The sequence below is a fragment of the Platalea leucorodia genome (assembly GCF_965183815.1).
Source record: "Platalea leucorodia genome assembly, chromosome: 3".
NCBI classification, from domain to species: Eukaryota; Metazoa; Chordata; class Aves; order Pelecaniformes; family Threskiornithidae; genus Platalea; species Platalea leucorodia.
Window position 1 is genome coordinate 20,158,215 of NC_138825.1, and position 56,487 is coordinate 20,214,701.

The window sequence follows — 56,487 nt, forward strand, 5'->3', positions numbered from 1 at the left end:
GGCTCATCTAGTTGCTTTCCATCACACCCATTCTTCTCATGTTTGCTGATAGGAACTTTTTGCCTTTCCCTTCAACACTTCCAGAGAAAAGTACAGCAGCAGCTGCTGCATTCATCACAGCCAGGATCGTCGTGTAACTAATACACCCATTTGATCCTAGAGAACAGCTTCATCTCAGCACCGTGCCTCCAAGAAGTGGTGACAGAGTTATGCGCCTTTCAAACCCCTAGAAAATCCTAACTCTGTGCTGGCCACAGACGACTGCTGAATGCCAGCACCAACTCCCTCTACAAAGCACTCTGCGTTTGATGTCCTACCTTCTCCAGGTGTGTCCTCACAGCAAAGGATAATTGTTCCACGGGCAGTGATGCCTGCTGCTTATAAATAGTATATATGTTATCTCTACCTATGTGTGTATTTATGTGCACGCGTGCATGCATATTTATATATGTCTTGCCTACGTAACACCGAGAGCTAGTCCTAACCTATCAAGCACTGTGGTAGAAGCAGGAGGCGGAGGAAAAAAGCATATTGAGTAATGCCAGAAAATTTCTGAAGAGCTCAATACAAAGTATTCCACAGAAGACATGAAAGAACAGGTCAGCCCATCATGCAGACTATCGTTTGACTCACCCATCGCTTCAGTGGACAGCAGCTTCCTTGTTTAGTTAAGCCATTTGATTATTCAAAACACAAAACTCTGCGTCTCTCCACGTATTACTGACAAAGTAGAGCAGGAAGAGTATTCAACCGTGTCTTAATACATTTTAACAGGATTTCTGCTTTCAGGTAAGAAAAAGTTCAGAAAGGAAATACCCTCAAAAATCCCACATTTTATCAGAACAGGTGAGGCCATGAGTCTCTCCACTTTGTCAATCACTAAATCAGAACAATTTCTGAAAAGAGAATTTATGTAAGTTTGGGAGAAGTATACATCCTATGACAGAGACAATCAAAACCATCCAGGAGTTATAGGAGAAACTTCCAAGCTTCTGAACAGCAAGAATGGTTAAGGGCTCAGAGGATTTTTCTTTCTGGCACTACTACAGACATCACATGGGTCAGGTCCCCTGTGTGCAATACGACATGCTTTCTTTGCCGCGCCAATTTAAGGAGTGAAGCCTCTGGAGGCAAGCATGCTTCCCACTCACTGTATACACATTATCCAATGCTACGTCCTCCATTTCTGGTGGCACTTCTGGGTACCAGCACCTTGCTCCACCCCAGGCAATGAGGGGGTAAGAGCAGCATCGAGAGGGTAGGGAAAAGGACAGTGTGCGCACACTAACCCATCTGAGAACAACGGTGGGAGAAATATAATGGGAAATATTTCAGAGGAATATGAAAGAGCAGTGAGGGCAGGAGAGAAAGGCAGCAGCTTTCTGAGTTGTAAAGGCAAAGCAATGAGTGAGGAAAGGGATAGACTACACTGTAGATGATTTTATTCCTAGGCCACATGGCAACAGCAGGCGGTCAAGAAGCTTAATCTATCTGAACCAGAGGAAACTCTCCTTCCCTAACTTATCAAATTAGTGTATTTGGTTTAATTCTGGGGGCCTGCTGTGCCTTCCTCTCCCCTTATCCCTTTCCCACAAACCCTGCTATGCCCTATTGAACCCATCACTACCTGAACTTTTGACACTGCCTATTTGGATTTCTTATTTGGTAATGAACAAACAGTGACAGTAACTGCAGTGGCAGGAAGCGAATTCTGCTGAACTACACTGCTCCCACAAGCTTCTTCAAACTCTCAAAGTGTTACGGTACCAACTGAGTCACCACTTCTTTTCAAATGTCTCCTTTCCTAGGTGATCTTTTGTAGGAAGTAAACCTGTCCAGCCGAAGGCAGGAGATAAGCAAACACACACGTCACCATGACTTGATTTCACATGAAATGAGTTTCAGTTATACAATGTTGTGTTTCACCCCCAAATATTAGGTTACATTTTGAATGCAAATATTACATGACTTAGTCCAGCCCCATTCACTTCCAGCAAAGTGGAAGTGAATCTTCTCCGGCAAAGTCTCTCTCTCCCAGGCAAGGCAAGCATCCAGCTAAGTGACTGCCAGCCATGTTACCAACAGCAGGGACACGGCTGGGAAACTACAGAGCTAAAAGTTTAATCTGTTGCGGCTTGAGAGCAAAAGACAAATTCTATAGTAGAGGGCAGCAGCAGACCCCCATCAGTATCAGATATGGGTGTGCCCTGAGCCCTGCAGTACAGTAGTTTCTGTGCGGCACATTCAAGAGAGAGCTTTTGCATTCAAACGGCCCAGAAACTTTCAAGAAAAACAGCCCTTGTTCCAGCAGTGACACTTTTAATGAAAAATCATTGTCTGGAAAAAAAGATTTAATTGGTTTTGTTCTTCTTCTGCTTTCAAAACTTAAAAATGTAATTTTTTTTTTTAAATTGCCTAAAGATTGCACAGTAACACCAGTCTGTCCAACAGAAAACCATCCATTAAAATGCCCCTGTTTAAGAAATGAAAAAGAATAAACAATGAAAACAGATTAAAATTTTCAGTTCGGATTCTGGCAAAAAGAAAAACCTAATTATACTCTAAACTTCCTTTCCTAATTTCACTTCCCTTTGTTTTTGACAAGCTCTGTACTTCAAGGTAAGGAGAGTCCTTGAGGAAGTGAGCCTTCCAGAGAGAAATGGCTAAGAAAACAGTGAAAAATAAATAATATTGTGCAATGTTTGTGAGTCACCTAAGGAAAGTCTATAAAAACTGTCAAGTTTCGTTGTGATCTGCCCCGGTGATGAAGAATCCAAAGGAAAGGGACTCTCTTCAGACAAGGCGAAGAAACATTTTTTTGGCCATTTGGCCATTGGGTATACATATTTATGATTAGCGCAAATTAATGATTAATATATATCTTTTTCTCATAAGTGTTGGGCAAGCGTGCCTCTGCTGTACCTGTAGAAGTTAGCTCCTGCAGCTTGCACAACAGAAACCTTGCTTTCCTTCCCCATTCACTGCATTCAGGAAGGGCATCAAGGTGGCCTGGGGAGATTTACAATCAAAGGCTTCCTGGCTTGACCTTTACTCGGCTCTGAGGATATCACAAGCAAGCACCAAAGAGACTCCATATATAGCCGTAGAAATACCAGAACAGCATCGGAGGAAAGCAGCCCTTAAATGGCAGAACTATCTAGAAGATGAAAGCAATTTTTTCCGACAAAATGAAGAATTCTTACCAAAATGTGTTGATTTCTACGGGGCCTTTCATTTTCAGGAGTTTTCACTGGAAAGGAGTCATCAAATTCTTAAAGTCAAAAGTCTCTATAAAAGCAAAGAAACGACGGAAATTAGTCTTAAGGAGGTTTCAAAACATTAATTCCACTTTCAGACTAGCTTTAGGCATTGGCAGCAAAGCAGAGAAGCCTGACCTTCAGAAAACACAGTCCGCTTGCTATTTCACGGGTCAGGCCGTGCCGCAGAGCGTACGAGAGCATGGGATCACACAACGGGAACAGCCAGATGCATAGAAAGGGACCTAAATCGTTGTTCAGGCACACGGGGCCACACGTGTCTCCGGGTGTCCCCTCCCGCCCGTGAAAAACAACTGTTTTTAATGCACCGCTGCCTCTGCTGACACAAGGCCCCGGCTCCTCCCGTCCGCAAATGGCTGGGAAAGGGCAAGAGCCTGCCACACGGCGGGACCGCTTCCAAAACTGCTTCTTGCCACATTTCTCGGACCCCCTGGGTCAACTCAAGTGAAAAAGCCGTTTGGATATATTTTAGGAAGAATTCTCTGTTCTGTCCCAGCTGCTCAGTGGTGATGAGGAGAGCCTGTCAGTGGGGCGTTATGGCTGATGGCCGGCCCTGGGGACACGCCGAGCCACGGGCCATCGCTGGAAAACCCGTGCAGGCTTCGGCCCGAGCTCCGCAGCCTTCGCTCGGCAGCTGTCCTGTCAGCCCTAATTGCTGGACGAATACAGGAGTGGAGACAGCAGCTAATTTGCCTGTCTCATCTGCTTAAATTGTGAACTCTTCTGGGCACAGCCAGCCTCTTCTCTGCGAGCCCCCGAGAAGTGAGGGGCAGCAGCAGTGCAGCCGAGTCCTTGGCTTGGGGAAGGGCTGGGGACCCAGCTCGGAGTGGCAGCGTTCAGAAGCAGCCGGCTCCCTGTGAAATTTGCACATGCAGGGGTTTATTTAAAAGCGAGGTGAGAAGGGGACTAAAATGGCGGCCAGGCTGCAAATCCCCGCGGCGGCCCCCAGGGGCCGCTGTGCCCCGTCCACCCGCGTCTCCCCCGCGTCGCGCCCCGCCTCAACATGGCGCCGCCCGGCGCGGCTTCACCCGCCGGGGAGAACGGGCGGCGCCTGCCAGGAGCCGCCGACTTCCGGCGCCGGCCCATTTCCTGAAGGGCCGCCCTTAAACACCGCCCGCCGCGCTCGGAGGGCGCTGCCGCCGCCACCGCCCGCCCCTCCCGCCCTGCCTCCGCGGCATGCCCACGCCGGGAGCCGGCGGCGTGAAGGGAGGCGGCGTCCGCTGGCGCCGCTCGGCCGAGGCTGCGAGGAGAAGCGCCTTTTTTAGCCTCCCGCCGGGACCGTTTTCTGACTGAAACCGCCGGTGCGGGTCGCTTAACGGAAGGCGGCCCTCGCGGGTGGGCGCTGGAGGGGAGCGAGGCCTGCCAGGCCGTCCCCCGGGCCCCGCCGCCCGCCCGCCCGGCCTGAGGGGGCATGCGGGGGTAGCCCACACCGGCAGCCAGCTAGCCAGCCAGCGGCTCCTCCCCTGCCCGCCCCCCTCCCCCCGCCAGCCTCGGTGGTCGCTGCGGAGCTGGCTTCAGGCGGCCCCAAGATGTTCAGCTGGCTGGGCACCGACGACCGCCGGAGGAAGGACCCCGAGGTGTTTCAGACGGTCAGCGAGGGCCTGAAAAAGCTCTACAAAACCAAGCTGCTCCCCCTGGAAGAGCACTACAAGTTCCACGAGTTCCACTCGCCGGCGCTGGAGGATGCCGACTTCGACAACAAGCCCATGGTGCTCCTGGTGGGGCAGTACTCCACTGGGAAGACCACCTTCATCAGGTAAAACCCGTCTGTCTGCCTGCCTGCCTCCCTCTCGGGTGTGCCCGCACCCTTGAGGCCCGCGGGCCGTGGTGGGGCAGAGGGGGTCTCTGCTCCCTGTGTTATGCCTAGGTCCCTCTTCTCTTCCCTCTTCCACACCCATCAACAGCTTTCAACTGGAAAGCCACCTCCGCTCAAACTCTGAGAGCGTTCCTTGGCAAGACAGGGTGAGTGAGATGTCCCATGAAAGACCGACGTGGCAAAAAGTAGCCCAGGGCAGGGCTGAGGAGTGCAGGCAGGGCATTAGCGTGAGTCACTCGGGGCCCTCTTGTCCGTTCAAAGTGCAAAGGCTGCGGGAAGCCTTGTGCAGGGTATCCCCGTGACTGCTGGGGTCAGGGTAGCCCTTCTAACAGCCGCTCATTTCAACTTGATGTAGGTTTTGGGTGGTGGGGCAACCTATGGCCTAGGGAACCTTAAAGTGGGTGCTTGGGTTTGTAGTGGTCTGTGTCTCATGCTTGTGTCTTTCTTTCTCTGCACTGCTCCCAGAGGCAATGCTCAGAGCCTGGTTTGAGAAGCATGTGTGCTCGGGTGTGTGTGTTCACAGCAGAGACCTGCCTATCTTCAGGGCTCAAAAAGTAAGCGCAGATTTAACTGGGTCCTGCTCTGCTGAGATGCTGGGAGCAGCAAGTTTGTTCCTAACTGTAAAGAAAGGGCAGCTGCCAGCAGCAGGTTTGATGTGAAACTGTCAAAGAGAGGGTTAAACTTTTCCAGCTGGTCTTGGTTGCAGGGATCTCTCTTCAGCCACACTGCTAGTTCAACTTGCAGCAGCCTTTCCCTTGGGATCATAGCTGAAGCTGCACTGTCTGTTTCCTATGTGATTCATAAGCTTAGTGTTAAATTCCAGCCTTTTTCTGGTGTGGCTGTGTTGAAATCTGTGGAATTACCCCACTGTAAATCTGGACACAAGCCACAAGCAGCCAGCCCTTTGTTCTACCAGTATTTCTTGGTGGAGGAGGGAGCTGTGGAGAGTAGAGAGAGGTGAATCAAATTGACTGTACCTCTTCAGGAGTGACCTTGAGAAATGCAGGGGTTTTTTTGTGTGCTGCAGTATTCCTGGTACTTAATGCCCCAGCCAGGAGCCAAGAACAGAATACATTTCTGCTACCTTGTCATGCACGTGGCAAACAAAGTTTGAGTGAAGAGGCTTTTCTCACGTGAGCAGGTCAAGTAGATGGTGAAGGGGCATGAATGACTCTAAGAAGCATTTGACACATGGTTGGAAAGGGATTTGCTCTTCAGAAAATCAGAGGCTAGCTTGGCTAACATAGTTGTCTGGTTCCGCCCCAGATCTTTGTTCTGTGACTTGGTACCAAACCTATTTGAAAGGCTTTTTCTGCCCTCTGGGTTACTGACAGCTCAGAGCAGAACTTCCTCTGAACACAAGGAGGTTGCTGAATATCCATTTCTGAGGTTCTTGGCTGTGTAACTAGAGCATCTTTCTAATGCTTCTCTCTGGATTGCCAGCATCAGCTTTTCCCTGCAGTCTCACCTGCATTCTGTTGTTAGCAGAGACTTCCTGCCTTTGCCCCTCTCTGTTCAGTAAAGTTTTTGTGGTTTTTTGTTGGTGGCTTTTTTTTTTCTGTAAGCCTGAGCTCCTTTTGCAAGAAGTTTGGGTGCCTAAAGCATGTTCCAGGCAAAAGGAGAAGATCGAGTCTTTGCTTCTGTGGGATGGCAGCAACTTCTTTGCCAGGCTGTCAGCAAGCTGATCTGAGCCTCTCTTCAACCAGGGCATTTCATTCATGCCTGTGTCCTCATCTCCCAGCCTTCTCTGTGCACAGGGCTGGGATGAGCCTACCCAGGGATTATAGTCAAGCAGAAGTGACCAGGAGCTTCTGCTTCGCAGGAGTGCAAAACAGACCTGAGAAGGCCTTTTGGGAAAGCAAGAGTTTTCTTTGTGCAAAATAGTGCATAGGAAGGTGACAGTTGAGAACTGTTGGAGAATTCAGGGCCTTTTATAGTAGGAGGAGTGTGAAGGTCTGGTACTCCAGTATGTTCCCAACCAAACAAAGGCAGGAGGTGCCAGAAAAGTGAGTTTTGCTCGTGGTGGGCTTCCAGTGTGAGCTTGCAGGCACTGGTCACTAGAGAGCTGGGATAAGCACCAGATTAGCATCCAGAGTTATTGTAGGAAGGTGAGTGGGAGCTAAAACTGAGAGCAGGGAGGAGTTCAAGGGGACTGGGGGAGGAAGCGGGAGGGGAGACAATCATTATGCCTTGGTATTAGAGTGAAGCAAGAAACAGCCTCTGGACATCTCTTCCATGATCTTGTCAGGATGGGGGATAATTAGTGTTATCTGTATATATCCACTCCACTCTTGCATTGCATACTGCTTGTACTGCCATGCAATTTAGGGAGATGACTTAGTGCCACTAAACACTCATGTGGAATGAACTTGGTCCCAGTTTACCTGGATCCCAGTACACCATTTAAAAAAAAAAAAAAAAGGACAAAGAACCTTAGTCTCCTACCTGAGGTGGGTTTGTCTCCCAAACATCTTTCCTTGTTCTTGGGAAATCTGAGGTGAAACAAAGAAGAAATGCAAGTCTCTGAAGCACCTAAGCTGCAGCATTTTGCAGTGAGACTGGTCTCTTGTCAGGAGCTGATGGCAGAGAGAAGTCAGTCAAGGTCAGCAGTGAGAAACATTCCTAGAGGCTGAGGTAGGGAGGAGGGAGGTGAGGCATGCAGGTCAGAGCCAGCATAGCGAGACCGGAGCACTGGCTTGTTTTCAGTGGAACCAGGCTGTTCTCTCCCCTGTTTTCAGGGACCCAGAGAACTGAGCCTTATTTTGCGATGTAAAAGATGTAGTGTCACTAGCTGCAGCTTTTCCATTCCTGCTTCCTGCGGTATCCTCTCTTCTCGCTCACTCCCATTTCTCTCCTCAGCCTCTCCTCAGGCTGATGCTTTTCTGCAGGGCTGGGGTCTGAAAGGCTGTGATGGCAAGGGCAAGGCAACACCTCTACCTGGCAATATCTGACAATCTGACAACCACAGCAGGATGCCAGTGGAGCCTGCCTCTGCAATGTTATTGCTTTTTATGTTTCCTGTAAGAGGGTGGGAGTGCAGGACAGAACATTACTCTCCTAATTAACTTAGATTCTGTGGTCTTTTCTAAAAATAATCCTGGCTTCTGTCCAGCCATCCTGCTAATAAAATAAACAAGCCTGCTAGAGCCCTACTAGCTGTCAACATGGCTTGCTTTTCTGGTGTAGCCACCCCTTCCTCCTACAGCTAATCATTTACACATCCTGGCCTCTCCAGACTGTTTGTCACAGGCTACACACAGAGCTCCGGTATGACCTCCCCATGTGGCCCCGCACCTTTCATCTCTGCCCGCACCAAGCAGTTGTCACCATTTCCTCCTGTTCTGCCCTTCTTCCCGTTCCTGCTCTGCATCACCTCTGCTGCCACACACAGCATCCTGCAGGGCTCCTGCATGACTCATCACCAGCAAACGGCCCCTTCCCCCACATCCTGCGGCACTCCTGCCCAGAGAGCCTGGGATCTCCTCCCCTGCCTCCTACACCGCTCCAAACCCACCTGGGAAAGGCTACCCCAAGCCAGGCTGGCACTAATGCAGCTTTCCTGCCCTTGTCCCTCACCTCTCCTCTCACCAGCCCTGAAATGGGGTAACAGCTTGATGCTCCCAGTTCCAGACTCATCTCCAAAAAGCAGATTGACCATAGGAAAAAAAAAAAAAAAGGCAAACCCAAAACATTCACCTCCTGCCTGGCACTCTGCAGGCTTCCCCAGGCTGGCTGGAGGTCACTCCCCAGGCCCTTGAAGGTGTTCAGCAGCTCAGAGTAAGGCGTGCTGCACTGGCAGGGGAAATTGCTCACTGTCAGTTGGTGTTTTCCACAGCTATTGTTTGCTCTTCTCTCCCAGAAATCCCCACAAATGTGACAATTGCATGTGTTCTCTAGCTTGCTTCTGTTAGCAGAGGCAGCCTGTGTCACTGCCTAGCAGAAGTGCCTTCCCCCCATCAGACAGTGTCAATAAATCCCCTTGTATTTGTCCTGTGTACAATGAGATTCTTGTGCTGCAGACACCCTGCTGCACAATATACCCAAATCTTCCAGAGATGCCTTACTTAAAATAGATGGTATGATACTAGGCAGTGCAAATGTTCATCTCTCTGATTTCACACCACTTGTTGCACATTAAGTCAATTAACGTTCTCTTGTAGCTACTTCTCTATGAGAGTGCTTTTGTTAGGATTTTTGGTTTGTTTTTTTTTAAGTCCTATGCAAGAAATAAATACAAAAATGCTTTGAAACATTAGCAGAGTGGACCTGTGATAAAATTCTTTTGAGCAGCCTGGCTGGAGGAGGAGTGTTGCTATTACATGCAGGACTTTTGCTTAGACTTTCTCTGAAGTTTTGTCTATAAATGACAAACACCACCCCACCCCCCCCCCCCCCCCGGGCTTTTTCCTTCTGTTGCTCCAAAGCTATCATATTACATGTGCATCTCAAAGCTGTAAAAAATAAGCAGGTTATTGTTGTGGCAAGGCTGCGACCTGGCATTGGGAGTGAGGGGTGTTTCTCAAAAACACTTCACTTGCTGCATGTGACAATTGTTATGACTGTTTCTTTTCTCTCTAGTGTTTGCAAGGGGAGAACTCGGATATATTTCTGTGGATTCAGTGAATGCTCATCTGTATATCACTCTTAAATATACTATGTCAGACCAAAGCGAAGTACAAAGCAGGAACAGAGGAAAGCCAATAGCAGTGACTAGCATCGCAGCAATGTCTATCAAGGACTAACGTTTTTGAATTACCATCCAGGAGGCCTGAGCTTAGTTTCTAGAGTCTGGCCAAGTGGCTTCTAACCTGGCAAATGGTTGTTTCAGTGTAAAGAGCTTTCCAGGGAATGAAGCCAAGAACATTTATATGATAGTCTACAGAGCCCTTGGTGGGAGAAAAGTAGCTCCTCCTTGTTTTCAGCTGCTTCAAGCCAGAGAGAAGTTACTGTAGCTGCCAGGAAGGTGTATTGTAATCACCATCCAGGTCGGTGGCACACACCAGTATTAGCTGCAGCCTGCTTTTGTTAAGTAATGACCCACTTTTATAGGAAAGTTCGAGGAATCCCTGCATAGGCTTTAGGTAGATAGGATGTATCCACCCTAGTACAGGAAGTCAGAGGGTTGTTCCCTTCCTGGAATCCTTCCTGGCTTATTTCCATTTTTTGGGAACTGCTGAACAGCTGCTGTTTCATCTCAGAGTTGTTCCCATTAAGAGAAGTCACTTCTGGTGGCATTCTGGTGAACACAGGACTTGGAAATCACTTTGGATGAAAGATATAACAAAATACATGATAAAATATCAGTAAAGCTTCTAAGGGAATTATGGATGTCATTGCTGGAGTTATTCTTGCTGCAGCCATTCTCTTCATTAATGTGTACCAAGCCAGATAAGTAGCAGCAATTTGTGGTATGTCCTGGGTGTATATTTGCATGTTTTACCTCTAGGTCCAGTTGATTTGTCCTTACCCATTGGGAACTGAAGATGCATTTGCTGACATGGTGTCAATAAATAGGCCTGCTGAACAAGCACAATTTTTCTATTGTCCCTCAAACACTGGATGGTGATTACTTCTGTTAAAATAATGGTGAAAGCAGGAACCCCCCAAAAGTTATCACAAGCCTTCATGGTAGTGCTCCTGTAGTCCCTCACATAGGCACTTAGCCTCTCTGAAAAGATTCACCTGAGTGAATGAATGGTGATTGTTAAACACACTGGTCTCAATCATGAAAAATCCTCAGCCCTTCTCTCATTTCCTTTTTCCCCATCCCCTGAATCTACTTTTAACATCACAGCAATTCTAGATTTATCTTTCTACTTTCTACCTACTAAAGATTATGTCAAAGCAACGGAAGAGGAAGTGCCAGCTATCTGCTGGCAACAAGCAACACAGTATTATAATATCTTCCATAACCTGGCAGTCATTATATTCCTCATGTAACAATCCAGAGCTTATCCCCAGGTCAGGTGGCCTGACACCATCCCATACTGAGGGCTAGACCAGTTCTAGCTCCCTTTTGCAAGCTACGTGGACACAATGGTCTTAGTTTTCAGCACAGGACCAGCAGGTGAGATGTTTTCTGCACACACACGCCCCAGACCTGATCTCAGTGATGGCATTTGGCTCCTTCATGAGCCAAAGGGAACTGTCCCATGCACACCATTGACCCACCCTGAATTGGGAAGGGGAAATCAGGATATGCTGCCAGGGTCCTATTCAAAGTCCTACAGCCCCATGGGTAACTACCTTTCCCTGAAATTTACCAAACTGTACCTTCAGAGAGGCTGCCAGAGGCTTAGGAAATAATAAGGGATGTTGGTGCTTACTTTGCTATTTAGCTTGATAACAAATATTGGGATATACTCTGCCACCCACATGCTTAATATGCTTGAGCAGTTTGTGATGCAGACGTGTAGCTGCATTGCAGAAGCACACAAGAAGGGAGACTTGAGACTTCCAACAGTCAAGTACAGGAGAAGTTGGCATTTGAGCGACTGATTTGGACTCGGGGCGCTAAGCACATTAGTTGGATGAGTCTGCTGAAATGAGCAGCAGTGAAGTAATTGATATTGGCACCAAAGGCCAGTAAGGTTTCAGGATTAACTCTGTGATTGCAGTGAACTGTTGTTTTTACTTTGCTATGCTAAGTCTGTTCCAAAATGTCTTGAGGATTAAAATACACAAAATGATGAAACGTGATGAGAATCTCTTCCCAGCAGCTATAATCTTCTCAATTTCTTAATCCGCCTGAAATAAGAAAGCTTTAAACATGGACATCCTGAGTAGAAAAGCTACCATGACATTTATCAAACGAGTCAGTGACAATGCTAAAAATAGCCTCAGAAGGATCCATACTCTTGAGCTTCATAATTACACTACAATCTTTAGTACAACTCATTTAGGACTTAGGCAGCCTCATGTCTTATGCCCACATCCTGTTTTTTTGCCTACAGGTACCTGCTGGAGCAGGATTTCCCAGGGATGAGGATTGGACCAGAGCCTACAACTGACTCCTTTATAGCAGTTATGCAAGGAGACGTGGAAGGAATCGTTCCTGGAAACGCATTGGTGGTGGATCCCAAAAAACCATTCAGGAAACTCAACGCCTTTGGCAATGCCTTTTTGAACAGGTCAGTACTCAAGAGCTTAGTTGCTCTGGAGGATAAAGCTACAACCTAATGAGCAGCATAGCTAGCAATTTAAAGGGATAAGGCATTACACTATTCTTCCTTTTTTTCCCCATTCACATGGCTGAAGCAAAGCCATTCCAGTCCTACCGGGTGCACTCAGTCACTCACTGAAGGGCAGATTAACAAGTTCAAGTGGGACAAACCTTCATTTTACTTGAACAAACAAACCAAAAAACACAGCACAGCCTGTCAAGCTCATCCTGTAGGAGTCTAGAGGGAAATCTCTTTATTACACTCCGCTCTCCCTTGCTTTTATATTCCTAGCTTCTTCAGTTCTGCCATCAGTTCAGTTCTCAGTTCCCTGAAATTAAATAGTCCAACCAGATGTAGCCACTTGAGTCAGTAGAGAAGTGGAACTGGCACAATACGCACGGCTTTGCTTTCTTGCATTGCTTGAATGCCCCACTTCTAACAAAACCAGACTCTCTCCATTCTGGTGCCTTATACATACAACCTCAGGTGCAAACTGATGACAGCTCTAATGTCCTTCCCATGAAAAAACTGTAGCAGGGGGTTTGGGCAGTGGCTCTGTGACATGAGGAACGTAACCTTTCCATCCTCTAGACCTAGCCCAACCATACTGAGTTTTGGATCTGGGCCTTGCAGGAAGCCAGCAGCACACACCCATATCCTAAATGAGCACAAACTGTGCTACAGCAGGCAGATGGGAACAAACTGTCTGACTATGCCCGTGATCGGCACCTTCCCTGCTAACACGGTGTGGGAGACATTGCAAACATGGCAGCTGTTCAGCCAAACAACCAGGAAAGCTGGGCTTTGGCTCCCTTTCTAACTTCTGAGCTTAGAGAGTGTTTATCCAGAGAGTGGAGCATCTCCTACCAGCACTGACCACAGGAGTGCTGGTGTGGCCTGCAGTGAGACAGGGAATGGACCTGCAGAGAAGCATGGGGAGAAGCTTGATGAAAGAGCGACCTAGCTGGAGTCACTACAATGCGGAGAACCTCACAGTGCCTCGGGAAGCAATATCTGATCACTACACAGGCTTATCATTCAAATACATCAACATGGTCCTGCACCAGAGAGACTTTGAGATGTTTTCAATATTTTATAGGGCCCAGAACATCTGCTCCTGGCCAACAGTTAGGCTGGCCTACACCAGCGGAGGAAGGTGATTTGCCTAAGAAAATAACAGGCCTCCTGCCTGGAGTGCAGAGATAGTAGATGAAGAGAACATCATTCAGAGCAGCTCTGCTGATAGCCAAGAACAGCCACAGGTGGCAGACAGTTCACTACAGAGGAGAAGCAACATCAGGAGTAAGGAGGCCAGGCATGGAGGGCAAAAAACCAAACACTCCTGAACTGGACTGATTGATGTGTCCTGAATGCAATTTGCTCCTATTACAGCAAGGGATCTCCGTGTTCATTAGCCTAGTTCACTGTATCGTGCTGTGCTCTTGTTACTCTCCTACTCCTCTTCCTTCTGTGAGTATGTGCCTGTGAGAACAGCAGGGCAGAGGGGCACAGCAGTGATTCAGCAGCAGTGGCAGAAGTGCAGTCCTGCTAGCGATGCAGGCGGTAGCCACAACAGCTAATTAACCCCTTGTCTGCTGACAGATTAAAAAAAAAAAAAAAAGGGGTAATGATTTCTAAACTGGCAGAGGAAGACACGCTAAGGGGGACTAGTTCAGCAGTGTGAGCATCACAGTGCTGAAAATGCAGATGGTAATACCCAGCTAATTAGGAAGTTAAGTGCATGCAAGAATTGACTCAGAGGGCCAGAAATGTAGCAGATGTAAGTCAGGGTGCACCCACTGGACTGGATCAAGCCACCCACACTTACCTCTGTTGTGGGCCTGACTTCTTGGCAAGAGACAATGCAGAGCTGTCTCTGCCTTGTACCTATCTTGCTGCTGCTATGTGTTTACTAAGGCACTATCCTCAGCTAGGATGCTGTAAGCAGGAAATTTAAAGAAGGGAGGTAATCTCCAGGAGCAACTTCTCTAAGCTAAGAGAGTGACAATGGGCAAGTCTGCTTTACCCTTGAGTGGTTAAAGGTAACGATGGGCTATGGGCACCAGTGGAAGGGAACAGAGCAGCACAAGGCAATGGCATTCACACAGACCATGATGGTCTTAGCTGAGAGGTGGTAGCCCACGGCACTGTATCCTGTGGGGTGCAGACCCTGCTGCTCCAGGGGAGCTAAGTGGAGGAACAGAAGGAGTGAGCATCTAGCCTCTGCTGGTGCTCCCTTCCCAGCAGAGACTGGGATCTGCTGCCTTCCAGGAAGCAAGGGAAGAGTGGTACAGTCAGGATTTGGCTGGGAGACAGCAGCTAATTGTGCAGCTCAGAGCCTGTGTCCTCCCTCCCTTCGTTCTCAGGAGATGGAGCGCCTGCCCATGCCTTTCTGGCCAAGGGCAGAGATAAGGTTGACAGGCTGCTTGGGGCTGAAAGGATAGCAGCTCTGCAGTACCATGCTCTGACCCTGTCTCTTGTCCTCCTCTCCTTGCCCCAGGTGGGTCCTGGGTATTGAGAGAAAGGCTTGTTTTCCTTACTCCAACTTTGCTGGCAGTACCCCAGCTCTGGAGGGATCCCAGCAGAGAGATTACAGGTTGCACCTCGTTATCAGGAGAACTTGTTTGGCACCAAGGGCCTGGAGCAAACTCAGGAATCTCGGCCATTACTTTCATATCACATTGACTTGGTTGCAAGATTCCTCCCACCCCCAAAGCCTGTTTTGGGAAGCTAAGGTGGAGTCAGTCCTGCTTTTGTGTTGTCAACAGCAGGAGACATCATGGATAACAGGGTCCTCCTTCACCGCCATGTTCTGCCTCTAAAGGTAGTGAAAGTCTAGTTTGGCACGATGCTCTTCCCTTCATATGGCCCTGGGCAGAATTAGGTCATGCTCCCTGAGGTCCTGCGGTTCTGCTGGGACAGCAGGAAGGCAGCAGCCTTAACAACCTTGCCAACAGAGCCAGAATGCACTTATTCACGCTGGCCTCAGACCTTATATTGAAATCTCCTGTGGAGTACTTTCCCTAGAGAAACTGGTGGAAAATCCCCTTACCTGAGCCATTAGACCACAGGGAATGCTCAGGGCTATAACAATAGAGAGCAGACCTGGTCTGGCAAGAAGGGGGAATAACATGACCTCCTGAGCCTTTTGTTCTCTGCTGCTGCGTCTGGCACTCAACAGGAGAATCAAGCCAGCCCCCCTCTTCTACATGAGATGTTACACATTCAGAAATGGTCCCTGTTGCCACCTGCCAAGCTGTGGGTGTGGGAGAGAGGCTGTAATATGTGGTCTGAAATAGCTGACAGCTTAGGAGAGAAGACACTCGTCTATCCCATGAGGCTTCACTCTTGTCAGAATTTTCTTGGAGTCATACAGGTAGAAAAATGGGGGTGAGGTTGTAGCATAGCCTGGAGGAGTTCATAGCTGCAGGGACTCCAGCAGAACCAGCCACTCAGAGCGTTGCAGGGCTCTGTCTGCCTTGACTGCATCTAGTGGCCCTTGTGCCAACCCCCATCCTTTATGTGGTTCTGCTTCCTCCCACAGTAACATGTTTTTGGTGCCTGGATGTCACACCAGCCTATTAATATGCATACGTACATATACACACGCATATTTATAGCTGCCTGGAATGCCATCACAAAAAGGCTATCCATAAAATGCTACCGGGAACCACGTAAGTGGATAGGCTTTTACTGTCCTTCGCTGTTACCAGCAACTGAAATAGATAAGCTGCAACCCACTAAGAACAAGCACAAGTTACTCTTAGGCAGTGATTTGCATAGATACAAGATGAGGAACAACTAGCGAAAGAGCAATTGCGTAGAAACAGAGCTGCAGAGGGGGGAGGAATGAATTGCAAACTGAATGTAAGTCAACAGTGTCATACTGCTGTTAAAAAAGCAAACATCTTACTGAGATATATAAACAGGACTGTCATATGTAAGAGATAAGGAGCAATCCATCCACTCTGTTCACCACTGGCAAGGTCACAGCTGGAGTACCATGTCAGCTTGGGGCGTCATGCCTGAAGAAATATGTGGAGCAGTTTGAGAGGACCCAAAGGAAAGCTGCAAGGGTCTTCAGGGATTTCAAAATGAGCTGGAAAGGCAGCTAGAGAGAAGTGAAAGAGATGGCGGGGGGAGAATAACCTGTTTTCTTTAGAGGAAAGACTGAGGGGAGACAGTATCACAACTGCATACATCGCGACAAGAAGGGAAAAATAAATCATTTTCCATGTCTACTGTGTTTGAGACTGAAAGGCATTGTAGCATGGGAGATTTAGATTAGATGTTAAGAAAAATAGGTTTTGCTGTAAGGATAATTAAGTAATGGAGTAGACTCCCAGCAAATGTTTCATTCTTACAGATTTGAAGAACACTTCAGACAAACATCTGATTGATCCTGCCTTGAGGCAGGAGGATAGACTAAGCAGCCTCTTGAGATCTCATGCTGCCTATGGGGCAAGAATAGCACACTTTCTGTCTGTTTAAGACCAGATTTAAAAGAGAACAAAAGTCCTGCAACATTGCTGATTTTTATTTTTTTTTTTTTTAACCAAGTTCTTTCAGTTCACTTGAGTTCAGGACTCTGCAGGGGAACGCTTCAGTGCAGAAAAACAAATACCACTTCTTGCTAAAATCTAAGCAGCAAATGAAAACATTTGGATTTCCACATTTTCATTAATAATTCACAATTTGGGGGCCACATAAAAAAACCTGTCATAGGTCATGACTGAGACCCATATTCCAGAAGCAGCAAAACAGTCAGAGAAAGTGCTCAGTTCTGGCTTCTTTCTCATTTCTTTAAATCAAGAGTAGCTCCAAGCTCCAACTGAAGACTTGTGAGATCAGAGCCTGGCTTGTCCCATGTTCAGCACATCATAAATACCTTTTGCTTTTATTTTAAACACATTTATTTTCACACAGGTTTGTTTGTGCCCAGCTACCTAATCCCGTGTTAGAGAGCATCAGCGTCATTGATACACCAGGAATCCTTTCTGGAGAAAAACAGAGAATTAGCAGAGGTAAGTCTCCAAACTACAGTAGTGAAAACCAAGGGGCTTCTACATAAGTTTCACCACAAGCTGTAGACAGAAACACTAGTAGGAGCCTCTTGGAGATACAGCATGACTTTGCCAATGTCCCTTTGGACTTGATTTGCAATCTGCTATAGAGAATTTAAATGCTTTCAGGGAAGGTTGCTGACAAGGTCAGCAGTACCTGTGTCACAGTCCAGTATTCCCCAGTGGAACAGATTTCCATCAGAAAGAGTCAATTAATACCTATCTGCTTTGCGGAAACACTTGCTTTCAGTGACCTATTGATGAGCCACAGGCAAGGCTCTCATGGCAATCAACCTGGTTTCTTTCCAGTTGACCTAGCAGTTTTCTTGCACTGTCCAGGCTTCCTAAATCTAGCGCAGGACTGGATCAGGCTTAAGAGCCATTGGCACTAAAGTTCCTTACTGCAGTGGGGAATCTGGAAATCCTGGGGACACAAAATGGATCTGATGAATAGCACAAAGTCTCTTAGTGAACTCCTGAGTGTCTCAGGCTGACCCTGTGAAATGGGCAACATTTTGATACTTTAAACCTAACATCTGTGGGCATTTCCTTACTTTGTAAGGTGGTGGTAGTGGCATAGCTCACATTTATTGCAGGTTCCTTACACAAAGCTGGTAGCTGTCCATCGTTTCATTGGAAGAAAGCCAAGAGTAGTAATTGCATCATTCGGGTTTGAGAAGATCAGAAGATTAAGTTTCAGCAGCACAGGCTCTACCCAGAGTGCTGAGGCCTTTCCCATATTTTGGTATTCTGTCCCATAAGATTTCTGATGACGCATGCCTTTCCCATTTTTATAACGCTCCTTTGCATTGAAATTATTCTTGGAAACTTCCTTTTCTCTTTTAATTGAGCAGCCACCTTGCACAGAGCCAGGTCTTGTTTGTTTTACTGGGATCTTCCACCACAGGGACCTTAGCTAAAGAAGTGCCAATAAAGCTATAAAGGACAGCTAGAGTTAGTTGAACGCTCACATTAAGCTTTTCCAACATGGGTCTCTGCAATGCTAGGTGATCATAAATTCCTTCCAGGCAGTCTAAAAAAGGTAGCAAGATGTACAAGCCTTCATCAGAAGGTTGAAAAACATGCTATGCAAGCAATCCTCCTTCAGCAGAAAGTATTTAAAAGTGGAGGTAAACAAAAATTTGTATTACATGGTGTAAACATTTTTCAGTCAAAAAAATGCCACTGAAAGCAACCGGTTCTCTTGTGGAACTATCACTGTGAAGAAAACTTGCTTAGGAGGAAATATTTTTGTTCTTAAAGAAAAAAAGAAAGGTATTGTATGTGAGTCAAAATGGACCCATTTCAAGTCCCAAAAAAAGTTTCCATAGCCCCTTTCCCAAATCTCTTCACCAGTTCAAATCCTGACATACATTGCAAGATTTTTCCTATTTTCCAGCTATTTCCAGTACTAAAAATATCCTCCTGCAAAATGTACTGGCACTTCTTGCTCCTCCTTTTGCAAAATTTCTCTATCAGTCAGCCTCCCAGAGGGCCCTGGTGTCCCGTTCCTACAGCTACTCTAGTAAATGCCAGCAATGCTAGAGCACACTGCTGCACAGCTGTGCACTGTTAAGAAAGTCACTGGTGCACTTTGACCTAAGTGAATAATGCCTCTCCAAACATCTGGGAACAGCTGAGGGAATGTTCCTCATAAGCAGAGAAGGCTAAAGGGGAGTCCCAATTCCCTAAGCTTTTGCATGCTATACCTATTTGTAGGACTGGAGGCCTGTCTCAGCATGTGGGGGAAGTTCCTCCTGGACAACTTTTACTGCACTTAGTGCAATTAAGTGCTTGTGCATCTGCCCTGTGACTACAGTGTGTGGTCACTCCACCCTTTTGCCAGGAGGTGAGAATTCTAGATGGAGCACAGCCATCTCCTCATCCTGCCATCCCAGGAATTTGCTCTGCTACACCTTCAACCAGACAACGGGGCTGTCGCAACCTGGCTGTCAATTGACCTAACCACAACAGTTAAAAGTACAGGGTAGTGGGATCTCACTACGTTGCCATTTATATTCAGGACATCCTGAAACTGCTCACACGGGCCACGTCAGATGGCCTTTCAATAGCTACAGGACAAGATCCTCATCTGGTTTAGATCAACATAGCTTTGTTGAAGCTGGCAGAACTCCAGCAATTTCTGTCTGCAGGGGATCCAGCCCAGGGAGCAGAAAGAGTCAGAAGAGTGCTGAGGTGCTTATGTTTAGGAAGGGCTGCTGCCAGGCATTGGCTTGAGCTTATCTCAAGGAAGCTGGTGTTTGAAAGAGAGTACTCACCTCCTGGCTCCCATAGGAGAGGAATAGGAAAAAGCGGTGAGGCTGGTGCCTTTGCCACCAAGCTTACAAGCCAGCTGCCCTCATTAGCAAGTTGGTTTTGGAGGCAGATAGAGCCATAATGTGGTTTCTAGGCAGAAAACAAGACAGTGCTAAAAACTGCTGACACAACAAAATGCTTCTACCATTCTATACCTTCCCAGCCTACTCAGATTTCACTTGGGAATGAAGCAAGACCTGAGGGAGTCTTACAGAGGTTTCCCAAGAGACACTTTGAAATTTCTTAACTGCTGGGAACCAGGGAGCTCTTCTTATCCCTGTTGTGTGCTAGTAGTAGGTTTTAAGACCCTCAGACTGGGGTCAGTCAGGGAAGGGAGTGAATAGTAAAGCAGCCTTCTGTCATAAATTTGAGGGAAAAGGAAAGATGCAAAAGATGTGGCAGGCTTTCCCAGCCTGCCCATCCCATAAGAACAAGCAGCATTTCTAAAAATAGGAAATTCCTCCCACTGGGAACATCACAAGTCTGTCTCCTTTCCCATTAGATGTCAAGAGCATTAGCTAATCTATACAGTGCCAGCTTAGCAGAATACCATGGTACCAAAGTTTAGCAATCCTCAAGGGCCACCTTATACCCCTGAATTTCAAGGCAATAGCTGTTCCCGTTGTTGCATCCATGTTTCAAGGAGCAGGAGGAAAGAAACTGGTTTAAAGGAATGATTCAGGGGCCAAGACAGGGTCTGAAACTTTTCATTCGCCTGAACTCAACTCTGAATTAAATTCACTGCCTCGTTGCTGTTGGAAAGGCTAATGTGATAAATAACACGATTCCCCGATGGACAGACAGCGTGCAGAAGCACCAGCGCACCAGTGTTAGCAGCAGTCAGCTTCATGTAGCCAGCAGCAGGACTTTGCAAATGGGTAGCAAGCTTTCCTCCAAGGAATGCTGTATAATCCTGAGAAACAGAGCTCTTGCGCTGGCTCTCTTCCAGGACACCACTACGTGATCATAAGAGCCTCCTTCCCTCCACAGAGCAGTCCATGAAGTTTCCCAGTAGCAGACCTGCAGGTTTAGGCCTGTCAAGCAGTTGAGGGTGATGCAGTCTGTCATAGCTGAAGTCCACATCCCCTTGGCATGCAATGAGATCACCAGCACTGACACAGCTGCTTCTGCTCTCAGGCTCTGGTAAAAACAGTAGCCAAGGAGCTGCCTGCAGTGATTTGTCCTACTGAGCTCCTGTGACTCATACGCTTCGTCATGGTGGGAACCCATGGTGTCACAGGTGTGGTAGCTAAACCCCATAGGATATACAGGTTTCATTTACAGGCCTGGTGGGCAGTGTTCCTGGGATGTCATGGCCCAGTGCATTCTGCCCTTCACTGCTTCTGTATTATCCTTGCCTGGAGAACAGCCATTTATCTTCCAGTCTTTTTCACATACTGGGGCATGGATCTATGTCCACATGTAAAGAACTAGTCATTGCATTGCCTTGTCCCTCATTCTGTCCTTCTTTCTTTTATTGTTTCCAGCTGAGCATGAGGCAACAGCAGGCTGCAGAGATGCCCATGGGGGGGTATTTGTACCAAAGCAGCACAGTTTTGGCTGCTTTGACAATTTGATAATAATATGGATGCTATCCATTTGCAAAACACTGTTCCAGTGTCACATAATAAGGCCAGGCCATCCTGCTGGGAGGGAAGATGAAAAAGGGATGACTGTACTGAAATAAATGAGGACAAAGGGGAGGACCACAGGTCGGGTCATGCAGTATAGCAGAGCCAGGGCAGGAGTCAGGACTTCCTCATAATTCATCATCTTGAGCAGTCTGCCATGCTAATTGAGCCACGTGGGAACAGCAACTCATGCGCTTCAGTAGCAGTGCCATCCCTGGGAGGCTGAGCCTTACAAGCTCTGCTAACCATAGTCTCGACCTACACATGCCCTGAGCTAAGCAGATCCAGGTCTGCCAAGTTCAGTGATGCCCTGGCCAAGTTGTATTTGATACCTGTTTCAGGGTAGTACTTCCTGAATATATACTGAACGCTTACTTCATCTTCACCCTATATATGTCACCACCTCCCTTTCCCACGTTAGCAGTGAGCACAAGGTCCTAGCCAGGAGGTGAGGACTGGCAGCATCATTCCCCATCGGCTTTCTTTCCAGTACACACTATTCCAGCCTTTTTCCAGCCTTCCACCCAGTTCCATTCTGCTGGCTGCAGTGCAGCCCAGGCTCCCCATAGCTAAGGAAACCACACGCTGGCCTTGCTGTCTCTCCTGGGAAGGAAAAATTCCCAGTGACGAGCAGTTTCAGCACTGGGGATATTTAGTCACTCACCAGCCTGACAGCGAGAAGAAAAATGCTAATGGACAACACTCTTGGGCAGCACAGAGCTCTCAGACTGACGGTGTCTCAAATTGCCATGCTTGGGAGGGAAAGGAAAACAGTATGGGAACTGATGTTCTCCCACTTCATGCAATGTTGTTTAGGGTACAATGGCAACAAGAAAATATTTTTTCCAAAGAGTTTTGTCGCATGTGTTAGCAACAGCATGATACACAACTGAAAGCATCCACCCTGAAAGCCTATAAAAGGGAGGCATTTCAAATATTTGCTATAATACTCCCCACTGGTGATGTTTGCTTATATTTTGTGTTTCACTCTGCCTGGGAGGGTGAAAGTGCACTGGTTGGTTTTGACTTCCCAGTTCAGCTCCATTACTGCAGTGCAGTAGCCGCTCTGCCAACTTGCCTGATTTTATCACAGTCTCACAAATGCATACTGTTCCACTGGAAGGCTCAGTTCCTACAGTCACGCAGTTCTGCACTTCCTCTAAGAGCAACGCAAAGATGCACAGTTCTGTCCCTTTTTATTCATAGAAATATGTGAAGCTGCAAGCCTAACTCTTCTGACCTGGAAGCAGGATGCAAACAAAAACTCAAGATTATATTTGGGTTTTGGGAAAACCAAACCAGGATTCTGTTCAGGGTGAGGAGAGGAGAGGGGGGAGGTGCTGTCCTCATGAATTGGGTTGGAAATACTGCTATGTTTTGCATTTCCAGAACCGGAAGAGAAAAAAATAATGCAAAAGAACTGAGATTAAATAGTTGCATGGATAGAAAGGGCTGTGCTTCCCCCCCACCCCTCCTGTTAACATATAGCAAGTACTTATTTTTTGTCTGATTTTGAACAGTTGATCTAACAAGTCTGATTTTTAGATCAACTGTTCAATTTATCCATTTTATTGTCCTCTGTGCACTCTAGAAATATCCTAAGTATCTGTTTCATCAAGGAAAGACAGTCATACCCATCAGTGTCTCATCAATTTGCATTATTTATGCCCATCATGTATTCTTTCAGCATCCTGAGTAACAATGGAGAAGGACCGTATTACCTGGTCACTGGTAGCAGCTATCAGTTACCGATGGCAGTTTCAGGCCAGGTTTTCAAACATGATTTCTCCCCAGATTTAAACTATGTGTACTGGGAGAATTCAGTTTGTGTTTGGACACTATGGTAAAAAAAATTTCCTTGGAATTCCAGCTATGCATCAGCTCTGCTCTGCACTGACCTCTCTGGAAAACTTGGCCTATATTCAGATGCCTTCTGAGGTCTCAAAATCTGGCTAAGAACTGTTTTGAGGATTGGCCCAAGTAGCAGGAAACACTTGGTCCGTCTGTCACAAATGACAAAGATATAAATGTGTAAAGGGTAGAGGGGACAAGTTCTGCTGTGTGCACATAGAAGCTAAACAGGCTGGCGTAAGGAAACTTTGCTCTGGACAATGCTCTCATCAGTTTTACTCCACCTGACTTGAAATTGTCTAGTGAGGTTTCACTCAATTTCCACTGACATAAAGCAAGAGCCCTGTCAGGCTCCCGGTCTCTTCCCAACCCTTGTAATAAACAACATGAAAGCAAAAGGCCACAGTCTGCACTCCAGGTACTGGTTAATGTAAATGTTAGCATTAGAAATCTGACACCAGCCCATTTCACAGCTGAGAACATAGGCAGATTTGCTGTGCTTTGTTGCGTCCTTTTGCCTTTGCTTTGGAAACCTTTAAGTCTCCAAAACATATGTAATGTTTCCATTAGTTCTATGATACCGAGGGGGAAGAAATGCAGAGCACTGGCTAGAAGATGTAGCTCTTAGTGCTGTGAATCACCAGCTCCAGGACAGATTTCTTTAAGTATAGGCAAAGGCAGAAGTGATCGGCAAGATGAGACCTGCTCTAGAAATTACGACATGTAACATTCATACAAATCTTTTCATCCTGAAGGACTTCTGTCTACTTCCCAACACACCCACAGATACACATTACAGGATCTCTTTATATCCCCCTGGAAGGCAGCCACTTCCAGGGAGGAGCATTGCAGCTTTTTACAAAGATGGTTTAGGATGAGCTGCAGTGAGGTATATCCAATACCCATCCCTCGCTTTTCATCTTCCCTTCTGTCCTCGCCTTGCTGGCACCACCAGCTCCTCACCTTGAGAGAAACTTGCCCAAATCACTGTTCTTCCACCCAGCCCCAGCTGTTTCATCTCTCATACTCTTCCCCAGCGCCCTCTTCTCTCTGCTGCACCACCCCTCCCTGGGTCTCACAACAGCCACCCACTCTGCTTCCCACTCACTTTGTGTGTCCTTAAAGGGATGCGTCACTTCCCCTCCCTTCCTCCCCTGACCATTGTGTCACCTTCCTTCTCCTTTGCTTACAGCCATCTGTCACACTCAGGTAACACCTGCCCCTGCTGGCACATTCTCACCCTCCAGTGTGGGCTGCCTGCTTGTTTTGCCATAACATAGTCTTCTTCCCTGGACTTTGAAGGGCTTTCAGGCAGGACATCACTGTGACCAGTTAGACTATGCCTCCAAACCCTCTTATTCAATTTAAAAATTCAGATCAAGTCATTAGCTCCCTGGAATAGGCACTCATTTCATCTCCAAGAGCTGCTCCCTCTCTAGGTAGTCAGTGATCACTATGCCAGCTATCCCATCTTCCAATGCTGTCCTCAGACACACAGAGCCAATCTACCAGTTGACAAATAAGGACACAGCCCTAAAAGTCTGCCCTATAGAGGACCGTGATCTAGTGAATCTTTAGTCTCTGGATAATACCAGCTTTAAAAGGACAAGAAGGGAACTTCTAGTGACTAAAATTCAGCAAGAAAGAGGTAAATTCCTAAAAAGCAGTACTGACAGAAAGCTGTGAGATGCCTGGTGCAAAGCAGCAGGTTTTGGTTTTTCAGCATTTCTTGATCTTACTATGCCCCTTCCATCCCACCCGAACTCCACCACCACAGGGGCTGTGGTCACAGTTCCACAAGACAGGAAATCCAGTAGTGAACTTACTATCAGACAAAAAAAACAACCAAACAAAAATCAGTGTAGCTAAATGGTGGGAAATGCTGAACCAGTACATGCAGATTCATTGCTGGTTTAAATTGGCTTAAAAACTTTAGAGCCAGGCAGATTTTTATGCTGGGTCAGGTATCATCCATCTTCCCACAGTCAGCATAAAGACTGTATCATGCCTGGTCTGACTTGACAGAAATGTAATTGCATAATCCTGCCAGATCTTAGTGAAATGCATGCTGCCAGGTATTCCAATAGTGCACAGACAAGTATTCATTAAGCCAGTCTGCCTTATGGAGTCTAGGTCACAGGGTGTCTGCAGGAAGATCATTTTTTCTCTGTAGACTGAATCTACTGACAGTCCTGCTAACTTGTCAGCTTTGTGTTAAATCTGTCGAGTCCTTTTCATGCTGTCAGAAGGAAATCTGTCCCATGAAAAAACATCTGATAGAAGAAAATTATTATCGTGTTCATCTTGTCCTTCTAGTACTATATGGTAGGTATTCATTTTCTATTCATGTTCCCCCTTATCTGGAGGTTGTGAAAGAACCAGCATCAGTGATATTAGAGAATGTTTAAATCGCATCATATTTTTCAACAGAAACACAAGTGCAACCACAAACAGCCAGGAATTACTGAACAGAAAATTCTCCTCTTTACATTTCTGTCTGAACATCCCTGTAATAATGGTTTTGCATTTATGCAGCTTTGGCAAGCAGATGGCTTCCCAAATGCCCTGTAACTTCACAGTAAAACTGTGCTTTATCTGGATAGCTTCGCCCATCACTGAAACGCTGCCAAATCAGAGATAGTAACTGGCTGCTTTTGCGAGAGCCCTTAGCAACACTCTACAACACTAAGAGGGCGTAAAGAGACATAACGCATTTGCAGTGGAATGAGCAAGGGGACACTTTGAAAACGCCCTATTTGACTGTAGATCAGGATCAGTTCTTGGGCTAAGCTCACACTGTAATAAACTGCCAGAAGAATGTAAGAGTCAGGTCCTGTGCATCTGTGAAATAAAAAATGGGCAGAAGGGGAATTGAAGTGAAGCTATAATGCTAGATTTAGTTACAGAATGGGCTTTATCTGTTTTCAGGTGTTGAGCACCTCCAGCTCTGGCTGGAGTCAGGCAAAATGTCTCAAGTTCTCTATGCTGTCCGAAAGTCTTCTGAAAATGAAAGCTGAACTAAGCATTAAAATACAAATTTAAGACCTTATTTTTAAACATCTTTATTAATAGCTTGTCCTTGGAGTTTTACACTGTCACCCTGCTATCCAAATGCTTTAGTAACAATCTACTCTTTTATATGCTAAAAGCAAAACTAATAAGTCAACCCTATGAATCACCTGCGTGGCAATTCTCTAGGCACCTGTCTGTGTGAGAAAACACCATCACAGTCAGTGACTCCAAGTAGATGGCTGCAAACAGAGGTCTGTCCCACCTGCCCTTTCCACATGTCATGCTATGCGTTAAGCAACAATACAACAGTCGTGGTAATTTTCCCCTCTTTCCTTCTCTAAAGCATTCTGTCACTTAAGAACAAAATACATAGACACACACCTTGGGTTTCCTGCCAACTACCTCCATACAGGAGGATGCACGTGTGATCAGCACTTGTTAAGAGCTACACACAAAGAGCGATGTTTCTTGCTTAGCTGGGCACCAACCGGAGAGGTCTCACACGTTCCCTTAAGCACCAAAGCAAGCAGGACATACAAGAGGAAAGTGTGGGTTGGGCTTTTGTCCCAGCATGGGATGCACATGAATCCCTGCTGTTGTGACTGCTCTGACACATCACCAAGTGTTACTCCCCAGGGCCTTGTTCTCTCTTCGGTGGAGATATGCAGGACAGCTGTCAGGAGAATATCTCTGAACAAGCAAAGAAGCTGGGCAAGAAAGTTTGCTAATCAATCTCGACATTTAATGAAGTCCACAGGGACATTCAAGACTCACTGTATGTTACTGTAGCAGCTGGGAACATACAACAGGTCTGAGCAGATATGAATTCCCTTTTCTTGTTGGGTAGAGCAACATTTTTGCTTGTGAATAGGAAAGAGAGGCTCACAGAACAGATACCCTCCAAGTGCTACTGTGGATCCAGGCTTGACACATGATAAAAATCAGCACAGCTAAGCACCTAAAGATACTTTTGGACAAACCCTGAGACCCAGGCAGATCAAAGGGCTAAGGTCAGTCTCCCAAGTCCTCAGCTAATACCAAAACTACAATACCACTTTTTTTTTTTTTTTAAAATAATCAGTCCCCACTTTTACAGAATCACCAAAAGGTGGGCTGAGTGTCGGGTGCAGACTCTTTCCCTACCTCATCCCAGCCCCTGTTAACACAACAGAGAGCCTAACAGTGGGTCTTCCTCTGCTACGAGAGGGAAACCATCCACACAATCTCTGACAGGACATCACTGTAGCATTACAAGGTGCCCTAGAGAGCACAAGTGCTTCCTCCTTGATCCCCGCAAGAAAAAGGCTGGAAGAAGTAGTTGTGGTGCAATTCAAAGACAGACCAGCTTGACAAGAAAGCATCCCAGTCAATGAGATTTGACAAGATTAAATGCACAAACATCTCCAAACAAAGTCGCCCTGACTCATTGCTTCCGTGGTGAAAAAAGCAAGCTGTGTAGCTCTGCCTACGAAGAATAAACTATCCTGCCGTGGTGGATGACTTCCAGTACAGCCCAGGCAGAACTGAACATTAGGTGCAGGTATGCACGCCGTGTTTAGCAAAGTTTAGCGGGGGGTGGGCAGGGTGTCCCCATTTGCAGATTCGTTGATCTGCTTGCAGAGGGACAGCTTACAGCCTGAACCCAGTCCAAGTGAAATGAGGTATCGGCATTGACTCTGTCCTGCTGCCAGTGCCTCCTAGTACAGTTTGGGAAGGAGTCAGCATGCATAGCTTTACAGTAGATAGGCGATTAGACCCGTGGAGGTGAGCTCCCTACAGTAAGAACATCTGAGGTGAAAAGGCTGTTAATATCTGAAAGCAAGCAGGACCAAGTTTATTTCAATTGTAAGAGGGTCTGACTCATGATTGTTACTGAGGTCAGACACATGGGCTGGACAAGATATACAGATACCAGTATAATATACTGAATGCTCAGCAGGTCTCTGTCAAAGGTAGTACCAATTCTGAATTCTCTGAAGTTCTCGGTGTCAAACATAGCTGAGCAAAGAGCCAGGGCCCAGCATTGTTTGCTGCTGCTAGAGGCAGCACTGGTGTCCTGAGTGAGCAGAAAGGCACTGGTGAGACAAATGTCTCTCCTCCATGTATGATTTCTGTAGATCCCATGGAAGAGACCAGGGCAAGCCATCCACATCCAAGAGTGCTCCTGCCCGCCCCACCCTTTTCTTGTAAGGAGCAAACTATAATTGACCAAAGCAAAACACTGCCCAGTAATAATACTTCGCAGTTGTATAAAAGTTCTCAGTGGCAAACAGTAATACCAATTTATCCATCTGAAGAGAAAGTTCACACAGGCTTTACTCCTGACTTGAGAGCCAGGATTTCACCTCAAGTTTGCTTAGTCACAAGGGAGAAAAAGCCAGTGGCAAAAATAAAGATCAGAGCTCAGCAATCCTCCCTTCTGTAGTTCTGATCTAAAGACTAGGATGCAGTGGTTGCCCTCTAGGTTTTGGAGAGGACAGAAAGAAAAAAAGAAAAAGGGAGGGAGGGAATCACTGAACTAATTATCATACATTTATTCATGAAAGCCAAGATTAAAATAGTATGTTAAAGGATTTGAATGCAAATAGCATATGCTCTGTCCTGATCTCTCCTAACAGAGTGCAGCACTCTGGCAACACAGATAACCCCAAATGTTGCACAGCATAGGAGAGCCTGACAGAGCAGAGGAAGAGCACCAGTCTCTCAGTGAGGCTTTAAAGAAGGTGAAAAAAACCACCACAGAGCTAGGAAAGAAGGTCATTTTGTTGCTGTCATTGCTGTTGTTTTAAAAACATCTCCACACACACTTTATCATGCCCTGTATTGCCTAGAGATGGACCCAAGTCTAACACTGTGCATCCATTATCCTTAGTTCTGAGGCATGTGAAATATGAACCCGCTGTTCGTAGCTTGAGTCCACCTCTGGTGTTCACAGCAATGCTGTCTTCTAAACATCAAGTACTTAGCAAAATAAACACAAATCATTTTGCTTTGTGCACACGCAGCAGGTATGACAGGATGATTACTCAGGTAAGGCAGGTTATTTGCATCCTGGGTTTTGAATTGGATGGGACAAAGCCTCACACAACTAGACAAGACCTAAGAGTTACTAAGCAGTAGAGATATGCATTTCAAACCAGTCTGGGTGCAAGTACTGCAATTATCCAGCTTTCTACAGCCTTTGTAGGCTATGCTGGTGGCCAGAAATTTAGAAAATAGACCTCTCTTGTTGCCACATGCAAGACTTCTGCAGTAGCTCTTAGAATATGGCAGTTTCCCCATGATATGCATTTGAATGAAGCGTCTGTAGCACAAGTTCAGGACTTCTTTGGGTGATCTTTTAATGTGGAGAAGCTAACCTTAACTGTGCGCATCTTGGGCGTGTCAGCGTGAAGGATAGTGCCTCGTCTCCACCCTCTCTGGGACAAGAAATGATGTTTCATGTTTCCTTTATCAAGCTACCTGATCTACTGGGGAAGCTTCGTCTTTGCAAGCTTACTCTCAGATGGCTTGGTTCAGGTACAGCAAGCAGGCTTCTGTACTCCCATGTATACGCATCTCTGCTTTTCCTCTGCCCCTTGCAGGTTATGACTTCGCCGCTGTACTGGAGTGGTTTGCAGAGCGGGTTGACCGCATCATTCTCCTTTTTGATGCGCACAAGCTGGACATCTCTGATGAATTCTCTGAGGTCATCAAGGCCCTGAAGAACCATGAGGACAAGATGAGAGTTGTTCTCAACAAGGCTGACCAGATAGAGACTCAACAGCTGATGCGGGTGTACGGTGCCCTCATGTGGTCCCTGGGAAAGATCGTCAACACTCCTGAGGTCATCAGGGTCTACATTGGCTCCTTCTGGTCCCATCCGTTGCTCATCCCTGACAACCGCAAGTTGTTTGAGGCAGAGGAGCAGGACCTGTTCAGGGATATCCAGAGCCTGCCCCGCAATGCAGCCCTGAGGAAGCTGAATGATCTCATCAAGCGAGCACGGCTGGCCAAGGTGGGTGTTGGCATAGAAGAACCCCAGCATTGAGTTTGGGCTCTCTGCAGTATGCAGGCTATGGGGAAGTGGTTTTGGCCAGTTCAGCCTGCAGAGCTGGTGGATCCTACTCTTTTTCCATCCTGTTTCGCTCAGGCCCAGCATATTAGTCCTGTGCACTTCAAGGAAGAAAGCACCTCTTTCGCTTGGTGCGTCAATCATGACAGGCCAGAGTGAGGAAGATAGCCACAGATCAAAGCAGGTAGCACTTGTAGGGATCTGGAAAGCAGTTGCTCTGTGGTAGCAACTTGAGAATTAGGACCAATTCAGTATGTCAGAATCACACACCAAGGGAGCTGGTCAGCTCTAGGTCTTTCACCTTAAACTTTCTTAGCTAAGAGAGATACCTGGCTTAGATGGATGCAGAGGAGGTGGAGACTCACAAGAATGGCAAATAAGCCTGTCATATCTCTGAATATTTGAAATGAGCTGAATGAAGCCCCTCAGAATACAGGGAAGAACCCCATATCAATTGAGAAAAGAGATCAAAAGATCCCTAAAAAGCTTTCTGTGCAAGGGTCTTAATTTCTAAGAGAAAACACTTGGTCCACCATTAAGAAAAAAGCTAGAATGTCACATAAGTTAAGGACTGCTATTCGTACTAAAACATTAAAGTCTAGAGAGCTCCAAAACCTGTATGTTTGGTTTGGACTGGAAAGGGACTATTCGCTGGAAGGCTATGGCCAGTGGAAGAAGAAGAAGAAGAAAAAAAAAAAAAAAAACACCACCAAAAAAACCCAACACAGAACAACACAACAACCCACACCACTCCCTCCAGGAAGTGCATATGAATGTTACTCTCTGTATGCCCAGGGCTCGTACACTGTCTTCACCTTTTCTCAGCACAGCCAGAGCGCACAGCTGAGCAGCACTTAGCACTAGAGCAATAATCAATAGGTACAGGCAAGCTGAGGCGCTGAGCTTGCTCTTCAGGGTGGGACAAGATGGGGTTGAGTCCTAGGCACAGATACTCTGTGCTGGGAAGAATTTTCTGATGTGCTCTTTAACACTTGTCTTTATTCCATATCATTTAATGCCCTTCAGGTCCATGCCTATATCATCAGTTCCCTAAAGAAGGAAATGCCCTCAATGTTTGGGAAAGACAATAAAAAGAAAGAGCTTGTTAACAACTTGGGAGAGATTTATGCCCGGATTGAACGGGAGCATCAGATCTCACCAGGAGACTTCCCTAATCTGAGAAAGATGCAGGTAAGCAATGGCATCTTGGCTGGAGCACCAAACATCCAAGGAAAGAGCATTAGAGTAACCGCGGGGAATACGACAGAAGCCACACAGGCATTGACTGTTGTTGCTTGTGGGAAAGGCCTGTTGTAATGTTGAAATGGTCCTTGAAATGTGTGTGGGCTATATTTGGGCGTGAACATTTTTTGCACATAGAGCTCACGTGAAGCTACAGCTGCCTTCATTTCTCAAATCTTTGCCTGAATAGCACTTTACAGGAAATTGTTTTTTCTACTTTTCTTTATTTTGAATTCCAGGTTCCATTTGCAGATTTTTCAGTGCTATGAATATTGCTAATTTATATTAAAAGGAAAGCTATATCCTGAAAAGCCTACATATGCCCCTCTCCTCAGGAGCTGTATTTTTTTTTGTCTTCTACTTCACTCTTTGTTTCTAGAAAAGAGAGAAAGGAGGCTGTGAAAGCTTAAAGCCCCTTTTCTATTTTAAGCAGAGAAGCAGGTTTTCTGTTCTGCAGAGCTGAGACCTGACCCAGTGTTCATGTAAGTCAAAGACTTCAAAGGATCTTGGATCAGAGCCTTGTATTGTATATTCAAACAATGCTGGACACTGCTACATTGCTGCGTGGCTTCAGTCCAAGCAGAAACCTGTTCTGAGTTGCTAGCTGTTGAAGTCATTACTAGCTCCCTATGGAAAACACAGCATCTGCTCCTTTTTTTTTTTTTTAAAGTATATTTTCCAAAGTTCTTGGGAATGAGATCTATGGAGTGTATCCAATAGAAGATCCCATTCACTGCTTGTTAAAACATGTGTTTAAGTGTTTAAAAATAACTATACCAATCCAGTAAGAGTGAATAGTGTGGATTTAACGAGTAGAGGGTGAAGGATAAAGCTGTAGGTCATTCTGCAATTTTTAGGAGATAGTTATTTGCAGGCCCTGCTCAAAGCACTTTTGGTTAGCTGTGAAAATTACAGAAACTGAGCCATGCTGTAAAGGCACGCTCACCTCTTCACAGACACGCTACTGTCTTTATGGCATCTGAAAGATGCACTGCATGATGATGAGTAAATTAGTCCTTTGCCAGAGTGCCATCTCCTTCCCAGAGTGCAGAGGGGGAGGGAATGCAGAGCACTGGCTGGAGGATGTAGCAAGAGCTGCACAACCAGTTTGCCTTGAACAATTTCATCTTCAAGGAGATTTCTTCTGCATGGCTTGGAAAGGAGGTGTCTTATTTGCATATGGCCATCATCTGGGCCTTTGAGTAAACTACTTCCCCTCTCTGTACCATGTCGACCCCCCTTTGTAAGCGGAGAAGATCATTTTCTGTAGGGCTTAAAGAGGATTTAAGTAAGAGCAAGGCCAGCCAGGGAGACCCCATCCCATCAGATGCTGAGGAGCAGGGCTATCGGAGGAGGGAATGCTGAGCTCCCCACTCCTCCTCTGCAATAGCAGGGGTTTTTTTGAGCCAAACAGCAGACAGGCATCCCACTCTACACTGATACGGCACTGTGCACGGCCATGTCGCTCACCTCTTGCTATGTTGTTCCACTTTAAGGATCAGTTGCAAGCCCAGGATTTTAGCAAGTTCCAGCCTCTGAAGAGCAAGCTGCTGGAGACCGTAGAAGACATGCTGGCCAATGACATCGCCCAGCTCATGGTGCTCGTACGCCAGGAAGAGTCGCAGCGGCCAACCCAGATGGTGAAAGGAGGAGCCTTCGAGGGCACCTTGCATGGTCCATTTGGCCATGGCTATGGCGAAGGCGCTGGTGAAGGGATTGATGATGCCGAGTGGGTGGTGGCCAGGGACAAGCCCATGTATGATGAGATCTTCTACACACTCTCGCCTGTCGATGGTAAAATAACTGGTGCCAATGCAAAGAAGGAGATGGTAAGGTCCAAGCTACCCAACACAGTGCTGGGCAAGATATGGAAACTGGCTGACATCGACAAAGATGGCATGCTGGATGATGAGGAGTTTGCCTTGGCAAATCATCTCATTAAAGTCAAGTTGGAGGGTCATGAGCTGCCAAATGAGCTCCCTTCCCATCTCCTCCCTCCATCCAAAAGGAAAATAACAGAGTGAAAGGAAGGTTACAGGGGAGAGGGAAAGGGAAGGGGGGAAAAAAGATCTAGAAAAAACATGTTTACTTAAATTATACCTTTAGATGTGAGATCACCTTTGGATTTATACCTATTTTGCTGTATGAAGAAAAACTAAAGCAGAACAAAAAAGTCCAATCCTTCTTCATGATAATATGCAATTAACTCTTCCAGTGTAATGACCCTGCTTTCTAATGTGTAGTCTGTAAATATGAAGGTAAAGAAAGGACGCTGAGACTAGGAGAATCTGATAAGCGGGAGTAGAAAAACTGAAGTGGGCTGCATTTTTTGAGAGTGGAATAGGCACTAATAAAAATGTGCTAACTGCCAGTATCACTCCTGAGCTTTGGCTGCACCTTCTGCTGTTCAGTGGGTCTCGCAAACTTCAGGAGACCAAGATCTTGATAGTGAAGAGGAAACCACAAGGTCTCCAAGCGATTGGCCAAACTAAAGAGCACTTCCTCATTAACATAAGCCCACACTAAAATATTAGATATTAAACCCCAGGGTTAAGAATTTTAGGAATCTTGATTCACTGTTAGATGGCAAATTTTACAAGTGTTTCCCTGTCCTTAAAGAACATAAATAAAATCTGAAACAGCTCTGAACTGGGCAGCTGGAGTTCCTCATTGTTTGCTGTGGGACAGGCACTAAGAATTCCCAATCACCTCTACCTCCCATTCAGTCCCTGGGGGAGATTTGTCCTGCAGGCATGACCAAGGGAACCACCCCCACAAGGGAAACAGAAGGAAGGGGCACTAGAGGCAGGCATCAGGTGAGTTGGAAGGGAGGAACACCACTCCCAGGCTCACTGAACATTTCACAACCAGTGGATAGTGTTTTCTCTTTGAACAATGGTGGTGTTCATCATTCCTGTGAAGTGATATGTTTACTCTCATCGTGCGCAGTGAAAGCTACTAGGTCCCATTCTTACTGTCGAGATAGGAACCCCGCACTGCCAGGTAGATGGTCCGTCATAAAAGCAGAGAACACCGCGGGGCGGGGGGCAGAGCTTGCTCTACTGCCTGTGCCCCCACAAACATAGCCGAGATGTTGACAGCCTTCACCCACCTTCCTCCTCACCACACAGTGACACTTGATCCCCTCCAGAACCTCTGCCCTGAGCCAAGAGACCTTCCCCCTTCTTTCATGCTCTATGAAATTTCTATTTTCAAGACCCGATTTTGGCAGTAATCCCTCGATTTCCTATTTTGTTTCCCAAACACACACACGCAGGCACTCTTCTGGTTTCTGTTGTTGCTTTGGAGCAGCGTGTTGTTCCAATTCCTGTTGTCACTTTATATAAGCTGAGCTCCTACTGTGATGAAAAACCAAGACAAGTATAACTTATTTTATATCTCTGTGTTCATACAATATAGAGAAATATATTCTGTGTATGTAGGATGTGCTTATTGCAGTACATTTATCACTTGTCTTAAAAATTAATGCATTAACCTTTTTTGTACCCTGGTCCTAAAACATTATTAAAAAAGAAAGGCCAGATCTGTCTATTTCTTTACATAGCAAAATGAAATGCAGCTGCAAAGAAAAAAAAAAAAAAAAAAGCTTATTTCTACGTGCAACAGAATGAGGAAATCATCCTTAGCACATTCCCAAATGTGCAATGCACAGATCATCCCTGCTGGACTCGGGCGTGCTCTGCTGAATGACTGGTTACCATCTGCAACATCTCCTTTCTCTTCTGGCAGTCTGATCACAACCTCAGTACTTGCTGAAGCAAGTGGAACTGTAACCTCGATTCACCTTGTTCTACATAGGGGAGAGGTACCAACCAAATAAATGCTTCATTAGGAAAAGGAATACATGAAAAGAGTTTCCTCCTGCCAGTTACAGATAAGAATGCTACAGATTTATCAAAATCTGGAAAGGACACAAAAAACCTTAGTCTTAAATCTTGCTGGCTCTAATTTTACTTCTTTCTTCATTGCCCTTTCTTTACACGTTCACGTACAGTGATCGTTATCCCCAGAAGGGGACAGTGGGATGCACTGAGAGCAGCGGGGATAGTGCTGGGGAAGCACTCAGCCAGAGGGTGTGAGCAGTAGGGGTTGGCGGAGTTTCCATTTAGCATTTGTACAGGGTGAGAAGAGAGAGGGGAGAGGGAGGAGAGGAAATCGTAGGGTGGAGAGCAAGAAGCAATAAATGCAAATTTAGAGAGAAGTCAGCAGACTGTATGTCACTCCCGTTCAATTACCAGTAACCCCCAGTTTAACTGTCATTACCGCATCCGCGTCTGCTAGTGCTGTGCAGCTCTTTCTGCGGAATTTGCATCCGTCTGACTCCAGGCTGAGGGACAAGGTTGAGGCTGAACAGAGCCCCCTGAATCAGCAGGCATGATTTTCTGATGGCCACTCACACAGCACATTGCTTGTGTGAATCGTATTGTGCTGAAATTTAACGCTTTCTTAAAAAGCGGAAGATTAGCGGTTCTCTCAAAGGGGATGGGAGAAGGTGAGGTCTATTGGTCTTTTTCCAGTATACACACCAGCAAGGTGCTCCGGTAGGCCAAAAATTCATTGCAATAGGTATCAAGTGGCTTTCAGGGCACAAAGCCTTTCGCGCTTGATTGTTTGGGCACATGAGTTCACAAACCAAACCGCGAGCTGGTTGTTAAAACAGTAGAGTAGATTAGTTACCATTGCACTGACTGCAGTTGTGCTTTAGCCACCTCAAAGAAAGACTCGCTGTTAAACAGGAAACGGCAAGAGATTTTCTGTCACCCCCCGCGCCACGGCTAGGGCACGCCAGCACCGCAGCACACGCCGCGGCTCCTGCCTCCGCTCCGCACGTCGCGCGGAGGCTCCTGCTCTTTACGTCCCCACGCCAGCCTCTGCGGGACGCTCCGGCAGGGCTCACGGGGAAGCGCCAGCGGGACAGCGGCGCAAAGAGCTCTGCCAGCGCGGGGCAAGCGCGCAGAACGACACCGCAGCGCTGCGGCGGGGGGGGTTTCTTTCAACACTCGCTCAGAAACCACTTGTGCTGTCAGAGTGCAACTTCCCCACGTTGTGTTGGAGGGGAAAAACCAACGCAAGCATTTGAGTGACAAACATGCAGTTACTTAATGCGATTGCACTGTGGTTCAGCGACAAGGCAGGAGACGAAGCAGCCCTGTTACAGAGAGGGAACAGACAGCAACTTGAGAGGCTGTGTTTCCAGAGAGGCAGTTTACAAATAGACCTCTGTGTTCAGAGAAGTCTATCCAGCACATTCCACTCTTGCTAAGCTTTTCAGGAAATTTAAGGAGGGGAAGAAAAAAAAAAAAAAAAAAAAAGGAAAAAACACCCCTCAAAAAAAACCCACCAAACCTCAAGCACCCTGAGGTTCTCTATGCAGCAATACACACAATCCTGTCTCTGCGGTATGGCCATGAAAAGATACATGTATTTCTCCATCCCCTTCCCACAGACAGCAGCTGCACAGCCCCCTCCCTTTTTAGCTTCCTTCAGGGTTATAGAATCATAGAATCGTTAAGGTTGGAACAGACCCTTAAGATCATCAAGTCCAAACATTAACCTATCACTGCCAAGTCCATCTATACCATGTCTTTGAACACTGTATCTATCCGTTCTTTAAATATCTCCAGGGATGGGGACTCAACCACTTCCCCGGGCAGCCTGTGCCAGTGCCTGACCACCCTTTCGGTGAAGAAGTTTTTCCTAATATCCAACCTAAACCTCCCCTGGCGCAGCTTGAGGCCGTTTCCTCTCGTCCTATCGCTTGTTACTTGGGAGAAGAGACCGACCCCCATGTCGCTCCAGCCTCCTTTCAGGCAGTTGTAGAGAGCAATAAGGTCTCCCCTCAGCCTCCTCTTCTCCAGGCTAAACAACCCCAGCTCCCTCAGCCGCTCCTCATAAGACTTGTGCTCTAGACTCTTATGACTGTTTGGGCAAGCCCAGGCACCTGTATTGTGTCCCACATCTGCGGCAAGGATGCGATTTCCCTGGTCCACCAGGACCTCAGGGTGCGCACGCAGCCCTCCGGCCTGCGCGTGTTTTTGCCGGCTCATGGAGCCCCGCTCCCAAAGGTGGTTATCAGCATCCAACAGTGCTTCCTTTTTCTCAGAGCAATTCTCACTTACTGACCAAGGTTTCCCTGGGAAGTTATACAGAGGAACTTATTCATTTTCTCATGTCTGGGGGGGGGGGGGGGTATATCACATGAACACGCAAGTATCACTCGTTTATCTGATCGTCTCATGCCCCTCTCTACCCATCCTCGGACAGAAGAGCTTCCACGAGGTCAGAAGAACAAAAAGGTCCTTTCTCCTTCTCCAAATACGAACTGCAGCTGGTCTTTTCGCTTTCTGTTCCTTTCTGGGAAGGATTTAGAGAAGAAAAATCTGCACCTACATGCTATATGGGCTTGAAAATGAAGTTCTCTCTACTGTGGAACATGACAGGCAGATTGGATCAACAGCACTATACAACCGTTTATTTGAAGGGAAGGATAGTAATTACACTAAGATCCCTGAATAAGATTTCACAGTAGGTGTGTAGTTTAGCAAAAGGCAATTACTTCTGTGAGCTGGAATTTATCCAGCGTGCTGGAGTTCAGAGGGATTTTTAATCAAACAAAAGGTTAGAATCAGTTTTTCCGTCATCTTAAGTTCCAACATAAACTTAGTACAACAATGAAATTCAGATTTAGGTCTTTTAACTTGCTCTCCTTATTATGCCTTAATGCTTTGTCCATATGACAGCAGCCTTTGGTTGGGGAACACAGAGTTACGGGGATTTGACCTTCCAGAGAGTGACAGTGTTCCTACAAGCCCAGCAGGAACCCGGGGCAAGCTTCTCCAGAATTTACCTCAGACCATGCCACACCTCTTGCATCACCGGTAGCTTCCTCCTCTGCTATTGTTTATTTCAATGTTTCCCTTATTATAGGGACAAGCTGTGGGAAGAAGAATTAGGTGACTCCACATTTAGGCTTTGGCAGACCAAGGGACATGATAGACCTCAAGTCCTTCAAAGCTTGACAGACGGGTGTTTGGAAACACTCATGGAGAACAGCATTGAGTTATTGCAGAGGAGCAGCTTGACTATAACATCCAAGTTATTTTTGTGGAGTTTTCACAATGCAGCATTTATTATTTTCTGGTCTTTCCCTTTCCTTCCTTGTGCTTATGAGCCTTTCCCTCCTCTTCCCAGTCTGTGCATGGGTGGGGGAAAACAAGGCTTAGTTTGGAAACTCGACATGCTAAGAAGTTCAAGGCTAGTGCAGGCAAGTCAATCGCTGTGTAGCTTTCCAACTTCTTCAGACACTGCAGATAGAGTAACGAAGCCAGTATTTAAAGCGGGATGAACGCACTGTGAAACAATTCCTCTCTGCCCGAAGGGAGAGAAAACCCCGGTGAGTACAGCACACGTTCTCCGCAGCATGCCCGTTCCACCGATGCCTTCGCTGGTCGGGAGCACGTCAAACACTGTACGAGTTGCTAGGGTTTAAAACGGGCTCTTCTCCAGCTAGTTACGTGTCGTGTAAACAAGCGTCAGCAAGGCCTCCATTAATGTCTTCTGAAGACATGAACGTGGGAGATATTTATAGGCCTTGGATTATATTGTCCTCCTCGCCCGTGCCGTTGCGCAAACGAAGGGTGCGTGCGTGGAATTCCTCTCCTTGCACCTCACACAAGATCACTGCAAGCAAATGCCAACTAAGAACTCTCTCTAGGTACCTTTTACCCACCGTTCAATCTACCACCCTACGCATTTATCAGCAAGATGAGAATCACAGAAGCTCCTTATAAGGCAACAGCAGCACAGGGGCCAGAAGGAAGCACAGCTCCCTGGGCAAGCTCTCTGTCCACTTCTCTTACCTCCTTCAACTGATAGCTTTCAAGGCAGGATTTCAGCAGTTTTGTTGTTTGTTTGTTTGTTTAAAAAAAGACAGTGGAAAGGAATCCAAATAAGAGCTCACTGCTTGTCTGCCTACCATGTTTAAGCCATTCACAAAGAGGACAAGGGGGAAATTATCTGCACCCGACCATCTTTAAAGTTTACATGTCACACAGCACAGGTGTCTCCGGTTTGTACCGTAACTGCGTGACTGGGGTCCCAGCGGGCAGCTAGCAGGTATGTTGCTCCCTGATTAGGATGGAAGGACCCAGTCCATCAGTAAAGAGCTCCTTCATATGCCAGTCAGGAGTTTTAATTCCTCTACATACACAGAAAGGTCATAAGCAGCTTAAGCATCCATAATAGCTAACTAGCACCCGTCAATCCGGTTCTAGCATGGAGCAAACCTTTGGCAAACTAGGGAACTCGCACCCTTTGCCACAAGGAAGATTAGTTCTCTAATTAATAGCATCATCTTTGATGACTCATCCTGCCAAAGGGTAAAAGCAGACCGATGACCATCCTCTCTGCCAAGAAACCACAGCTTGCAAACTAAATCATTAAAAGAAATGGTGGCATGCTTCCTGGGGTCCCACCAGCAGCCACCAACAATTAGCAGAGCACACCTAAATCCCTTCTTCCTTCTGAACCATGTAAGACCTGGCTCTTCCTTCTGAAATTGAGCAGCCTTGAAGGGGGAAAGGAGATGATCCGGTAGTTGCTATTTAGCACTAGTCTGGAGCCTTATAGGCTGCTCAGGTGCAATAGATAATCCAGCAACTGGAAGAACAACTGAGAAAGAAGTTTTACTGCTCAGAGATGTCTCGCATGCACAGGAGCGGATAGAGATACTTACAGAACGAGAGTTATGCAAGCAGTAAATATCAACCGCAGGTCTCTCGGGGAGCCTTAATCAAAAAACCCACTATGGTCAAGTACCAATGATACATTGGGACCTAGTTTTTAAGCTCTGGTTCAAACCTGCTTCAGCTGGAGGCAGGCAGTACCTGCTATAACAAGCAATTAGTTCTTGACAGAGCTACACATGGACTTTGCCTTACCAGCTGTAGGCATCAAGTATAGCAATGCTATGCAACAAATGTAGTTGAATGCCTCCAACATCCAGGCCCACGGTAAGCAAAGCATAGTACATGGACCACTGATGTTCTCAAAGACCATGGTACTTGGCCTAAAGCTGTCTGTGCAACCATGTGACCTTTATGGTGGAGCGGTTTTTGGCAGTTTTGGTTTTTTTCCCCCGCCATAAACACTTTGCAGGAATGGTGACTGATGAGGCAGTGAGGTTTGGCAGCAGTACTTTCCTTTAAGTTCTGCTGATTCAATTGCTCCAGCCCTTTGCCTGCAATACTTTCCTAGCCTTGCAAGCTATGTTCCCCACATCTGCGAGGAGAGGGGATGCTGTGGAAGAGGCTCTGCCAGGCCTCAGGCACAGCCCTTGGGCAGAACAGCGCAGAGAGGAGACCATGGGCTGCCTATGAAGTGGCAAAGTCTAGACTTGAACAGCTTTTCCCTCCCCCTCTGTCCTCTGCACAGCTCAGTGAAACCCCAGAAGCACCACGTCATCTCAGCCTTGGCAGCATTTCAGTACAGGCCCAAGGTCAGAGTTCCACATCTTTTGTGAGAACCTGGAAGGAGCAGTTATGGGCTTTGTTTGTGGTTTTTCATAGCAATTCCTCTTCTCAAGGCCACTCTCCGTCCTCCTTCCCCTCCCTTTAGGGCTTCGGGAAGTACAGATCTCCATCCAACCTGCACAGTGGGAGGGGGAAAAAAAAGTGCTTATCCTGACACCCCAAAGACCCTCTGAGATGAGCAAGACTGACGGTCCTTGTTCTGTAGCCCCCTGGAGAAAGCCAGTCCATATCATGTCCCAAAGCAACACGGTAGAGGTGGCTTCCCAGCCCAGCCCTCAGGAGAAGCTGCCAAAGGCACGAAGGGAGCCCCAGGGGCTCAGAGGTGGGACCAGAGGACAGGAGGGAAGCTACTGGAAGTTGGTCAAGGTGCGATGTACATGCAGCCGGGGCAGGCTGGTGCAAGTAGAGCATGTTGAAAGCAGGTTGTGCCTCCACGGAGGGTCTGTCCAGCCATCCCGGAGCTACTCTCCACCCAGCAGGAAACATGGATCTCTCCTTCACAGAGGAGAGAAAAGCCCTGCAGAGTGGGAGATGATAAACTGCTAATGTGACAAAAGAGGACACATCGCCCTTTCCAGCTGCCTCTATCCCAGCCCCGTAGGGATCATGCAAGGTCACAAATATTTCTAATGATCTGCTTCCGATGGGTCGCCTCACTCATTTCACTTCATTTCACAGAAATAAAGGCAGGCTAGCAGCCTTTCACCACTTCCTTTCAGGAGGACAGTTATGAACAAAAGCTGGCATGGTCCTGCCGATTGCCATGGGCCACCGTCACAGCCCGACAGGCACATACCAGCGGCAGCCCTTCCCCTTTCACCAGAAGGGTATTTACTCGTCCATCTTCTCGCTGCAGGCGTGAACATTGGAGCTGTGATTTACATGGAAAGGCTGCCAAAGTCGGGATGACGCAGGGCTGGTGGGCTCACCTTAGCCACTTGGAGACCCCTGGGGAAAGAGGATGCTCGGACCTGCCTTCCCACCATCTCCAGGGCTGGTCAGACCTGTTCACAGCTCATTTTTCCCCCTCTAGCTGAGAAAACGCCTTTCAAGGACACCACCACCCTGGCTGGAGGTTTGCAATTAAGGCACTGGACCCACCAATGAGCTTATAGCGTTAATTATTCTTGAGGCACCTCAAAGCATCAGATGCAACCTCATCACCTGCCCCAAAGTCCTTCACCGGAGGGGCGAGGGAGACAAGCACCACCCATCCCCACCAGCAACTGCTGACTCCAGCAAGAGAGAGCTGGCCAAGAGGCCGTTTCCAAGAAAGGCAGGCTGCTGTTATCAGCTCCCCAGAGATGAGTGTGCAAAATACCTGGCATATTATACCCCTTGGATCATTTGAATTCAATTGTATAGCCAAGAGGGAAGGGGCGGGGGGAGAAAGAGGCTCTTGACTTCTGCCCAGGAAGATGAGATAAGGTACAAGAAGAGGAAGAGTGATTTTCACAGCCCCAGCAAACAGCTATTGACTTCCTAACGAAGTGCAAGTGCAAACACTGAATGTGGTCCAAGGAGAGAAAAAGGCTATTGTTTACTGGGTTTCAGACAAATGTCTTCAAACACCCTATTAGAAAGATAGGTGCATATTACAAGAGAAAAATGGGTTCACACACGAGTGCAGTTCTTATGCTGTACCTCTGTGTATCAACTATGCTTGGCCAAAGACTTCAAGCAATCATGAAGCAACCCCATTTTCCAGAAGCACTGAACCTCTTTGCACAGGGTCCTCTGGGTTTAAGATCATCATTTAAAAACCAGGGGGTGAAAAAAAAAAAAAGTTGACCTTTGTATTTAAAGATGTGTTTCAGAGAGAGATATCGGACCAGAAGCCAATAAGCACAGTCAGGTTTCAAAGTGCACTCTCTGCACTTTCAAAGTGCATTATCTGTTACGGGATGGAAGGATGGAGCTCTTTAACCTCTCTGATGTTGGTTTCGCAGGGACTCCTCCAGCCAAGAGGGACTCCAAGCCATGCTGAGAAAAGTACTGCTCCCAAAAAAGCATCGCTCCCCACACTCCCAAAGCCTGGTCACACCACAGTGTATTTCTAAATGCTGGGCCAGAAACCTGCTCTGGGTTGCTGGTGGCACTCAGCGAGCTGACCAGGGGCATCATCCCAGCGTGCAGGCCTGACGGCAAACTGCCTTTAAGAGAGCTGTTTCAGGGGTTACACACTCAGAAATTCTCTTTTTCCTTCATGGTCCAGAAGCTCAGCCTTCCAGACAAAAGTTCAATTCTTATTTTTAAGCAAAAGAGATTTGCCAGCACAAATTAAAAGATAAACAAGCACTTTAGTCAGCAGTCAACGTGACAAACACGGTAACTTGGCAGCAGCATTGCGCTTCCTTCTTCACATCATGCACGCCCGGTACAGCTCACAGGACACCAAATATCTCTGTTGGAAAGATTGGTGTAATGTCAGGCAACTACAGGGGTGACAGTAATCCACAAGGCACTCAAATAGATACACCACGGGACGAAAAAGCAAAATAAAAGGAAATACTGGGCAAGGAGCCAGCGCTGTTCAACACAGCTACCTCAAGATTTGAATTGTAAGCTCCTGATCTCAATACATAAAGCGTACACACACACACAGAGTTTTCGGATACATTTTACTATGTTGCATACCACTTTTTTTTTTTTTAATCCAAAGACACTTTGGATGAATGCTGTTTTTAAAGAAATTACTTCTGGACATGAACAAGCCCTCTATGTCAGAGATGGGCACACCAACACTGGGGCATGAAAAAGAACCAGCCAACCTCTGTGATAAGTTTTAATAGCTTTTTTTTATATAGATATATATAATTCTATAGAGAGACACATGCACACATTTGGAATGCAAGCACACAGAATTTCATAAGGTAATAATTTAGAAATTATCCTGCCAATAAATTACATATCATCCAAAGTCCCTCGATTACTTCTGCTGAATAACAATCACTGAAGACTAAGCTTGCGCATTTTTTGAAGACATAGGTTTGTTGTTTCCTGATCCAAATACAGAACAAAAACAGGATCATAATTTACCATAGAAGACAATGAAAATCTTATCGTTGTAAATATATGTAGTAAGATAATACAGATCCTGTTCCTTGGTATTTCCCCTCCACCCTCCACTCCTACCACTACCCCTTCCAGCTTTAGGGCCTCTCCCCTGCTTGCATGGAAGATTTGACGCCCATTTTAAAAGCCATAAATTACTCACAAACAGCTACTGAAAGTAGCAATGACCGTAGGGTAACACTTCCACGAAGCAATAGAGCTTCCTGGCAAGCTGATAAGAGTTTCCTGTTTTGAGTTTTGGGTTGGTTTTAGGTTTTTTTTTTTCTGATAAAAATTGACTCTCTCAAACATCTCAAAAGGAAGGACTGACAGATTTTTTTTTTTTTTCCCCCTCCCCCAAACATATTGTGTTGCAAAATATGTTCTGTTTCGCTGGATGTGAAATGGGGACCACGTCCAAGAAACCCAGCACATCAGCTGAGGCAGCAGGTGAGAGGAGCATATTGAGTCCATCACCACTTAGGGATGAGCTTAAAGGTCTTTTCCCACCTAAACAATTCTATGATTCTACGATGGATCAACTTCGGCACACACCTCTGGTCCTACCCTGCGCTCTCTCAAGTTCTGCATTTTGCACTGCTTCTGGCAACACTGACAGTTTCTAGCGCAGGCAAAAAGGGCTGAAATCTCCAGGGGCGCAAATTCTGCGTTTACCTGTCTTCTTGGGGGTGGCGTGACCTCCGTTACATCTGGGCACGTAGGCACGCTTGAGGAGAGCCACCAGATGGACGGCTGTTTCTGCTTACCGCCAACGTGCCCTATATTCACATGGGGGATCTCAGACACAGGTTTTCACCTGAAACCCCAAAGTCACCAGTGGGCACTCCTGCGCAGACTGCCCCGTGTTCGCATCAGATATGGATACAAGATATCCCCCAGGAGCACCAGATTCCCACACAGGATTTTAACGTTTAATCCCTTAAAATCACCTCTCATTAAAAGAGGAATAACCAGCCAGAAATTCAGTCCACTCCAGAAAGTGAAATAAAAATAACTTTAAATGCTCCGTTTGTGCTCTGGTACATAGCCCCTGCCCCTGGGAAGGGCAGGGGCAGAGCCCCCCGGTTGCTGCGGCACAGGAGCAGTCCGGACGGCCGTGACAGTGATTTCAAGGGAACAAAACAGGAAAGTGATATTTTGCAAAGCAAACCCTTTTATGCATAAGCAAGATAGTTTTAAAGGGTGAAGTTCAAAACAGATAGCACCCCATGGAGGAAGAGCAGCTGTCTGATCAGTGCTTTTTCCAAACCAGACTAGGCACCATTTCACATCACTTCTCCTTTAAGCTAAATTTCACCACTTCATCTTACAGTAAACGACAGAAGTGAGAAGTACTTACACAACATAGCAGAGATCACAGACTTGCAGTTTTGTGGGCTTTCAGACACCCATTTGCCACTGCCTGTGATCCACGTGCTCACACATGGGGGGTGCCCAACACAATTTAATTTCTTGCCCATATTAGCTAGCAAGGCTGACGGTGGCTCTTCCCACATACCCGCTTCAGTGCGCAAGAAGATATATAGGCAAAGCAAATGATACTACAGTGTTACATTTCAATACATGCAGCTGACCAGGCCACCTGCAAACAGGAGCACTGATGGATGCTCCAACCTCGCCATCTCCCAAAACCAAAAATCCATCTTTTAAAAACAACAGTATGGCTGAACCAACAACGCAGGCAGCTCCCTCCAGCCCTAAGCATTCAAGGGTATCCAAAACCAACACCAAATGCTTCTCATCATTCATCCTCCCTCCACTTTCCCCACCTTTCCTACCTGTTCTCTTCACACAACAACTCTCAACTGCAAAGGCAGCGGCGGCAGTAGCAACAAACCAGCACTGCTATTCTCTTCCCAGCCTTTCAAACCTGCCTATAATTGCATTAAGTAGGGAGGAGACCAGCTCAGGTGAAAGAAATTCTACTCTCAAACTCCCATTCACCTGGCAAGCCAGACCTCTGCTGAGCATTTGCAGGGGTCTGGCTAACTCGGGCTGCTCCACTCAATTTTTCTGGGCTTCCCTCTCCTGATGAAGGCTGCAAATGCTCTCCAGCACTTCTTCCAAGCAAACAACTTTTCAGGGTATGTTTTGCAGCCAAAGGCTGAGAGCAAAGCTTTGCTGCAGAAAAAGGGTCATCATCACGCACTTTTGCTTTATCCCCTCTCAGAATAAGCAACTCAGCTGAGCGAAGTTTGTGTAGGGCCAGCCTGGGCAGAGCTGACGGCGGTACCCCCAGGGCAAGCGAGGGCTGAGCCCCCCGGGCTCAGCACATTTGCTCCCTTGCTCCTGTTGAGCTTCAAAACGTTCAACTCGCCCATGCGGTTTACCGTCTCTGACTGCCATTTACATTCCTCTCACTGCCTTTTGGAGACTCGCTGCTTTTCTGGGCTGCATCAACGTTAACAGGCTGTGCTCCTACGCTGCTCGTCCTCCGAGCCGTAAAACACCCATCCCTGGCTGTGCACCGATAAAGCGAGCTGCGGGCATCCCTCTGCACCCCCCGAGCAGCTGGTTATAGCCCTCTGTGGGGTTAGGGCATCTCTCACCCGGCTGAAAACCCCATCATGGTGCAAAGAGCCCCCACCTGAGGTCTAAAGCCCTCCTGCTTTCCATTTACACTTGAAAGGGACTTTTCCCAGGCAGGAGGTAGGTTGTGCCTATATATATAGAGATATATATATATGTACACACACACAAAAAATGTCAGTGTAGTCAGTCAGGAGATGTGCACCTCGTGCATTCATTTTACTGGGTGACTTTTCTGGATACGTTTTAATTGCTTTCTGCAAGCCAAGCAAAAAGCGTTTTGGTCCAAGGTCCAATAGAGAGAAACCTGAAACGAGCTGCCTGACAGAACTGCTGACAAGGTGCCACCAGGGCCACCTTCGCGACCGACGGTCCCAGTGGGACTTGCCCCAGCGCCCCCCTGCCCGCAGAGCTGGTAAAGCTGGTGCAGCTCAGAGGAAAGCCCCGAGCGTGGCTTCAACAGGCAGAGCCCCGAGATGCCGAAGAACAAAAGCGTGGCTGCAAATGGGTTGCATTTGTTGTATAAATCACCGTGGTAATGAAAATACACAGCCACAGCACTGTTTTGGCCGCCGCATTTCAGTGTTGGACTGCAGGAAAGGGAGAGATTTGGGGATTGTGGCTCAGATCTTGTTTCATTACTATGGATCCGGCAAAACTTTGTAAGGTGGTGCTGAAAATCGAGACCAGATGTGCTGGTCCATCCCTTGCAGGTGGTAAGGGAGTCACTTGGGCAAGACAGACCCTCAAGATGCACAAGTACATCATGTCGGGCACCTGGATGCAGAAATGCTTGGTCAGAGAAAGGCTTGGGTTGGGCGTAGGACAGGGCAGCTCACGGGGCAGTCAGAAACCAAACCCTTTGGCTCAGAAATCTGTCAAGGACCTGCATGAAGAAGCTGTGAAAGAGCCTCTTCCCGCTTGCCCAGGGCACGGGGCTTGGCCGCAGCAGTGGCCCAAGGTGGTGTATTTAAGCCACACTCATAAAGCTTGCTGTGAAGAGGAAAGCGCCACGGCAGAGCAAATGCCACTGAGAGCAGTCAGCGACAGCAGGCTCCTTCTTGGCGTTCGCCATCAGTTTCTCAATCAGGCGAGCAGCAGGAGCCAGCCATCAGGGGAGAAGCTCAAGGTTTAATTTTAGCCCACACACCCGGTGCATCTTTCTCTTTTATTTTTAATCTGAACTTCACGTAAAAATAGAATTTCCTGCCGCCCGATAAGGGATTCCTGTTTTTGCAGCAGGTCCGCCTCCTTGGGAAGCCGGTGCCTACAGGGTTATTGATGGGCACTTCAAAGCACGGCAGCCCAGCCGAGGGGGTAGGATGAACATCATTTGGGATTTACATTGTTCCTGCTTGCCTTAGGGGGGAAAAAAAATAAAGCAGTTGTGCTCCCCTCCCTCGACGAATCACCACCAAATTCAGCGTTTCCGGAACTCTGTTTTGGAAAATCTCTGTTTTCCTGAATATTTTTAGTAGCAGGGTTCGGGTGTGCATCCTTCCCAGGTAGACGTTTGCGAGTTTGTCCGGCTCCAGGGAGGCGTATCCTGCCTTTTGAGCCTGGTCATCAATTGGGAGATAAATATAAGCACGGGAGAACAGTCATTCCTCCCACCCTTCCCACTCCTCCATGACACGGTGCCCACACTCCCCAACACCCGTGTACCCACGCTCCCCAACACGGCTCCCGGAGCCACGGGGAGGAGCAGTCCGTATGGGACCGCCTCGGGGGGTTGCTCCCCGTCTCTGCCTGCGCTCTGCAGAGAATAGGAGTACCACAATTTCAGGACAGGCTGTTTTCAAGCCTGAATGCCAATGATTTTCTCAGTCTCCTGTAATACAAAAGCATCGCTCTTCTTAGCTGTGTCTACACTGGGCAGGTACTCACACACTGAAATCTTATTTCGAAGCCACCAAGGTCACTGGCATCAGTTATGGAAGAAAAACGCTGCCAAGGGCTCTGCCGCCTACTGGCTCCTACTCTCACTCGCCTGCTTTTCTCTGTGACTGGGGAAGAAATCCTCAAGTGCTAAAAGGAGATGCGCCAAGAGGAACGTGAAGAGGAATTCACGCGTTTCCCGGGTCTCGAGCAGAAGCTTCCCTCAGGCCCCAGCAAGCCGTTCCACCTGGCAAGCCAGTAAAAGGAAGCGAGAGTTTTCCCTGGGAAGAGGAAAAGTGCATATTTTTTTCCCCTTAAGAATAAATCTCGATTCTCTCACTGGAGGTGCAGATGTAGATGATGTGGCACTCAGGACTGAAAGCAGCTCCCGCTGCAGCCCATCCCTGAGATGTCCTTTAATATTGCAGGGGGCTGTAGGAGATGCGTAGGCAGGCGAGGCTTTCCTCCTCCTCGCGTGGGTTTGAATCCGACGGGGCCGTTCCCAGGGACTCAGCCTCACCACGTGAGAAGGCTCAAAAAGTCAATCTGGGCAAAGACAGCATAAAAAGAAGTCCCTTTAGGTCAACCTGAGAAATACCACTGCTGCTCTTCCCCAGGCTGGGGAGAGCGAGGGGGGCCAGGGGGGTGAGAGCTGCCTTCGGCCCGCTGCTGCTGGGGAAGCTCGAGCCTTCGAAATGGAAGGACGTATCCTGCAGCCGTGGGAAGCTTCAGGCTGACTCCTCCATGAAGTGGTGAAACAAAGACCCGCAGGTCTGACCCCAACACACCGACATCTAACCCCAGCTCCCAGGCTCATTGCCACGAAGCCTGCAGTGCTTTTGCGTGCATGCGTGCCTTAGTTTGCTTTCAAAAAACAGCTTATCCCAGTAAAAAAGTAACATATTTGACTTAAATAAGACCAAGGGAATGGAAATGTTGCAGTACCAGAGAACCACCATCACATCGCTTTTATTAATCAATTGAAAATCGAAATGTAAGTCTTCTAACAAGACATTAATAGCTGTTTCTCTTGCGGCAGTGCTCACAGCCTGCGAGTTTCCAGCCCGGCACCCTACAACACGGTGATGGAGGCAGGGCTGTGCCTGCCAGGGACCAAGCTCTCTGAATTTATAGCAGGAGTATTTATAGAGGCAGCTGGCACTGGCAGCTCTCCTGGGACACCAGCATGGTCTTCTGCAAAAGGGCTGCTGGGGAAGGAGTAAGGGAGTGGGAATGTGCTGGAGCAACACCAAACCACCAGCCAAGGGTCTAAAAAAGCCTCAGAAGAACCCAAGAACCAGGTCCTCAGGGGCATTTCAGTGCTCTGCTCCAGTTAAACCCCAAGGGTTGGGGCAGGGGCGGCATTCCCACGTTGATCCCAGCAGTGATGCCAGTTCCCACCATTCAGGAGCTGTTGAAAGCGCTGTTTTGGCACAGAGTCTACAGCATCTTCCCACTCCTTCCCTGCTGGCTTGCCCTCCCTCAGGGGCCAAAGTGAGTGATAGGTGCCTGCTTGTGGGTGCCTTTCCCAAGGTCTGTGCAGGGTGTAGGGCTCATATGGGGAAGAACCTCGTGTCACCTCTCTATCACCCATCTTCTTTGCCTCCTTCTTCATCTTCGCCAGGACAATCAGCTGAGGATGCTCAACCAGGGTGCAGTGACCAGTTGGGGTCACAAGTTCCCAGAGGCAAAACCTGCTGCAAGGTCTTAGGTAAGAGTTAGCAACGGTGCATCCGAAATCTCTGCTTCCAAAGAGCTCCCAAAATGGGATTTGTTCCTACTCACTGCGTTCAGTGGAAATAGGTGTAGGGGAAGATGAAGACTCGTAGAGTCAGGTGGCTGCTGGGGTGAAACAGCCATTCGCCCCTCCTGGACCTTTTCTTCAGGCATGGAGGTCTCAGGTCCTCCATTTTACGCCTTTCTTGCCTTGTTAGTTAAGAGCTTCATTGCCTGCTTTTGAATTCAGCACACGGGGCAGGTGGAGCACCAGAGCGTGGCTTTTAACAGCTGCTGCATTTTATGCCCTTCACTAGGAAGCATAGCTGAAATCCTTTGGGCTTTTTCAGACCAAAACTGCCTCAATACCAGGATCTGCTGCTTCTTTAATTGTGGGACAATTTGCTCGTTGGTGCAATTTTTCTTCTCAAGTGATTGTTCAGTGTTTCCAGGCCCTTTCATTCGTAACATCACATTTTTGTTCTGTGGAAATGTGGTGCTGCGGGTGATGAGTAGCCGCTTCCCTTGTCCCCAGCCTATTTGGAGAGATTGAAATCAAATGCGCCTCAGCACCTGCAGGGAGACAAATGCGATCCCGCTGAATAACATTGTCAGAACTGTTTGAGATCAACCGTTTGAGGGGAGGGAGAAAAATCGTATCTAAATCAATGTAATTTAACATATTGCATTGCCATGCTGCAATCACTGCACCCCAAAATGGAGGGGGCACCACCAAGGAGGAGGTGATGTGCCGTTGTCAGTAGCAAGGCTGGTCACCAAAAGCGATGTCCTTCACGGAGTGGTGGAGGTGGCTAGGAGGGTGGTAGGTAGCAGGGTGATGGAAGATTTTGCAATGAGGCAGCTCTTCTTGTCAACCAAGATGTATAGATGAAGGCGTGGATAAACGGGAGCGACAGAAGTGTGGGGCTCTTACATTCCCACCTCCCCAAATACGCCCAGATGGGTCCATGAGAGCCCTGAACTCATGGAGAGCAGTTCCCTCAACCCATACCTGCCACATAGGCTTCTCAGAGCAGAGAAGGAGGGAAGGGTTTCGGTTTTTATTTTCCTACACAATGAAAATATCCACAGAAATGTCCAATTTACAGACAGTTGGGCGAGGTTTACTAATAAAAGTAAAATAATGGGAGGAGGAGGCAATTTTTGGCTGCATTTGCCAGCTTTGAATGAGGGAGGAAAGTCATTTCCCCTCTTCCTCCTTCCCAAATCCAAAAATGCTGGGGAAAAAAACAATAGGAAGAGAAGTAGGTTTCTCTTTTCTTCACTTTTAGATAAAAATAACCCCGAGGAAATTTAAAAAAAAAAAAAAAAAAGAATATTTCTGACGAATTTTGACATCAAGAAGGAGGATGTTGGACTAAGCTGGAGCTACGAGCTCCTGGCAGCTACTGAGGCTCCATGGTGGTAAAACAGGCCCTCGATCCCCCCCAGCCAAGAAAATTCCTCTCCCCTGACGTGTCTCAGTGCCAGTGGTGCTGTGGGGCCTCAAGGTTGCATGTCTTTTCCCCTGCCTGACCTTTGCCTGTCAGGCAAGCCGCTAGCGCTCTCCGCAAGCGAGTAATTTAAAATATAAATAATAAAAAGTTTTAGGATTGCTTTTATAACCTTCCTGGTTGTGCCCAGCCATGAAGGGCTGCCCAGCTCCTGCAAAAACATCTCAGGTATGCGTTTTGTTTGCAGGAGCGTGTCAGCAGAGAGGAGAGGAGGGCAGAGCATCCCTCAGCTCTGCGTGGCCAGACAGGGGGTGAGAGGCTCCCACATCCATGAGACCCGGCCCTGGGAGGGTGTCACCGAGCGGGGATGCTGTATGTGGTGTACCCCCAAATGGATCCTGCAGTTGCTCATGCTCGGACAAGGCTCATGTCGAGGCAAGGGGCTCCGCCAGCCGGCTGGACAGGGCCAGGCATTGACCCTTGCCAGCTCAGCCCCAACTTTGCTGCTGGTGCTGTTTGCAGCAGCTAAATCCCGTTAGCTGCAAGAAGGCACGAGACTCAGGGCCAGTGAGGGATGGAGGCACGCAGGCACGACGAGCTGGGTGTCCCCAGGTGGGTTCAGGTGTCCGGTGAGGGAGGGGATGGTGGGAGCCAAGCAGAGCCAGCCCAAAGCCCTGCAGCCGAACCCCCTGTGATGCCTCCTGCCCTTACCCATGCCAGGAGGTGCCGTGCTTTTGGGAAAAACGCAGAAAAGCAGAATTTCTGTTTGTGGTTCACATCGCAGAGACTCCAAAACCAACTTGTTGGATGGGAAGACTGATGAGGCCACCTCCCAGTGTCCACAGCCCCGCGTCCCGCAGGAGCCAGTGGGAGAGGAGGCGGCAGTGTGGGGTTGGCACTGCGGGCCAGGCTCTGGCCTTCCTGTGCATCTGCCTCCGACCTTAATGCCGCAAATGGGGAACAAACCAGGCATCTGTGCCCCTGCCATGCCCTCCCTGGCTGGACCAAAGCACCCAGGCCACCCTGTGCATCACACCAGTGGCATCAAGAGGCTTCTGGCAGCCATGCCTGCCTGCAGACGGGTCCATTTGTCCCACACCATCTCTCCCCAGGAGAAGTAGATGTGTCATTTTCCTTTCACAGGACGTGGAGCAGCCTTATCCAAATATAAACAACCTGGGAGTATTTGCTGGCTTATTGTCTGGACAAAAAAGTAAAACAAACAGACCTTAAACCTTTTTCCCCCTGCCACTTCTGGTACAGTAAAACAGTCGGGACCAGAGACTCTGGAGTTCCCGAAAATGTCACTCATCAGAAATAACATCCCGCAAAGCCAGGTGTGGAGGCAGCCCAAGCACGCCGTGTCTGCCGCCTCCTCTGAAAGTTGTTCACAGCAAGTCAGAGATGTCTGAATAGTTGGGGTTGCTACATGAATAATGGAAACAACCAGCAACCAAGAAAATGTGATAGCCAGTGGCGTAACATGGCAGCACTCCCTCGGGAGAGGCCAGGAGCAATGGGCAGATGTCTGGGTGCGCCCTCGAACAAGCTCAGCTTTCAGGGAGCATCAGCAAAAGCCAGTCCTTGAGCCAAAAGCTGCCGGAGAAACCATACCCCCGTGTCCAGCAACAGATGCACGTGAGAGCCTTCCTTGCCCAGCCAGGCAGCAGCACAAAAAAATGAGGTAAAAAGGGGAAAATGCTGCCGTAAACATAAAGCAAAAGTGCTTCCCCTTGAAAAACAGGGCAGGCGCAGGGTGTGAAGCCTAGGAAAGGGGTCCCTTTTCTGCAGGGAGGGAGCTGAGGCTCAGGAAAAGAGGACCCATGGGAGACATGAGCCCAAATCCCGTGGGATCCCATCTTGCTTTGTCCATCTTCCCCCAGCCCACACCCCCCCTTCCCTTCAGGGACCACAGGAGGGAGATCAAAGTCTGGCTCTCGTGAGGGATGTTTTACATCCAAGATTTCCTTCCCGACATGCCAACATTTTTCACCACCGTCACTTCTTTTCCAGGAGGTCCTGAGACATTTCAGACCCAGATCTCCTCTGCGCAGCCCCCAGCAGCGCTGCTGTGGCCACCCAAGAGAAAAAAAAAGGCAATCTCCATGAAGGTGGGGGTCAAGCACGTGGTTTGCCCCCATGTTGGTGGGGTGGAGAAGTGGCTCCCAAGGGTGCTTTGTGGATCCCCCTCTTACTCTGGTCCCAAAGGGAACAGTGGCCCAAAGAGGAGAAGCATCTGGATGGAATAAATAAGCATCTGCCTACGCTATTTGCTTGCAGTCAGGGCCCTAAAACGTGAAGGGCAGCCGAGAGTCACACCCTAAAGCACATGGTATTAAGGAACATAACAGCCAGGACAAGACTTGCTTCGTATTAAAAATAAATGAGAAAGAAAAGGTGAAGGACTAGATTTTCCAAATTACCACGCACGCATAGGCACTGCCTGGTTTGTCTCTGAGCGCTTCAGGTTTCTCCCCGACCCCTGTGGTGCTACTGCATTTGAAGAGTCAGAGGAAGAGAGAGGAAGGCCGGGAGGAGCTGGGAGGTGCTCCGGACGCAAAGCAAGGCTGAAATCTGGTTAGAGAAATGCTCGGCGGTAAAAGGTCCTGTGCTGTTTGGGCAGCACCGTGAAGCTCCATGAGGAGCTGCTGGGATGGAGGTGATGGCCGCTAGTCCCATGAGCATCCTTCCCCGGCACGCGTTGGATCCAAATACACGCTATTTTTTTTTTCCATGGGATTCCCATCTGCTACAGCAGAGAGATGATGGCTGTAACTCCCTTAGTTTTTATGAAGCGCAGGCTCATTGAGTCCCCTGGTCCCCCTCTCCCAGGAAAACTCGCTTGTCCCTAAGAAAGCGGGGAGAGAGAGGTCCTCGGGGCGGACATGGGGTGAAGGTTGCACGGCTGCCGCAGCCTCTCTCCGTCACGGTTAGGTGTTCATGGTGATGCAGGCCCATCTGAGTCAATGCAAAGTTTAACAGCTTACGTAGTAATTAAGCAAAGCCTCTCAATATAGCATCAGTAATTACACGAATCCTCACTAAATTACCAGTGGTTCATGGCACCTTGTAAAATCCTTGTGTAATAGCCTTAGAAAAAAATGTCAGTCGGCGCTGGCAGTAAGCCACGCAGCCCGTGTGGCAATTGCAAAGCGCTTTGGATGTTTATGAGCCTTTTTTTAAAAAAAAAAATAAAAATAAAAATCTAAAATGTACATTTCCCCCAATGACTCTGCTCTGGGGAGTATTAAAAGCAGCACCTTGACTCAGCCTACCACATAAACATCCTGCTGTCCCTGTACAGCCCGATACAGTCTTCCTCCCAGGATGAGGAGCTGAATAAGAAGTGACAATCACAGCTCCTGCCTGCAGGAAAACAGGAAGCGCCGGAGTTGTACAACCACTCCAAACATTGTCCTACCTGCTCCTCTCCTTGGGTGCAATGTGAACTTGCTTTCCTTTCCTTTCCGCCTTGCGTAACTATTTCTGGTCCAGCGCTGGCCAGTCCCAGGATGCTTCTGCATGGGACAGTCCCTGTGGCCTCCGGCTTCTCACTGCCTGCCTAAAGCCAGCCTGGTGCTCTCTGTCCAAAGCAGAAGGACAAACGTCCACCTTTCTCACCCACCGCTAATACTCGCAGCTCAGCAGCAGCGCTGAAGGAGATGGAGATGGGCCCAGGGCAGATTGGCTCACCTCACAGCTGCCCACATCTGGCAGGAGCTAGATAGAAGAAAACCCCAAATCCTCCGCTCCAGGAAAACCCAAAAGCACCCAAGAATGGATGCTTTTGGCCAAATCTCTTAAATGACCACAAGACTAAAGGAGCCAATGTTTACAGAGGTGCTCCAGTTCATGCATTAAAGTGCTAAACCTCGTTGAGGGCAGCCCCTGTGACTAAGGCAGCCCTGCAGGTGGGCGATGGGGTAAGTCTGTGCCCCAGTGTTAAAGCAAGATGGGCAGCCAAGCTTCTCCACGAGCGCACAGAAAGGAGCTCGGGGAATCAGGAGATGTGATGAAGAGGCCACCCACTCAGCTTGCAGCATGCCCAGTTTATCCACAAATACCCACTCCCCCCCCTTCAACTTTTTGGTTTGATTTTGAGGAATTCCCCTCCACTCAGTGCAACGCATCCCCAGCCAGCAGCCCTGCTCTCAGGACCATCCTTCCCAAAGGCAAGAGACTCTTTCCACGTTAAATGATGCTCTGGGAGCAGCTTGTTCCTCCTCCGGCTGCTCCCATGTTTCTGCTGAGCGACGGGCCCAACTTCGCCTGTAAAACGTAGATGTCATATCCAAGTTTCCAAACAAGAAGTGGGAGAAGAAGAAGGTTTCCTATCTGCTCTTCCTTTACTCGCAATGTAAAAACATCCCTCGCCGAATGAGGCGGCGTTTGCCATCACTTTGCAAAGTTCACATTCCCACAAGCGCAGGCGGGCGCGAGGAGGAACAAGGCGGGGGACCGGCACACCAGTGCCCGCGGGTCACGGTCACACAAGACAATACTTTGCGAAATTTGGAAGTGTGGGAGGAATGCGGGAAGGCTGAAGACGAGGATGTTTATTAACGTATAAGAATATCTCCAAAGGGTTTGCGTCCCATGAGAAAAAAAAAGGGAATCCAAGGCAATCCAATTCAAGCCATCGGTGGGGCTAAATCTGGAAATACTTATTCAGGCGATCCTATTGCTGGTATAAAGAAAAGGAGAATAGCTTTTTCTCATGTTCACGGCAGTAAGAGTTTTCCTAAATAAGATGAAGCTTCAAATGAATTCCCTAATTAACTCCCTTGTGTAACTGCATTAAAAAGTAGGATGCGAGTGCGTTTCCACGCCTGGCTCAGCCTCTGTGCTCAAAAAGGGT

The 56,487-nt window shown here is 47.6% G+C and overlaps 1 protein-coding gene across 1 annotated transcript; it reads left to right on the forward strand.

Annotated features, from left to right (window-relative positions):
- The first annotated feature begins 4,422 nt into the window (after nucleotides 1–4,422).
- EHD3 (EH domain containing 3) lies at nucleotides 4,423–34,961 on the forward strand. The gene is made up of 6 exons (XM_082307063.1): nucleotides 4,423–5,034; nucleotides 12,048–12,224; nucleotides 17,184–17,281; nucleotides 29,715–30,127; nucleotides 31,211–31,375; nucleotides 32,923–34,961. The coding sequence occupies exons 1-6, from the start codon at nucleotides 4,808–4,810 to the stop codon at nucleotides 33,448–33,450; spliced, it is 1,608 nt and encodes a 535-aa protein (XP_082163189.1). The 5' UTR covers nucleotides 4,423–4,807; the 3' UTR covers nucleotides 33,451–34,961.
- Nucleotides 34,962–56,487: the final 21,526 nt, after the last annotated feature.

What these genes read in the sequence shown, in the direction of transcription:
- EHD3 (XM_082307063.1), top strand. Translation starts at nt 4,808, where the DNA reads ATGTTCAGCTGGCTGGGCACCGACGACCGCCGGAGGAAGGACCCCGAG. An exon ending in GGGAAGACCACCTTCATCAG is followed by an intron (nt 5,035 to 12,047) that starts GTAAAACCCGTC and finishes TTTTGCCTACAG; the next exon opens with GTACCTGCTGGAGCAGGATT. An exon ending in GGCAATGCCTTTTTGAACAG is followed by an intron (nt 12,225 to 17,183) that starts GTCAGTACTCAA and finishes ATTTTCACACAG; the next exon opens with GTTTGTTTGTGCCCAGCTAC.